Raw genomic sequence first — 72089 nt, 5'->3', positions numbered from 1 at the left:
CTTGCAGATCCTTCAAAAAGAGAGTTTCCAAACTGCCCTATCAAAAGGAATGTTCAACTCTGTCAGTTGAATGCAATCATCACAGAGTAGTTTCTGAGAATGCTTCTATGTACTTTTGATGAGAAGATATTTCCTTTTCCACCACAGTCCACAAAGCCATCCAAATGTCCACTTGCAGCTTCTAGAAAAAGAGTGTTTCAAAGCTGCTCTATCAAACGGGAAGTTCAACTCTGTGAGGAGAATGCAAACATCAAAAAGTTGTTTTCTTTTTTTTTTTTTTTTTTGTGAGACGGAGTCTCTACAAAAAGAGTATTTCAAACCTGAACTATGAAAGGAAGGTTCAACACTGTGAGTTGAATGCAAACATCACAAAGAAGTTTCTGAGAATACCTCCGTGTAGTTCTGGGAAGTTTATCACGCTTCCAACGAAATCCTCAGAGAGGTCTAAATATCCACTTGCAAATTCCATGAAAAGTGTGTTTGGAAACTGCTCCATCAAAAGGAATGTTCAGGTCTCTGAGTTCAACTCAATCATCACAAAGAATTTTCTGAGAATGCTTCCGTTTGGTTTTTCTATGAAGTTATTTCATTTTCTACCATAGGCCTCAAAACCCTCCAAATTTCCAATTGCAGATTCTACAAAAAGAGTGTTTCCAAACTGCTCTATCAATAGGAATGTTCAACTCTGTGAGTCGAATGCAATCATCACAAAGGAGTTTCTGAGAATGCTTCTATCCAGTTTTTATATGAAGATATTTCCTTTTCCACCACAGTCCACAAAGCCCTCCAAATGTCCACCTGCAGATTCTAGAAAAAGAGTGTTTCATAGCTGCTCTTTCAAAAGGAAATTCAACTCTGGAAGTTGAACACAAACATCACAAAGTGCTTTCTGAGAATGCTTCTGTTTAGTTTTTATGTGAAGATGATCCCATTTCCAATGAAATCCTCAAAGAGGTCCACATATCCACTTGCAGATTCCAAAGAAAGAGAGTTTGAAAACTGCTCCATCAAAAGGATTGCTCAACTATGTGAGTTGAATGCAGTCAACACAGAAAGCTTTCTGAGAATGCTTCTGTCTAGGTTTGATGTGAAGATATACACGTTTCCAACGAAGGCCACACAGTGGTCCAAATATCCACTTCCAGATTCTACAAAAAGATTGTTTCAAATATGAACTATGCAAGGTAGTTTCAACTCTGTGAGTTGAATGCAAACATCACAAAGAAGTTTCTGAGAATGCTTCCATGTAGTTCTGGGAAGTTTATCCCACTTCCAACGAAATCCTCAGAGAGGTCCAAATATCCACTTGCAGATTCCACGTGAAGTGTGTTTGGAAACTGCTCCATCAAAAGGAATGTTCAGGTCTCTGAGTTCAACTCAATCATCACAAAGAATTTTCTGGGAATGCTTCCGTTTGGTTTTTCTATGAAGTTATTTCCTTTACTACCATAGGCCTCAAAGCGGTCCAAATCTCCACTTGCAGATTCTAGAAAAACAGTGTTTCCAAACTGCCCTATCAAAAGGAATGTTCAACTCTGTCAGTTGAATGCAATCATCACAGAGTAGTTTCTGAGAATGCTTCTATGTAGTTTTGATGAGGAGATATTCCCTTTTCCACCACAGTCCACAAAGCCCTCCAAATGTCCACTTGCAGTTCCTAGAAAAAGAGTGTTTCAAAGCTGCTCTATCAAAGGGAAAGTTCAACTCTGTGAGGTGAATGCAGACATCACAAAGAAGTTCCTGAGAATGCTTCTGTTTAGCTGTTATGTGAAGATTATCCCGTTTCCAACGAAATATTCAAAGAAGTCCAAATATCCACTTGCGGATCCTACAGAAAAAGTGTTTCGAAACTGCTGTTTCAAAAGGAATCTTCAACCCTGTGAGTTGAATGCAATCATCACAAAGAAGTTTCTGACAATACTTCTCTCTAGGTTCGATGTGAAGACCTTTCCTTTTCCACCACAGGCCTGAAAGCGCTCCAAATGTCCACTTGCATATTCTAAGAAAAGAATGTTTCCAAACTGCTCTATGAAAAGCAATGTGAAACTCTGTGACTCGAACACAAACATCACAAAGTAGTTTCTGAGAATGTTTCAGTTGAGTTTTTCTGTGAAGATATTCCCGTTTCCAAAGCAATCGTCAAAGAGGTCCACATATCCACTTACAGATTCTACAAACAGAGAGTTTCAAAACTGCTCAATCCAAAGGAGGGTTCAACTCTGTGACTTGAATGCAATCATCACACAGAAGTTTCTGAGAATGCTTCTCTTGGGTTTTTACGTGAAGATATAATCGTTTCGTACGAAGGCCACACAGTGGTCCAAATATCCACTTGCAGATTCTACAAAAAGAGTGTTTCAAACCTGAACTATGAAAGGAAGGTTCAACTCTGTGAGTCGAATGCAAACATCAAAAAGAAGTTTCTGAGAATGCCTCCGTGTAGTTCTGGGAAGTTTATCCCTCTTCCAACGAAATCCTCAGAGAGGTCTAAATATCCACTTGCAGATTCCACGAGAAGGGTGTTTGGAAACTGCTCCATCAAAAGGAATGTTCAGGTCCCTGAGTTCAACTCAATCATCACAAAGAATTTTCTGAGAATGCTTCCGTTTGGTTTTTCTATGAAGTCATTTCCTTTACTACCGTAGGCCTCAAAGCAGTCCAAATCTCCAATTGCAGATTCTCCAAGAAGAGTGTTTACAAACTGCTCTATCAATAAGAATATTCAACACTGTGAGTGGAATGCAATCATCACAAAGTAGTTTCTGAGAATGCTTCTATCTAGTTTTTATGTGAAGATACTTCCTTTTCCACCACGGGCCTCAAAGCCCTCCAAATGTCCACTTGCAGATTCTAGAAAAAGAGTGTTTCATAGCTGCTCTTTCAAAAGGAAATTCAACTCTGGAAGTTGAACACAAACATCACAAAGTGCTTTCTGAGAATGCTTCTGTTTAGTTTTTATGTGAAGATGATCCCGTTTCCAATGAAATCTTCAAAGAGGTCCACATATCCACTTGCAGATTCCAAAGAAAGAGAGTTTGAAAACTGCTCCATCAAAAGGATTGCTCAACTATGTGAGTTGAATGCAGTCAACACAGAAAGCTTTCTGAGAATGCTTCTGTCTAGGTTTGATGTGAAGATATACCCGTTTCCCACGAAGGCCACACAGTGGTCCAAATATCCACTTCCAGATTCTACAAAAAGAGTGTTTCAAACCTCAACTATGAAAGGAAGGTTCAATTCTGTGAGTTGAATGCAAACATCACAAAGAAGTTTCTGAGAATGCTTCCGTTTAGTTCTGAGAAGTTAATCCCGCTTCCAAAGAAATCCCCAGAGAGGTCCAAATATCCACTTGCAGATTCCACGAGAAGTGTGTTTGGAAACTGCTCCATCAAAAGGAATGTTCAGGTCTCTGAGTTCAACTCAATCATCACAAAGAATTTTCTGAGAATGCTTCCGTTTGGTTTTTCTATGAAGTTATTTCCTTTACTACCATAGGCCTAAAAGCGTTCCAAATCTCCACACGCAGATACTACAAAAACACTGTTTCCAAACTGCTGTATCAAAAGGAATGTTCAACTCTGTCAGTTGAATGCAATCATCACAGAGTAGTTTCTGAAAATGCTTCTATGTAGTTTTGATGAGAAGATATTTCCTTTTCCACCACAGTCAACAAACCCTCCAAATGTCCACTTGCAGATTCTAGAAAAAGAGTGTTTCAAAGCTGCTCTATCAAAGGGAAAGTTCAACTCTGTGAGGTGAATGCAAATTTCACAAAGAAGTTTCTGAGAATGCTTCTGTTTAGCTGTTATGTGAAGATTAACCCATTTCCAACGAAATCTTCAATGAGGCAAACATATCCACATGCAGATTCCAAAGAAAGAGAGTTTCAAAACTGCTCCATCAAAACGATTGTTCAAGTCTGTGAGTTGAATGCAGTCAACACAGAAAACTTTCTGAGAATGCTTCTGTCTAGGTTTTATGTGAAGTTATACACTTTTCCAACGAAGGCCACACAGTGGTCTAAATATCCACTTCCAGATTCTACAAAAAGAGTGTTTCAAACCTCAACTATGAAAGGAAGGTTCAACACTGTGAGTTGAATGCAAACATCACAAAGAAGTTTCTGAGAATGCTTCCGTTTAGTTCTGGGAAGTTTTTCCCTCTTCCAACGAAATCCTCAGAGAGGTGCAAATATCCACTGGCAGATTCCACGAGAAGTGTGTTTGGAAAGTGCTCCATCAAAAGGAATGTTCAGGTCTCTGAGTTCAACTCAATCATCACAAAGAATTTTCTGAGAATGCTTCCATTTGATTTTTCTATGAATTTATTTCCTTTACTACCATAGGCCTCAAAGCGGTCCAAATCTCCACATGCAGATTCTACAAAAAGAGTGTTTCCAAATTCCCCTATCAAAAGGAATGTTCGATTTTGTCAATTGAATGCAATCATCACAGAGTAGTTTCTGAAAATGCTTCTATGCAGTTTTGATGAGAAGATAGTTCCTTTTTCACCACAGTCCAAAAACCCTCCAAATGTCCACTTGCAGATTCTAGAAAAAGAGTGTTTCAAAGCTACTCTATGAAAGGGAAAGTTCAACTCTGTGAGGTGAATGCAAACATCACAAAGGAGTTTCTGAGAATGCTTCTGTTTAGCTGTTATGTGAAGATGAACCATTTTCCAACGAAATCTTCAAAGAGGTAAACATATCCACTTGTAGATTCCAAAGAAAGAGAGTTTCAAAACTGCTCCATCAAAACGATTGTTCAAGTCTGTGAGTTGAATGCAGTCAACACAGAGAAATTTCTGAGAATGGTTCTGTCTAGGTTTGATGTGAAGATATACCCGTTTCCAACGAAGGCCACACAGTGGTCCAAATATACACTTCCAGATTCTACAAAAAGACTGTCTCAAACCTCAACTATGAAAGGAAGGTTCAACTCTGTGAGGTGAATGCAAACATCACAAAGAAGTTTCTGAGAATGCTTCCGTTTAGTTCTGGGAAGTTTAACCCGCTTCCAAAGAAATCCTCAGAGAGGTCCAAATATGCACTTGCAGATACCACGAGAAGTGTTTTTGGAAACTGCTCCATCAAAAGGAAAGTTCAGGTCTCTGAATTCAATTCAATCTTCACAAAGAATTTTCTGAGAATGCTTCCGTTTGGTTTTTCTATGAAGTTATTTCCTTTACTACCATAGGCCTCAAAGCGGTCCAAATCTCCACTTGCAGATTCTACAAATAGAGTGTTTCCAAACTGCTCTATCAAAAGGAATGTTCAACTCTGTCAGTTGAATGCAATGATCACAGAGTCGTTTCTGAGAATGCTTCCATGTACTTTTGATGAGAAGATATTTCCTTTTCCACCGCAGTCCAAAAATCCCTACAAATGTCCACCTGCAGCTTCTAGAAAAAGAGTGTTTCAAAGCTGCTCTATCAAAGGGAAAGTTCAACTCTGTGAGGTGAATGCAAACATCAGAAAGAAGTTTCTGAGAGTGCTTCTGTTTAGCTTTTATGTGAAGATTAACCCGTTTCCAAAGAAGTCTTCAAAGAGGTAAATATATCCACTTGCAGATTCCAAGGAAAGAGAGTTTCAAAACTGCTCCATCAAAACGATTTTTGAAGTCTGTGAGTTGAATGCAGTCAACACAGAAAACTTTCTGAGAATGCTTCTGTCTAGGTTTGATGTGAAGATATACCCGTTTCCAACGAAGGCCACACAGTGGTCCAAATATCCACTTCCAGATTCTACAAAAAGAGTGTTTCAAACCTCAACTATGAAAGGAAGGTTCAACACTGTGAGTTGAATGCAAACATCACAAAGAAGTTTCTGAGAATGCTTCCGTTTAGTTCTGGGAAGTTTTTCCCTCTTCCAACGAAATCCTCAGAGAGGTGCAAATATCCACTGGCAGATTCCACGAGAAGTGTGTTTGGGAACTGCTCCATCAAAAGGAATGTTCAGGTCTCTGAGTTCAACTCAATCATCACAAAGAATTTTCTGAGAATGCTTCCGTTTGGTTTTTCTATGAAGTTATTTCCTTTACTACCATAGGCCTCAAAGCGGTCCAAATCTCCACATGCAGATTCTACAAAAAGAGTGTTTCCAAATTCCCCTATCAAAAGGAATGTTCGATTTTGTCAATTGAATGCAATCATCACAGAGTAGTTTCTGAAAATGCTTCTATGCAGTTTTGATGAGAAGATAGTTCCTTTTTCACCACAGTCCAAAAACCCTCCAAATGTCCACTTGCAGATTCTAGAAAAAGAGTGTTTCAAAGCTACTCTATGAAAGGGAAAGTTCAACTCTGTGAGGTGAATGCAAACATCACAAAGGAGTTTCTGAGAATGCTTCTGTTTAGCTGTTATGTGAAGATGAACCATTTTCCAACGAAATCTTCAAAGAGGTAAACATATCCACTTGTAGATTCCAAAGAAAGAGAGTTTCAAAACTGCTCCATCAAAACGATTGTTCAAGTCTGTGAGTTGAATGCAGTCAACACAGAGAAATTTCTGAGAATGGTTCTGTCTAGGTTTGATGTGAAGATATACCCGTTTCCAACGAAGGCCACACAGTGGTCCAAATATACACTTCCAGATTCTACAAAAAGACTGTCTCAAACCTCAACTATGAAAGGAAGGTTCAACTCTGTGAGGTGAATGCAAACATCACAAAGAAGTTTCTGAGAATGCTTCCGTTTAGTTCTGGGAAGTTTAACCCGCTTCCAAAGAAATCCTCAGAGAGGTCCAAATATGCACTTGCAGATACCACGAGAAGTGTTTTTGGAAACTGCTCCATCAAAAGGAAAGTTCAGGTCTCTGAATTCAATTCAATCTTCACAAAGAATTTTCTGAGAATGCTTCCGTTTGGTTTTTCTATGAAGTTATTTCCTTTACTACCATAGGCCTCAAAGCGGTCCAAATCTCCACTTGCAGATTCTACAAATAGAGTGTTTCCAAACTGCTCTATCAAAAGGAATGTTCAACTCTGTCAGTTGAATGCAATCATCACAGAGTCGTTTCTGAGAATGCTTCCATGTACTTTTGATGAGAAGATATTTCCTTTTCCACCGCAGTCCAAAAATCCCTACAAATGTCCACCTGCAGCTTCTAGAAAAAGAGTGTTTCAAAGCTGCTCTATCAAAGGGAAAGTTCAACTCTGTGAGGTGAATGCAAACATCAGAAAGAAGTTTCTGAGAGTGCTTCTGTTTAGCTTTTATGTGAAGATTAACCCGTTTCCAAAGAAGTCTTCAAAGAGGTAAATATATCCACTTGCAGATTCCAAGGAAAGAGAGTTTCAAAACTGCTCCATCAAAACGATTTTTGAAGTCTGTGAGTTGAATGCAGTCAACACAGAAAACTTTCTGAGAATGCTTCTGTCTAGGTTTGATGTGAAGATATACCCGTTTCCAACGAAGGCCACACAGTGGTCCAAATATCCACTTCCAGATTCTACAAAAAGAGTGTTTCAAACCTCAACTATGAAAGGAAGGTTCAACACTGTGAGTTGAATGCAAACATCACAAAGAAGTTTCTGAGAATGCTTCCGTTTAGTTCTGGGAAGTTTTTCCCTCTTCCAACGAAATCCTCAGAGAGGTGCAAATATCCACTGGCAGATTCCACGAGAAGTGTGTTTGGGAACTGCTCCATCAAAAGGAATGTTCAGGTCTCTGAGTTCAACTCAATCATCACAAAGAATTTTCTGAGAATGCTTCCGTTTGGTTTTTCTATGAAGTTATTTCCTTTACTACCATAGGCCTCAAAGCGGTCGAAATCTCCACATGCAGATTCTACAAAAAGAGTGTTTCCAAATTCCCCTATCAAAAGGAATGTTCGACTCTGTCAGTTGAATGCAATCATCACAGAGAAGTTTCTGAAAATGCTTCTATGCAGTTTTGATGAGAAGATAGTTCCTTTTTCACCACAGTCCAAAAACCCTCCAAATGTCCACTTGCAGATTCTAGAAAAAGAGTGTTTCAAAGCTACTCTATGAAAGGGAAAGTTCAACTCTGTGAGGTGAATGCAAACATCACAAAGGAGTTTCTGAGAATGCTTCTGTTTAGCTGTTATGTGTAGATTAACCAGTTTCCAACGAAATCTTCAAAGAGGTAAACATATCCACTTGTAGATTCCAAAGAAAGAGAGTTTCAAAACTGCTCCATCAAAACGATTGTTCAAGTCTGTGAGTTGAATGCAGTCAACACAGAAAACTTTCTGAGAATGCTTCTGTCTAGCTTTGATGTGAAGATATACCCGTTTCCAACGAAGGCCACACAGTGGTCCAAATATACGCTTCCAGATTCTACAAAAAGACTGTTTCAAACCTGAACTATGAAAGGAAGGTTCAACTCTGTGAGGTGAATACAAACATCACAAAGAAGTTTCTGAGAATGCTTCTGTTTAGCTTTTATGTGAAGATTAACCCATTACCAAAGAAATCTTCAAAGAGGTAAACATATCCAATTGCAGATTCCAAAGAAAGAGAGTTTCAAAACTGCTCCATCAAAACGATTGTTCAAGTCTGTGAGTTGAATGCAGTCAACACAGAAAACTTTCTGAGAATGCTTCTGTCTAGGTTTGATGTGAAGATATACCCGTTTCCAACGAAGGCCACACAGTGGTCCAAATATACACTTCCAGATTCTACAAAAAGAGTGTTTCAAACCTGAACTATGAAAGGAAGTTTCAACTCTGTGAGGTGAATGCAAACATCACAAAGAAGTTTCTGAGAATGCTTCCGTTTAGTTCTGGGAAGTTTAACCCGCTTCCAAAGAAATCCTCAGAGAGGTCCAAATATGCACTTGCGGATACCACGAGAAGTGTTTTTGGAAACTGCTCCATCAAAAGGAAAGTTCAGGTCTCTGAATTCAATTCAATCTTCACAAAGAATTTTCTGAGAATGCTTCCGTTTGGTTTTTCCATGAAGTTATTTCCTTTACTACCATAGGCCTCAAAGCGGTCCAACTCTCCACTTGCAGATTATACAAATAGAGTGTTTCCAAACTGCTCTATCAAAAGGAAAGTTCAACTCTGTCAGTTGAATGCAATCATCACAGAGTCGTTTCTGAGAATGCTTCTATGTACTTTTGATGAGAAGATATTTCCTTTTCCTCCGCAGTCCAAAAAGCCCTACAAATGTCCACTTGCAGCTTCTTGAAAAAGAGTGTTTCAAAGCTGCACTATCAAAGGGAAAGTTCAACTCTGTGAGGTGAATGCAAACATCAGAAAGAAGTTTCTGAGAGTGCTTCTGTTTAGCTGTTATGTGAAGATTAACCCGTTTCCAAATAAGTCTTCAAAGAGGTAAACATATCCACTTGCAGATTCCAAAGAAAGAGAGTTTCAAAACTGCTCCATCAAAACGATTTTTGAAGTCTGTGAGTTGAATGCAGTCAACACAGAAAACTTTCTGAGAATGCTTCTGTCTAGGTTTGATGTGAAGATATACCCGTTTCCAACGAAGGCCACACAGTGGTCCAAATATCCACTTCCAGATTCTACAAAAAGAGTGTTTCAAACCTGAACTATGAAAGGAGGGTTCAATTCTGTGAGTTGAATGCGAACATCACAAAGAAGTTTCTGAGAATGCTTCCGTTTAGTTCTGAGAAGTTAATCCCGCTTCCAAAGAAATCCCCAGAGAGGTCCAAATATCCACTTGCAGATTCCACGAGAAGTGTGTTTGGAAACTGCTCCATCAAAAGGAATGTTCAGGTCTCTGAGTTCAACTCAATCATCACAAAGAATTTTCTGAGAATGCTTCCGTTTGGTTTTTCTATGAAGTTATTTCCTTTACTACCATAGGCCTAAAAGCGTTCCAAATCTCCACACGCAGATACTACAAAAACACTGTTTCCAAACTGCTGTATCAAAAGGAACGTTCAACTCTGTCAGTTGAATGCAATCATCACAGAGTAGTTTCTGAAAATGCTTCTATGTAGTTTTGATGAGAAGATATTTCCTTTTCCTCCACAGTCAACAAACCCTCCAAATGTCCACTTGCAGATTCTAGAAAAAGAGAGTTTCAAAGCTGCTCTATCAAAGGGAAAGTTCAACTCTGTGAGGTGAATGCAAATTTCACAAAGAAGTTTCTGAGAATGCTTCTGTTTAGCTGTTATGTGAAGATTAACCCGTTTCCAACGAAATCTTCAATGAGGCAAACATATCCACTTGCAGATTCCAAAGAAAGAGAGTTTCAAAACTGCTCCATCAAAACGATTGTTCAAGTCTGTGAGTTGAATGCAGTCAACACAGAAAACTTTCTGAGAATGCTTCTGTCTAGGTTTTATGTGAAGTTATACACTTTTCCAACGAAGGCCACACAGTGGTCTAAATATCCACTTCCAGATTCTACAAAAAGAGTGTTTCAAACCTCAACTATGAAAGGAAGGTTCAACACTGTGAGTTGAATGCAAACATCACAAAGAAGTTTCTGAGAATGCTTCCGTTTAGTTCTGGGAAGTTTTTCCCTCTTCCAACGAAATCCTCAGAGAGGTGCAAATATCCACTGGCAGATTCCACGAGAAGTGTGTTTGGAAACTGCTCCATCAAAAGGAATGTTCAGGTCTCTGAGTTAAACTCAATCATCACAAAGAATTTTCTGAGAATGCTTCCGTTTGGTTTTTCTATGAATTTATTTCCTTTACTACCATAGGCCTCAAAGCGGTCCAAATCTCCACATGCAGATTCTACAAAAAGAGTGTTTCCAAATTCCCCTATCAAAAGGAATGTTCGACTCTGTCAGTTGAATGCAATCATCACAGAGTAGTTTCTGAAAATGCTTCTATGCAGTTTTGATGAGAAGATAGTTCCTTTTTCACCACAGTCCAAAAACCCTCCAAATGTCCACTTGCAGATTCTAGAAAAAGAGTGTTTCAAAGCTACTCTATGAAAGGGAAAGTTCAACTCTGTGAGGTGAATGCAAACATCACAAAGGAGTTTCTGAGAATGCTTCTGTTTAGCTGTTATGTGAAGATTAACCAGTTTCCAACGAAATCTTCAAAGAGGTAAACATATCCACTTGTAGATTCCAAAGAAAGAGAGTTTCAAAACTGCTCATCAAAACGATTGTTCAAGTCTGTGAGTTGAATGCAGTCAACACAGAAAACTTTCTGATAATGCTTCTGTCTAGCGTTGATGTGAAGATATACCCGTTTCCAACGAAGGCCACACAGTGGTCCAAATATACGCTTGCAGATTCTACAAAAAGACTGTTTCAAACCTGAACTATGAAAGGAAGGTTCAACTCTGTGAGGTGAATACAAACATCACAAAGAAGTTTCTGAGAATGCTTCTGTTTAGCTTTTATGTGAAGATTAACCCATTACCAAAGAAATCTTCAAAGAGGTAAACATATCCAATTGCAGATTCCAAAGAAAGAGAGTTTCAAAACTGCTCCATCAAAACGATTGTTCAAGTCTGTGAGTTGAATGCAGTCAACACAGAAAACTTTCTGAGAATGCTTCTGTCTAGGTTTGATGTGAAGATATACCCGTTATCAACGAAGGCCACACAGTGGTCCAAATACCACTTCCAGATTCTACAAAAAGAGTGTTTCAAACCTGAACTATGAAAGGAAGTTTCAACTCTGTGAGGTGAATGCAAACATCACAAAGAAGTTTCTGAGAATGCTTCCGTTTAGTTCTGGGAAGTTTAACCCGCTTCCAAAGAAATCCTCAGAGAGGTCCAAATATGCACTTGCGGATACCACGAGAAGTGTTTTTGGAAACTGCTCCATCAAAAGGAAAGTTCAGGTCTCTGAATTCAATTCAATCTTCACAAAGAATTTTCTGAGAATGCTTCCTTTTGTTTTTTCCATGAAGTTATTTCCTTTACTACCATAGGCCTCAAAGCGGTCCAAATCTCCACTTGCAGATTCTACAAATAGAGTGTTTCCAAACTGCTCTATCAAAAGGAAAGTTCAACTCTGTCAGTTGAATGCAATCATCATAGAGTAGTTTCTGAGAATGCTTCTATGTATTTTTGATGAGAAGATATTTCCTTTTCCACCGCAGTCCAAAAAGCCCTACAAATGTCCACTTGCAGCTTCTAGAAAAAGAGTGTTTCAAAGCTGCACTATCAAAGGGAAAGTTCAACTCTGTGAGGTGAATGCAAACATCAGAAAGAAGTTTCTGAGAGTGCTTCTGTTTAGCTTTTATGTGAAGATTAACCCGTTTCCAAAGAAGTCTTCAAAGAGGTAAACATATCCACTTGCAGATTCCAAAGAAAGAGAGTTTCAAAACTGCTCCATCAAAACGATTTTTGAAGTCTGTGAGTTGAATGCAGTCAACACAGAAAACTTTCTGAGAATGCTTCTGTCTAGGTTTGATGTGAAGATATACCCGTTTCCAACGAAGGCCACACAGTGGTCCAAATATCCACTTCCAGATTCTACAAAAAGAGTGTTTCAAACCTGAACTATGAAAGGAAGGTTCAATTCTGTGAGTTGAATGCAAACATCACAAAGAAGTTTCTGAGAATGCTTCCGTTTAGTTCTGAGAAGTTAATCCCGCTTCCAAAGAAATCCCCAGAGAGGTCCAAATATCCACTTGCAGATTCCACGAGAAGTGTGTTTGGAAACTGCTCCATCAAAAGGAATGTTCAGGTCTCTGAGTTCAACTCAATCATCACAAAGAATTTTCTGAGAATGCTTCCGTTTGGTTTTTCTATGAAGTTATTTCCTTTACTACCATAGGCCTAAAAGCGTTCCAAATCTCCACACGCATATACTACAAAAACACTGTTTCCAAACTGCTGTATCAAAAGGAATGTTCAACTCTGTCAGTTGAATGCAATCATCACAGAGTAGTTTCTGAAAATGCTTCTATGTAGTTTTGATGAGAAGATATTTCCTTTTCCACCACAGTCAACAAACCCTCCAAATGTCCACTTGCAGATTCTAGAAAAAGAGTGTTTCAAAGCTGCTCTATCAAAGGGAAAGTTCAACTCTGTGAGGTGAATGCAAACATCACAAAGGAGTTTCTGAGAATGCTTCTGTTTAGCTGTTATGTGAAGATTAACCAGTTTCCAACGAAATCTTCAAAGAGGTAAACATATCCACTTGTAGATTCCAAAGAAAGAGAGTTTCAAAACTGCTCATCAAAACGATTGTTCAAGTCTGTGAGTTGAATGCAGTCAACACAGAAAACTTTCTGAGAATGCTTCTGTCTAGCGTTGATGTGAAGATATACCCGTTTCCAACGAAGGCCACACAGTGGTCCAAATATACGCTTCCAGATTCTACAAAAAGACTGTTTCAAACCTGAACTATGAAAGGAAGGTTCAACTCTGTGAGGTGAATGCAAACATCACAAAGAAGTTTCTGAGAATGCTTCTGTTTAGCTTTTATGTGAAGATTAACCCATTACCAAAGAAATCTTCAAAGAGGTAAACATATCCAATTGCAGATTCCAAAGAAAGAGAGTTTCAAAACTGCTCCATCAAAATGATTGTTCAAGTCTGTGAGTTGAATGCAGTCAACACAGAAAACTTTCTGAGAATGCTTCTGTCTCGGTTTGATGTGAAGATATACCCGTTATCAACGAAGGCCACACAGTGGTCCAAATATCCACTTCCAGATTCTACAAAAAGAGTGTTTCAAACCTGAACTATGAAAGGAAGTTTGAACTCTGTGAGGTGAATGCAAACATCACAAAGAAGTTTCTGAGAATGCTTCCGTTTAGTTCTGGGAAGTTTAACCCGCTTCCAAAGAAATCCTCAGAGAGGTCCAAATATGCACTTGCAGATACCACGAGAAGTGTGTTTGGAAACTGCTCCATCAAAAGGAAAGTTCAGGTCTCTGAATTCAATTCAATCTTCACAAAGAATTTTCTGAGAATGCTTCCTTTTGGTTTTTCCATGAAGTTATTTCCTTTACTACCATAGGCCTCAAAGCGGTCCAAATCTCCACTTGCAGATTCTACAAATAGAGTGTTTCCAAACTGCTCTATCAAAAGGAAAGTTCAACTCTGTCAGTTGAATGCAATCATCATAGAGTAGTTTCTGAGAATGCTTCTATGTATTTTTGATGAGAAGATATTTCCTTTTCCACCGCAGTCCAAAAAGCCCTACAAATGTCCACTTGCAGCTTCTAGAAAAAGAGTGTTTCAAAGCTGCACTATCAAAGGGAAAGTTCAACTCTGTGAGGTGAATGCAAACATCAGAAAGAAGTTTCTGAGAGTGCTTCTGTTTAGCTTTTATGTGAAGATTAACCCGTTTCCAAAGAAGTCTTCAAAGAGGTAAACATATCCACTTGCAGATTCCAAAGAAAGAGAGTTTCAAAACTGCTCCATCAAAACGATTTTTGAAGTCTGTGAGTTGAATGCAGTCAACACAGAAAACTTTCTGAGAATGCTTCTGTCTAGGTTTGATGTGAAGATATACCCGTTTCCAACGAAGGCCACACAGTGGTCCAAATATCCACTTCCAGATTCTACAAAAAGAGTGTTTCAAACCTGAACTATGAAAGGAAGGTTCAATTCTGTGAGTTGAATGCAAACATCACAAAGAAGTTTCTGAGAATGCTTCCGTTTAGTTCTGAGAAGTTAATCCCGCTTCCAAAGAAATCCCCAGAGAGGTCCAAATATCCACTTGCAGATTCCACGAGAAGTGTGTTTGGAAACTGCTCCATCAAAAGGAATGTTCAGGTCTCTGAGTTCAACTCAATCATCACAAAGAATTTTCTGAGAATGCTTCCGTTTGGTTTTTCTATGAAGTTATTTCCTTTACTACCATAGGCCTAAAAGCGTTCCAAATCTCCACACGCATATACTACAAAAACACTGTTTCCAAACAGCTGTATCAAAAGGAATGTTCAACTCTGTCAGTTGAATGCAATCATCACAGAGTAGTTTCTGAAAATGCTTCTATGTAGTTTTGATGAGAAGATACTTCCTTTTCCACCACAGTCAACAAACCCTCCAAATGTCCACTTGCAGATTCTAGAAAAAGAGTGTTTCAAAGCTGCTCTATCAAAGGGAAAGTTCAACTCTGTGAGGTGAATGCAAATTTCACAAAGAAGTTTCTGAGAATGCTTCTGTTTAGCTGTTATGTGAAGATTAACCCGTTTCCAACGAAATCTTCAATGAGGCAAACATATCCACTTGCAGATTCCAAAGAAAGAGAGTTTCAAAACTGCTCCATCAAAACGATTGTTCAAGTCTGTGAGTTGAATGCAGTCAACACAGAAAACTTTCTGAGAATGCTTCTGTCTAGGTTTTATGTGAAGTTATACACTTTTCCAACGAAGGCCACACAGTGGTCTAAATATCCACTTCCAGATTCTACAAAAAGAGTGTTTCAAACCTCAACTATGAAAGGAAGGTTCAACACTGTGAGTTGAATGCAAACATCACAAAGAAGTTTCTGAGAATGCTTCCGTTTAGTTCTGGGAAGTTTTTCCCTCTTCCAACGAAATCCTCAGAGAGGTGCAAATATCCACTGGCAGATTCCACGAGAAGTGTGTTTGGAAACTGCTCCATCAAAAGGAATGTTCAGGTCTCTGAGTTAAACTCAATCATCACAAAGAATTTTCTGAGAATGCTTCCGTTTGGTTTTTCTATGAATTTATTTCCTTTACTACCATAGGCCTCAAAGCGGTCCAAATCTCCACATGCAGATTCTACAAAAAGAGTGTTTCCAAATTCCCCTATCAAAAGGAATGTTCGACTCTGTCAGTTGAATGCAATCATCACAGAGTAGTTTCTGAAAATGCTTCTATGCAGTTTTGATGAGAAGATAGTTCCTTTTTCACCACAGTCCAAAAACCCTCCAAATGTCCACTTGCAGATTCTAGAAAAAGAGTGTTTCAAAGCTACTCTATGAAAGGGAAAGTTCAACTCTGTGAGGTGAATGCAAACATCACAAAGGAGTTTCTGAGAATGCTTCTGTTTAGCTGTTATGTGAAGATTAACCAGTTTCCAACGAAATCTTCAAAGAGGTAAACATATCCACTTGTAGATTCCAAAGAAAGAGAGTTTCAAAACTGCTCCATCAAAACGATTGTTCAAGTCTGTGAGTTGAATGCAGTCAACACAGAAAAATTTCTGAGAATGGTTCTGTCTAGGTTTGATGTGAAGATATACCCGTTTCCAACGAAGGCCACACAGTGGTCCAAATATACACTTCCAGATTCTACAAAAAGACTGTCTCAAACCTCAACTATGAAAGGAAGGTTCAACTCTGTGAGGTGAATGCAAACATCACAAAGAAGTTTCTGAGAATGCTTCCGTTTAGTTCTGGGAAGTTTAACCCGCTTTCAAAGAAATCCTCAGAGAGGTCCAAATATGCACTTGCAGATACCACGAGAAGTGTTTTTGGAAACTGCTCCATCAAAAGGAAAGTTCAGGTCTCTGAATTCAATTCAATCTTCACAAAGAATTTTCTGAGAATGCTTCCGTTTGGTTTTTCTATGAAGTTATTTCCTTTACTACCATAGGCCTCAAAGCGGTCCAAATCTCCACTTGCAGATTCTACAAATAGAGTGTTTCCAAACTGCTCTATCAAAAGGAATGTTCAACTCTGTCAGTTGAATGCAATCATGACAGAGTCGTTTCTGAGAATGCTTCCATGTACTTTTGATGAGAAGATATTTCCTTTTCCACCGCAGTCCAAAAATCCCTACAAATGTCCACCTGCAGCTTCTAGAAAAAGAGTGTTTCAAAGCTGCTCTATCAAAGGGAAAGTTCAACTCTGTGAGGTGAATGCAAACATCAGAAAGAAGTTTCTGAGAATGCTTCCGTTTAGTTCTGGGAAGTTTAACCCGCTTCCAAAGAAATCCTCAGAGAGGTCCAAATATGCACTTGCGGATACCACGAGAAGTGTTTTTGGAAACTGCTCCATCAAAAGGAAAGTTCAGGTCTCTGAATTCAATTCAATCTTCACAAAGAATTTTCTGAGAATGCTTCCTTTTGTTTTTTCCATGAAGTTATTTCCTTTACTACCATAGGCCTCAAAGCGGTCCAAATCTCCACTTGCAGATTCTACAAATAGAGTGTTTCCAAACTGCTCTATCAAAAGGAAAGTTCAACTCTGTCAGTTGAATGCAATCATCATAGAGTAGTTTCTGAGAATGCTTCTATGTATTTTTGATGAGAAGATATTTCCTTTTCCACCGCAGTCCAAAAAGCCCTACAAATGTCCACTTGCAGCTTCTAGAAAAAGAGTGTTTCAAAGCTGCACTATCAAAGGGAAAGTTCAACTCTGTGAGGTGAATGCAAACATCAGAAAGAAGTTTCTGAGAGTGCTTCTGTTTAGCTTTTATGTGAAGATTAACCCGTTTCCAAAGAAGTCTTCAAAGAGGTAAACATATCCACTTGCAGATTCCAAAGAAAGAGAGTTTCAAAACTGCTCCATCAAAACGATTTTTGAAGTCTGTGAGTTGAATGCAGTCAACACAGAAAACTTTCTGAGAATGCTTCTGTCTAGGTTTGATGTGAAGATATACCCGTTTCCAACGAAGGCCACACAGTGGTCTAAATATCCACTTCCAGATTCTACAAAAAGAGTGTTTCAAACCTGAACTATGAAAGGAAGGTTCAATTCTGTGAGTTGAATGCAAACATCACAAAGAAGTTTCTGAGAATGCTTCCGTTTAGTTCTGAGAAGTTAATCCCGCTTCCAAAGAAATCCCCAGAGAGGTCCAAATATCCACTTGCAGATTCCACGAGAAGTGTGTTTGGAAACTGCTCCATCAAAAGGAATGTTCAGGTCTCTGAGTTCAACTCAATCATCACAAAGAATTTTCTGAGAATGCTTCCGTTTGGTTTTTCTATGAAGTTATTTCCTTTACTACCATAGGCCTAAAAGCGTTCCAAATCTCCACACGCATATACTACAAAAACACTGTTTCCAAACTGCTGTATCAAAAGGAATGTTCAACTCTGTCAGTTGAATGCAATCATCACAGAGTAGTTTCTGAAAATGCTTCTATGTAGTTTTGATGAGAAGATATTTCCTTTTCCACCACAGTCAACAAACCCTCCAAATGTCCACTTGCAGATTCTAGAAAAAGAGTGTTTCAAAGCTGCTCTATCAAAGGGAAAGTTCAACTCTGTGAGGTGAATGCAAACATCACAAAGGAGTTTCTGAGAATGCTTCTGTTTAGCTGTTATGTGAAGATTAACCAGTTTCCAACGAAATCTTCAAAGAGGTAAACATATCCACTTGTAGATTCCAAAGAAAGAGAGTTTCAAAACTGCTCATCAAAACGATTGTTCAAGTCTGTGAGTTGAATGCAGTCAACACAGAAAACTTTCTGAGAATGCTTCTGTCTAGCGTTGATGTGAAGATATACCCGTTTCCAACGAAGGCCACACAGTGGTCCAAATATACGCTTCCAGATTCTACAAAAAGACTGTTTCAAACCTGAACTATGAAAGGAAGGTTCAACTCTGTGAGGTGAATGCAAACATCACAAAGAAGTTTCTGAGAATGCTTCTGTTTAGCTTTTATGTGAAGATTAACCCATTACCAAAGAAATCTTCAAAGAGGTAAACATATCCAATTGCAGATTCCAAAGAAAGAGAGTTTCAAAACTGCTCCATCAAAATGATTGTTCAAGTCTGTGAGTTGAATGCAGTCAACACAGAAAACTTTCTGAGAATGCTTCTGTCTCGGTTTGATGTGAAGATATACCCGTTATCAACGAAGGCCACACAGTGGTCCAAATATCCACTTCCAGATTCTACAAAAAGAGTGTTTCAAACCTGAACTATGAAAGGAAGTTTGAACTCTGTGAGGTGAATGCAAACATCACAAAGAAGTTTCTGAGAATGCTTCCGTTTAGTTCTGGGAAGTTTAACCCGCTTCCAAAGAAATCCTCAGAGAGGTCCAAATATGCACTTGCAGATACCACGAGAAGTGTGTTTGGAAACTGCTCCATCAAAAGGAAAGTTCAGGTCTCTGAATTCAATTCAATCTTCACAAAGAATTTTCTGAGAATGCTTCCTTTTGGTTTTTCCATGAAGTTATTTCCTTTACTACCATAGGCCTCAAAGCGGTCCAAATCTCCACTTGCAGATTCTACAAATAGAGTGTTTCCAAACTGCTCTATCAAAAGGAAAGTTCAACTCTGTCAGTTGAATGCAATCATCATAGAGTAGTTTCTGAGAATGCTTCTATGTATTTTTGATGAGAAGATATTTCCTTTTCCACCGCAGTCCAAAAAGCCCTACAAATGTCCACTTGCAGCTTCTAGAAAAAGAGTGTTTCAAAGCTGCACTATCAAAGGGAAAGTTCAACTCTGTGAGGTGAATGCAAACATCAGAAAGAAGTTTCTGAGAGTGCTTCTGTTTAGCTTTTATGTGAAGATTAACCCGTTTCCAAAGAAGTCTTCAAAGAGGTAAACATATCCACTTGCAGATTCCAAAGAAAGAGAGTTTCAAAACTGCTCCATCAAAACGATTTTTGAAGTCTGTGAGTTGAATGCAGTCAACACAGAAAACTTTCTGAGAATGCTTCTGTCTAGGTTTGATGTGAAGATATACCCGTTTCCAACGAAGGCCACACAGTGGTCCAAATATCCACTTCCAGATTCTACAAAAAGAGTGTTTCAAACCTGAACTATGAAAGGAAGGTTCAATTCTGTGAGTTGAATGCAAACATCACAAAGAAGTTTCTGAGAATGCTTCCGTTTAGTTCTGAGAAGTTAATCCCGCTTCCAAAGAAATCCCCAGAGAGGTCCAAATATCCACTTGCAGATTCCACGAGAAGTGTGTTTGGAAACTGCTCCATCAAAAGGAATGTTCAGGTCTCTGAGTTCAACTCAATCATCACAAAGAATTTTCTGAGAATGCTTCCATTTGGTTTTTCTATGAAGTTATTTCCTTTACTACCATAGGCCTAAAAGCGTTCCAAATCTCCACACGCATATACTACAAAAACACTGTTTCCAAACAGCTGTATCAAAAGGAATGTTCAACTCTGTCAGTTGAATGCAATCATCACAGAGTAGTTTCTGAAAATGCTTCTATGTAGTTTTGATGAGAAGATATTTCCTTTTCCACCACAGTCAACAAACCCTCCAAATGTCCACTTGCAGATTCTAGAAAAAGAGTGTTTCAAAGCTGCTCTATCAAAGGGAAAGTTCAACTCTGTGAGGTGAATGCAAATTTCACAAAGAAGTTTCTGAGAATGCTTCTGTTTAGCTTTTATGTGAAGATTAACACGTTTCCAAAGAAGTCTTCAAAGAGGTAAACATATCCACTTGCAGATTCCAAGGAAAGAGAGTTTCAAAACTGCTCCATCAAAACGATTTTTGAAGTCTGTGAGTTGAATGCAGTCAACACAGAAAACTTTCTGAGAATGCTTCTGTCTAGGTTTGATGTGAAGATATACCCGTTTCCAACGAAGGCCACACAGTGGTCCAAATATCCACTTCCAGATTCTACAAAAAGAGTGTTTCAAACCTCAACTATGAAAGGAAGGTTCAACACTGTGAGTTGAATGCAAACATCACAAAGAAGTTTCTGAGAATGCTTCCGTTTAGTTCTGGGAAGTTTTTCCCTCTTCCAACGAAATCCTCAGAGAGGTGCAAATATCCACTGGCAGATTCCACGAGAAGTGTGTTTGGGAACTGCTCCATCAAAAGGAATGTTCAGTTCTCTGAGTTCAACTCAATCATCACAAAGAATTTTCTGAGAATGCTTCCGTTTGGTTTTTCTATGAAGTTATTTCCTTTACTACCATAGGCCTCAAAGCGGTCCAAATCTCCACATGCAGATTCTACAAAAAGAGTGCTTCCAAATTCCCCTATCAAAAGGAATGTTCGACTCTGTCAGTTGAATGCAATCATCACAGAGTAGTTTCTGAAAATGCTTCTATGCAGTTTTGATGAGAAGATAGTTCCTTTTTCACCACAGTCCAAAAACCCTCCAAATGTCCACTTGCAGATTCTAGAAAAAGAGTGTTTCAAAGCTACTCTATGAAAGGGAAAGTTCAACTCTGTGAGGTGAATGCAAACATCACAAAGGAGTTTCTGAGAATTCTTCTGTTTAGCTGTTATGTGTAGATTAACCAGTTTCCAACGAAATCTTCAAAGAGGTAAACATATCCACTTGTAGATTCCAAAGAAAGAGAGTTTCAAAACTGCTCCATCAAAACGATTGTTCAAGTCTGTGAGTTGAATGCAGTCAACACAGAAAAATTTCTGAGAATGCTTCTGTCTAGGTTTGATGTGAAGATATACCCGTTTCCAACGAAGGCCACACAGTGGTCCAAATATACACTTCCAGATTCTACAAAAAGACTGTCTCAAACCTGAACTATGAAAGGAAGGTTCAACTCTGTGAGGTGAATGCAAACATCACAAAGAAGTTTCTGAGAATGCTTCTGTTTAGCTGTTATGTGAAGATTAACCCGTTTCCAAAGAAGTCTTCAAAGAGGTAAACATATCCACTTGCAGATTCCAAAGAAAGAGAGTTTCAAAACTGCTCCATCAAAACGATTGTTCAAGTCTGTGAGTTGAATGCAGTCAACACAGAAAACTTTCTTAGAATGCTTCTGTCTAGGTTTGATGTAAAGATATACCCGTTTCCAACGAAGGCCACACAGTGGTCCAAATATCCACTTCCAGATTCTACAAAAAGAGTGTTTCAAACCTGAACTATGAAAGGAGGGTTCAATTCTGTGAGTTGAATGCAAACATCACAAAGAAGTTTCTGAGAATGCTTCCGTTTAGTTCTGAGAAGTTAATCCCGCTTCCAAAGAAATCCCCAGAGAGGTCCAAATATCCACTTGCAGATTCCACGAGAAGTGTGTTTGGAAACTGCTCCATCAAAAGGAATGTTCAGGTCCCTGAGTTCAACTCAATCATCACAAAGAATTTTCTGAGAATGCTTCCGTTTGGTTTTTCTATGAAGTTATTTCCTTTACTACCATAGGCCTAAAAGCGTTCCAAATCTCCACACGCAGATACTACAAAAACACTGTTTCCAAACTGCTGTATCAAAAGGAACGTTCAACTCTGTCAGTTGAATGCAATCATCACAGAGTAGTTTCTGAAAATGCTTCTATGTAGTTTTGATGAGAAGATATTTCCTTTTCCACCACAGTCAACAAACCCTCCAAATGTCCACTTGCAGATTCTAGAAAAAGAGTGTTTCAAAGCTGCTCTATCAAAGGGAAAGTTCAACTCTGTGAGGTGAATGCAAATTTCACAAAGAAGTTTCTGAGAATGCTTCTGTTTAGCTGTTATGTGAAGATTAACCCGTTTCCAACGAAATCTTCAATGAGGCAAACATATCCACGTGCAGATTCCAAAGAAAGAGAGTTTCAAAACTGCTCCATCAAAACGATTGTTCAAGTCTGTGAGTTGAATGCAGTCAACACAGAAAACTTTCTGAGAATGCTTCTGTCTAGGTTTTATGTGAAGTTATACACTTTTCCAACGAAGGCCACACAGTGGTCTAAATATCCACTTCCAGATTCTACAAAAAGAGTGTTTCAAACCTCAACTATGAAAGGAAGGTTCAACACTGTGAGTTGAATGCAAACATCACAAAGAAGTTTCTGAGAATGCTTCCGTTTAGTTCTGGGAAGTTTTTCCCTCTTCCAACGAAATCCTCAGAGAGGTGCAAATATCCACTGGCAGATTCCACGAGAAGTGTGTTTGGAAACTGCTCCATCAAAAGGAATGTTCAGGTCTCTGAGTTCAACTCAATCATCACAAAGAATTTTCTGAGAATGCTTCCGTTTGGTTTTTCTATGAAGTTATTTCCTTTACTACCATAGGCCTCAAAGCGGTCCAAATCTCCACATGCAGATTCTACAAAAAGAGTGTTTCCAAATTCCCCTATCAAAAGGAATGTTCGACTCTGTCAGTTGAATGCAATCATCACAGAGTAGTTTCTGAAAATGCTTCTATGCAGTTTTGATGAGAAGATACTTCTTTTTCACCACAGTCCAAAAACCCTCCAAATGTCCACTTGCAGATTCTAGAAAAAGAGTGTTTCAAAGCTACTCTATGAAAGGGAAAGTTCAACTCTGTGAGGTGAATGCAAACATCACAAAGGAGTTTCTGAGAATGCTTCTGTTTAGCTGTTATGTGAAGATTAAACAGTTTCCAACGAAATCTTCAAAGAGGTAAACATATCCACTTGTAGATTCCAAAGAAAGAGAGTTTCAAAACTGCTCATCAAAACGATTGTTCAAGTCCGTGAGTTGAATGCAGTCAACACAGAAAACTTTCTGAGAATGCTTCTGTGTAGGTTTGATGTGAAGATATACCCGTTATCAACGAAGGCCACACAGTGGTCCAAATATCCACTTCCAGATTCTACAAAAAGAGTGTTTCAAAGCTGAACTATGAAAGGAAGTTTCAACTCTGTGAGGTGAATGCAAACATCACAAAGAAGTTTCTGAGAATGCTTCCGTTTAGTTCTGGGAAGTTTAACCCGCTTCCAAAGAAATCCTCAGAGAGGTCCAAATATGCACTTGCGGATACCACGAGAAGTGTTTTTGGAAACTGCTCCATCAAAAGGAAAGTTCAGGTCTCTGAATTCAATTCAATCTTCACAAAGAATTTTCTGAGAATGCTTCCGTTTGGTTTTTCCATGAAGTTATTTCCTTTACTACCATAGGCCTCAAAGCGGTCCAAATCTCCACTTGCAGATTCTACAAATAGAGTGTTTCCAAACTGCTCTATCAAAAGGAAAGTTCAACTCTGTCAGTTGAATGCAATCATCATAGAGTAGTTTCTGAGAATGCTTCTATGTATTTTTGATGAGAAGATATTTCCTTTTCCACCGCAGTCCAAAAAGCCCTACAAATGTCCACTTGCAGCTTCTAGAAAAAGAGTGTTTCAAAGCTGCACTATCAAAGGGAAAGTTCAACTCTGTGAGGTGAATGCAAACATCAGAAAGAAGTTTCTGAGAGTGCTTCTGTTTAGCTTTTATGTGAAGATTAACCCGTTTCCAAAGAAGTCTTCAAAGAGGTAAACATATCCACTTGCAGATTCCAAAGAAAGAGAGTTTCAAAACTGCTCCATCAAAACGATTTTTGAAGTCTGTGAGTTGAATGCAGTCAACACAGAAAACTTTCTGAGAATGCTTCTGTCTCGGTTTGATGTGAAGATATACCCGTTTCTAACGAAGGCCACACAGTGGTCCAAATATCCACTTCCAGATTCTACAAAAAGAGTGTTTCAAACCTGAACTATGAAAGGAAGGTTCAATTCTGTGAGTTGAATGCAAACATCACAAAGAAGTTTCTGAGAATGCTTCCGTTTAGTTCTGAGAAGTTAATCCCGCTTCCAAAGAAATCCCCAGAGAGGTCCAAATATCCACTTGCAGATTCCACGAGAAGTGTGTTTGGAAACTGCTCCATCAAAAGGAATGTTCAGGTCTCTGAGTTCAACTCAATCATCACAAAGAATTTTCTGAGAATGCTTCCGTTTGGTTTTTCTATGAAGTTATTTCCTTTACTACCATAGGCCTAAAAGCGTTCCAAATCTCCACATGCATATACTACAAAAACACTGTTTCCAAACTGCTGTATCAAAAGGAATGTTCAACTCTGTCAGTTGAATGCAATCATCACAGAGTAGTTTCTGAAAATGCTTCTATGTAGTTTTGATGAGAAGATATTTCCTTTTCCACCACAGTCAACAAACCCTCCAAATGTCCACTTGCAGATTCTAGAAAAAGAGTGTTTCAAAGCTGCTCTATCAAAGGGAAAGTTCAACTCTGTGAGGTGAATGCAAATTTCACAAAGTAGTTTCTGAGAATGCTTCTGTTTAGGTGTTATGTGAAGATTAACCCGTTTCCAACGAAATCTTCAATGAGGCAAACATATCCACTTGCAGATTCCAAAGAAAGAGAGTTTCAAAACTGCTCCATCAAAACGATTGTTCAAGTCTGTGAGTTGAATGCAGTCAACACAGAAAACTTTCTGAGAATGCTTCTGTCTAGGTTTTATGTGAAGTTATACACTTTTCCAACGAAGGCCACACAGTGGTCTAAATATCCACTTCCAGATTCTACAAAAAGAGTGTTTCAAACCTCAACTATGAAAGGAAGGTTCAACACTGTGAGTTGAATGCAAACATCACAAAGAAGTTTCTGAGAATGCTTCCGTTTAGTTCTGGGAAGTTTTTCCCTCTTCCAACGAAATCCTCAGAGAGGTGCAAATATCCACTGGCAGATTCCACGAGAAGTGTGTTTGGAAACTGCTCCATCAAAAGGAATGTTCAGGTCTCTGAGTTCAACTCAATCATCACAAAGAATTTTCTGAGAATGCTTCCGTTTGGTTTTTCTATGAAGTTATTTCTTTACTACCATAGGCCTCAAAGCGGTCCAAATCTCCACATGCAGATTCTACAAAAAGAGTGTTTCCAAATTCCCCTATCAAAAGGAATGTTCGATTTTGTCAATTGAATGCAATCATCACAGAGTAGTTTCTGAGAATGCTTCTATGCAGTTTTGATGAGAAGATAGTTCCTTTTTCACCACAGTCCAAAAACCCTCCAAATGTCCACTTGCAGATTCTAGAAAAAGAGTGTTTCAAAGCTACTCTATGAAAGGGAAAGTTCAACTCTGTGAGGTGAATGCAAACATCACAAAGGAGTTTCTGAGAATGCTTCTGTTTAGCTGTTATGTGAAGATTAACCATTTTCCAACGAAATCTTCAAAGAGGTAAACATATCCACTTGTAGATTCCAAAGAAAGAGAGTTTCAAAACTGCTCCATCAAAACGATTGTTCAAGTCTGTGAGTTGAATGAAGTCAACACAGAAAAATTTCTGAGAATGGTTCTGTCTAGGTTTGATGTGAAGATATACCCGTTTCCAATGAAGGCCACACAGTGGTCCAAATATACACTTCCAGATTCCACAAAAAGACTGTCTCAAACCTCAAGTATGAAAGGAAGGTTCAACTCTGTGAGGCGAATGCAAACATCACAAAGAAGTTTCTGAGAATGCTTCTGTTTAGCTTTTATGTGAAGATTAACCCATTACCAAAGAAATCTTCAAAGAGGTAAACATATACAGTTGCAGATTCCAAAGAAAGAGAGTTTCAAAACTGCTCCATCAAAACGATTGTTCAAGTCTGTGAGTTGAATGCAGTCAACACAGAAAACTTTCTGAGAATGCTTCTGTCTAGGTTTGATGTGAAGATATACCCGTTATCAACGAAGGCCACACAGTGGTCCAAATATCCACTTCCAGATTCTACAAAAAGAGTGTTTCAAACCTGAACTATGAAAGGAAGTTTCAACTCTGTGAGGTGAATGCAAACATCACAAAGAAGTTTCTGAGAATGCTTCCGTTTAGTTCTGGGAAGTTTAACCCGCTTCCAAAGAAATCCTCAGAGAGGTCCAAATATGCACTTGCGGATACCACGAGAAGTGTTTTTGGAAACTGCTCCATCAAAAGGAAAGTTCAGGTCTCTGAATTCAATTCAATCTTCACAAAGAATTTTCTGAGAATGCTTCCGTTTGGTTTTTCCATGAAGTTATTTCCTTTACTACCATAGGCCTCAAAGCGGTCCAAATCTCCACTTGCAGATTCTACAAATAGAGTGTTTCCAAACTGCTCTATCAAAAGGAAAGTTCAACTCTGTCAGTTGAATGCAATCATCATAGAGTAGTTTCTGAGAATGCATCTATGTACTTTTGATGAGAAGATATTTCCTTTTCCACCGCAGTCCAAAAAGCCCTACAAATGTCCACTTGCAGCTTCCTGAAAAAGAGTGTTTCAAAGCTGCACTATCAAAGGGAAAGTTCAACTCTGTGAGGTGAATGCAAACATCAGAAAGAAGTTTCTGAGAGTGCTTCTGTTTAGCTTTTATGTGAAGATTAACCCGTTTCCAAAGAAGTCTTCAAAGAGGTAAACATATCCACTTGCAGATTCCAAAGAAAGAGAGTTTCAAAACTGCTCCATCAAAACGATTGTTCAAGTCTGTGAGTTGAATGCAGTCAACACCGAAAACTTTCAGAGAATGCTTCTGTGTAGGTTTTATGTGAAGTTATAAACTTTTCCAACGAAGGCCACACAGTGGTCTAAATATCCACTTCCAGATTCTACAAAAAGAGTGTTTCAAACCTCAACTATGAAAGGAAGGTTCAACACTGTGAGTTGAATGCAAACATCACAAAGAAGTTTCTGAGAATGCTTCCGTTTAGTTCTGGGAAGTTTTTCCCTCTTCCAACGAAATCCTCAGAGAGGTGCAAATATCCACTGGCAGATTCCACGAGAAGTGTGTTTGGAAACTGCTCCATCAAAAGGAATGTTCAGGTCTCTGAGTTCAACTCAATCATCACAAAGAATTTTCTGAGAATGCTTCCGTTTGGTTTTTCCATGAAGTTATTTCCTTTACTACCATAGGCCTCAAAGCGGTCCAAATCTCCACTTGCAGATTCTACAAATAGAGTGTTTCCAAACTGCTCTATCAAAAGGAAAGTTCAACTCTGTCAGTTGAATGCAATCATCATAGAGTAGTTTCTGAGAATGCTTCTATGTATTTTTGATGAGAAGATATTTCCTTTTCCACCGCAGTCCAAAAAGCCCTACAAATGTCCACTTGCAGCTTCTAGAAAAAGAGTGTTTCAAAGCTGCACTATCAAAGGGAAAGTTCAACTCTGTGAGGTGAATGCAAACATCAGAAAGAAGTTTCTGAGAGTGCTTCTGTTTAGCTTTTATGTGAAGATTAACCCGTTTCCAAAGAAGTCTTCAAAGAGGTAAACATATCCACTTGCAGATTCCAAAGAAAGAGAGTTTCAAAACTGCTCCATCAAAACGATTTTTGAAGTCTGTGAGTTGAATGCAGTCAACACAGAAAACTTTCTGAGAATGCTTCTGTCTAGGTTTGATGTGAAGATATACCCGTTTCCAACGAAGGCCACACAGTGGTCCAGATATCCACTTCCAGATTCTACGAAAAGAGTGTTTCAAACCTGAACTATGAAAGGAAGGTTCAATTCTGTGAGTTGAATGCAAACATCACAAAGAAGTTTCTGAGAATGCTTCCGTTTAGTTCTGAGAAGTTAATCCCGCTTCCAAAGAAATCCCCAGAGAGGTCCAAATATCCACTTGCAGATTCCACGAGAAGTGTGTTTGGAAACTGCTCCATCAAAAGGAATGTTCAGGTCTCTGAGTTCAACTCAATCATCACAAAGAATTTTCTGAGAATGCTTCCGTTTGGTTTTTCTATGAAGTTATTTCCTTTACTACCATAGGCCTAAAAGCGTTCCAAATCTCCACATGCATATACTACAAAAACACTGTTTCCAAACTGCTGTATCAAAAGGAATGTTCAACTCTGTCAGTTGAATGCAATCATCACAGAGTAGTTTCTGAAAATGCTTCTATGTAGTTTTGATGAGAAGATATTTCCTTTTCCACCACAGTCAACAAACCCTCCAAATGTCCACTTGCAGATTCTAGAAAAAGAGTGTTTCAAAGCTGCTCTATCAAAGGGAAAGTTCAACTCTGTGAGGTGAATGCAAATTTCACAAAGAAGTTTCTGAGAATGCTTCTGTTTAGCTGTTATGTGAAGATTAACCCGTTTCCAACGAAATCTTCAATGAGGCAAACATATCCACTTGCAGATTCCAAAGAAAGAGAGTTTCAAAACTGCTCCATCAAAACGATTGTTCAAGTCTGTGAGTTGAATGCAGTCAACACAGAAAACTTTCTGAGAATGCTTCTGTCTAGGTTTTATATGAAGTTATACACTTTTCCAACGAAGGCCACACAGTGGTCTAAATATCCACTTCCAGATTCTACAAAAAGAGTGTTTCAAACCTCAACTATGAAAGGAAGGTTCAACACTGTGAGTTGAATGCAAACATCACAAAGAAGTTTCTGAGAATGCTTCCGTTTAGTTCTGGGAAGTTTTTCCCTCTTCCAACGAAATCCTCAGAGAGGTGCAAATATCCACTGGCAGATTCCACGAGAAGTGTGTTTGGAAACTGCTCCATCAAAAGGAATGTTCAGGTCTCTGAGTTCAACTCAATCATCACAAAGAATTTTCTGAGAATGCTTCCGTTTGGTTTTTCTATGAATTTATTTCCTTTACTACCATAGGCCTCAAAGCGGTCCAAATCTCCACATGCAGATTCTACAAAAAGAGTGTTTCCAAATTCCCCTATCAAAAGGAATGTTCGATTTTGTCAATTGAATGCAATCATCACAGAGTAGTTTCTGAAAATGCTTCTATGCAGTTTTGATGAGAAGATAGTTCCTTTTTCACCACAGTCCAAAAACCCTCCAAATGTCCACTTGCAGATTCTAGAAAAAGAGTGTTTCAAAGCTACTCTATGAAAGGGAAAGTTCAACTCTGTGAGGTGAATGCAAACATCACAAAGGAGTTTCTGAGAATGCTTTTGTTTAGCTGTTATGTGAAGATTAACCATTTTCCAACGAAATCTTCAAAGAGGTAAACATATCCACTTGTAGATTCCAAAGAAAGAGAGTTTCAAAACTGCTCCATCAAAACGATTGTTCAAGTCTGTGAGTTGAATGCAGTCAACACAGAAAAATTTCTGAGAATGGTTCTGTCTAGGTTTGATGTGAAGATATACCCGTTTCCAAAGAAGGCCACACAGTGGTCCAAATATACACTTCCAGATTCTACAAAAAGACTGTCTCAAACCTCAACTATGAAAGGAAGGTTCAACTCTGTGAGGTGAATGCAAACATCACAAAGAAGTTTCTGAGAATGCTTCCGTTTAGTTCTGGGAAGTTTAACCCGCTTCCAAAGAAATCCTCAGAGAGGTCCAAATATGCACTTGCAGATACCACGAGAAGTGTTTTTGGGAACTGCTCCATCAAAAGGAAAGTTCAGGTCTCTGAATTCAATTCAATCTTCACAAAGAATTTTCTGAGAATGCTTCCGTTTGGTTTTTCCATGAAGTTATTTCCTTTACTACCATAGGCCTCAAAGCGGTCCAAATCTCCACTTGCAGATTCTACAAATAGAGTGTTTCCAAACTGCTCTATCAAAAGGAATGTTCATCTCTGTCAGTTGAATGCAATCATCACAGAGTCGTTTCTGAGAATGCTTCTATGTACTTTTGATGAGAAGATATTTCCTTTTCCACCGCAGTCCAAAAATCCCTACAAATGTCCACCTGCAGATTCTAGAAAAAGAGTGTTTCAAAGCTGCTCTATCAAAGGGAAAGTTCAACTCTGTGAGGTGAATGCAAACATCAGAAAGAAGTTTCTGAGAGTGCTTCTGTTTAGCTTTTATGTGAAGATTAACCCGTTTCCAAAGAAGTCTTCAAAGAGGTAAACATATCCACTTGCAGATTCCAAGGAAAGAGAGTTTCAAAACTGCTCCATCAAAACGATTTTTGAAGTCTGTGAGTTGAATGCAGTCAACACAGAAAACTTTCTGAGAATGCTTCTGTCTAGGTTTGATGTGAAGATATACCCGTTTCTAACGAAGGCCACACAGTGGTCCAAATATCCACTTCCAGATTCTACAAAAAGAGTGTTTCAAACCTGAACTATGAAAAGAAGGTTCAATTCTGTGAGTTGAATGCAAACATCACAAAAAATTGTCTGAGAATGCTTCCGTTTAGTTCTGAGAAGTTAATCCCGCTTCCAAAGAAATCCCCAGAGAGGTCCAAATATACACTTGCAGATACCACGAGAAGTGTGTTTGGAAACTGCTCCATCAAAAGGAATGTTCAGGTCTCTGAGTTCAACTCAATCTTCACAAAGAATTTTCTGAGAATGCTTCCGTTTGGTTTTTCTATGAAGTTATTTCTTTACTACCATAGGCCTCAAAGCGGTCCAAATCTCCACATGCAGATTCTACAAAAAGAGTGTTTCCAAATTCCCCTATCAAAAGGAATGTTCGATTTTGTCAATTGAATGCAATCATCACAGAGTAGTTTCTGAGAATGCTTCTATGCAGTTTTGATGAGAAGATAGTTCCTTTTTCACCACAGTCCAAAAACCCTCCAAATGTCCACTTGCAGATTCTAGAAAAAGAGTGTTTCAAAGCTACTCTATGAAAGGGAAAGTTCAACTCTGTGAGGTGAATGCAAACATCACAAAGGAGTTTCTGAGAATGCTTCTGTTTAGCTGTTATGTGAAGATTAACCATTTTCCAACGAAATCTTCAAAGAGGTAAACATATCCACTTGTAGATTCCAAAGAAAGAGAGTTTCAAAACTGCTCCATCAAAACGATTGTTCAAGTCTGTGAGTTGAATGCAGTCAACACAGAAAAATTTCTGAGAATGGTTCTGTCTAGGTTTGATGTGAAGATATACCCGTTTCCAATGAAGGCCACACAGTGGTGCAAATATACACTTCCAGATTCTACAAAAAGACTGTCTCAAACCTCAAGTATGAAAGGAAGGTTCAACTCTGTGAGGCGAATGCAAACATCACAAAGAAGTTTCTGAGAATGCTTCTGTTTAGCTTTTATGTGAAGATTAACCCATTACCAAAGAAATCTTCAAAGAGGTAAACATATACAGTTGCAGATTCCAAAGAAAGAGAGTTTCAAAACTGCTCCATCAAAACGATTGTTCAAGTCTGTGAGTTGAATGCAGTCAACACAGAAAACTTTCTGAGAATGCTTCTGTCTAGGTTTGATGTGAAGATATACCCGTTATCAACGAAGGCCACACAGTGGTCCAAATATCCACTTCCAGATTCTACAAAAAGAGTGTTTCAAACCTCAACTATGAAAGGAAGTTTCAACTCTGTGAGGTGAATGCAAACATCACAAAGAAGTTTCTGAGAATGCTTCCGTTTAGTTCTGGGAAGTTTAACCCGCTTCCAAAGAAATCCTCAGAGAGGTCCAAATATGCACTTGCGGATACCACGAGAAGTGTTTTTGGAAACTGCTCCATCAAAAGGAAAGTTCAGGTCTCTGAATTCAATTCAATCTTCACAAAGAATTTTCTGAGAATGCTTCCGTTTGGTTTTTCCATGAAGTTATTTCCTTTACTACCATAGGCCTCAAAGCGGTCCAAATCTCCACTTGCAGATTCTACAAATAGAGTGTTTCCAAACTGCTCTATCAAAAGGAAAGTTCAACTCTGTCAGTTGAATGCAATCATCATAGAGTAGTTTCTGAGAATGCTTCTATGTACTTTTGATGAGAAGATATTTCCTTTTCCACCGCAGTCCAAAAAGCCCTACAAATGTCCACTTGCAGCTTCTTGAAAAAGAGTGTTTCAAAGCTGCACTATCAAAGGGAAAGTTCAACTCTGTGAGGTGAATGCAAACATCAGAAAGAAGTTTCTGAGAGTGCTTCTGTTTAGCTTTTATGTGAAGATTAACCCGTTTCCAAAGAAGTCTTCAAAGAGGTAAACATATCCACTTGCAGATTCCAAAGAAAGAGAGTTTCAAAACTGCTCCATCAAAACGATTGTTCAAGTCTGTGAGTTGAATGCAGTCAACACCGAAAACTTTCAGAGAATGCTTCTGTGTAGGTTTTATGTGAAGTTATAAACTTTTCCAACGAAGGCCACACAGTGGTCTAAATATCCACTTCCAGATTCTACAAAAAGAATGTTTCAAACCTCAACTATGAAAGGAAGGTTCAACACTGTGAGTTGAATGCAAACATCACAAAGAAGTTTCTGAGAATGCTTCCGTTTAGTTCTGGGAAGTTTTTCCCTCTTCCAACGAAATCCTCAGAGAGGTGCAAATATCCACTGGCAGATTCCACGAGAAGTGTGTTTGGAAACTGCTCCATCAAAAGGAATGTTCAGGTCTCTGAGTTCAACTCAATCATCACAAAGAATTTTCTGAGAATGCTTCCGTTTGGTTTTTCCATGAAGTTATTTCCTTTACTACCATAGGCCTCAAAGCGGTCCAAATCTCCACTTGCAGATTCTACAAATAGAGTGTTTCCAAACTGCTCTATCAAAAGGAAAGTTCAACTCTGTCAGTTGAATGCAATCATCATAGAGTAGTTTCTGAGAATGCTTCTATGTATTTTTGATGAGAAGATATTTCCTTTTCCACCGCAGTCCAAAAAGCCCTACAAATGTCCACTTGCAGCTTCTAGAAAAAGAGTGTTTCAAAGCTGCACTATCAAAGGGAAAGTTCAACTCTGTGAGGTGAATGCAAACATCAGAAAGAAGTTTCTGAGAGTGCTTCTGTTTAGCTTTTATGTGAAGATTAACCCGTTTCCAAAGAAGTCTTCAAAGAGGTAAACATATCCACTTGCAGATTCCAAAGAAAGAGAGTTTCAAAACTGCTCCATCAAAACGATTTTTGAAGTCTGTGAGTTGAATGCAGTCAACACAGAAAACTTTCTGAGAATGCTTCTGTCTAGGTTTGATGTGAAGATATACCCGTTTCCAACGAAGGCCACACAGTGGTCCAGATATCCACTTCCAGATTCTACGAAAAGAGTGTTTCAAACCTGAACTATGAAAGGAAGGTTCAATTCTGTGAGTTGAATGCAAACATCACAAAGATGTTTCTGAGAATGCTTCCGTTTAGTTCTGAGAAGTTAATCCCGCTTCCAAAGAAATCCCCAGAGAGGTCCAAATATCCACTTGCAGATTCCACGAGAAGTGTGTTTGGAAACTGCTCCATCAAAAGGAATGTTCAGGTCTCTGAGTTCAACTCAATCATCACAAAGAATTTTCTGAGAATGCTTCCGTTTGGTTTTTCTATGAAGTTATTTCCTTTACTACCATAGGCCTAAAAGCGTTCCAAATCTCCACATGCATATACTACAAAAACACTGTTTCCAAACTGCTGTATCAAAAGGAATGTTCAACTCTGTCAGTTGAATGCAATCATCACAGAGTAGTTTCTGAAAATGCTTCTATGTAGTTTTGATGAGAAGATATTTCCTTTTCCACCACAGTCATCAAACCCTCCAAATGTCCACTTGCAGATTCTAGAAAAAGAGTGTTTCAAAGCTGCTCTATCAAAGGGAAAGTTCAACTCTGTGAGGTGAATGCAAATTTCACAAAGAAGTTTCTGAGAATGCTTCTGTTTAGCTGTTATGTGAAGATTAACCCGTTTCCAACGAAATCTTCAATGAGGCAAACATATCCACTTGCAGATTCCAAAGAAAGAGAGTTTCAAAACTGCTCCATCAAAACGATTGTTCAAGTCTGTGAGTTGAATGCAGTCAACACAGAAAACTTTCTGAGAATGCTTCTGTCTAGGTTTTATGTGAAGTTATACACTTTTCCAACGAAGGCCACACAGTGGTCTAAATATCCACTTCCAGATTCTACAAAAAGAGTGTTTCAAACCTCAACTATGAAAGGAAGGTTCAACACTGTGAGTTGAATGCAAACATCACAAAGAAGTTTCTGAGAATGCTTCCGTTTAGTTCTGGGAAGTTTTTCCCTCTTCCAACGAAATCCTCAGAGAGGTGCAAATATCCACTGGCAGATTCCACGAGAAGTGTGTTTGGAAACTGCTCCATCAAAAGGAATGTTCAGGTCTCTGAGTTCAACTCAATCATCACAAAGAATTTTCTGAGAATGCTTCCGTTTGGTTTTTCTATGAATTTATTTCCTTTACTACCATAGGCCTCAAAGCGGTCCAAATCTCCACATGCAGATTCTACAAAAAGAGTGTTTCCAAATTCCCCTATCAAAAGGAATGTTCGATTTTGTCAATTGAATGCAATCATCACAGAGTAGTTTCTGAAAATGCTTCTATGCAGTTTTGATGAGAAGATAGTTCCTTTTTCACCACAGTCCAAAAACCCTCCAAATGTCCACTTGCAGATTCTAGAAAAAGAGTGTTTCAAAGCTACTCTATGAAAGGGAAAGTTCAACTCTGTGAGGTGAATGCAAACATCACAAAGGAGTTTCTGAGAATGCTTTTGTTTAGCTGTTATGTGAAGATTAACCATTTTCCAACGAAATCTTCAAAGAGGTAAACATATCCACTTGTAGATTCCAAAGAAAGAGAGTTTCAAAACTGCTCCATCAAAACGATTGTTCAAGTCTGTGAGTTGAATGCAGTTAACACAGAAAAATTTCTGAGAATGGTTCTGTCTAGGTTTAATGTGAAGATATACCCTTTTCCAAAGAAGGCCACACAGTGGTCCAAATATACACTTCCAGATTCTACAAAAAGACTGTCTCAAACCTCAACTATGAAAGGAAGGTTCAACTCTGTGAGGTGAATGCAAACATCACAAAGAAGTTTCTGAGAATGCTTCCGTTTAGTTCTGGGAAGTTTAACCCGCTTCCAAAGAAATCCTCAGAGAGGTCCAAATATGCACTTGCAGATACCACGAGAAGTGTTTTTGGAAACTGCTCCATCAAAAGGAAAGTTCAGGTCTCTGAATTCAATTCAATCTTCACAAAGAATTTTCTGAGAATGCTTCCGTTTGGTTTTTCCATGAAGTTATTTCCTTTACTACCATAGGCCTCAAAGCGGTCCAAATCTCCACTTGCAGATTCTACAAATAGAGTGTTTCCAAACTGCTCTATCAAAAGGAATGTTCATCTCTGTCAGTTGAATGCAATCATCACAGAGTCGTTTCTGAGAATGCTTCTATGTACTTTTGATGAGAAGATATTTCCTTTTCCACCGCAGTCCAAAAATCCCTACAAATGTCCACCTGCAGATTCTAGAAAAAGAGTGTTTCAAAGCTGCTCTATCAAAGGGAAAGTTCAACTCTGTGAGGTGAATGCAAACATCAGAAAGAAGTTTCTGAGAGTGCTTCTGTTTAGCTTTTATGTGAAGATTAACCCGTTTCCAAAGAAGTCTTCAAAGAGGTAAACATATCCACTTGCAGATTCCAAGGAAAGAGAGTTTCAAAACTGCTCCATCAAAACGATTTTTGAAGTCTGTGAGTTGAATGCAGTCAACACAGAAAACTTTCTGAGAATGCTTCTGTCTAGGTTTGATGTGAAGATATACCCGTTTCTAACGAAGGCCACACAGTGGTCCAAATATCCACTTCCAGATTCTACAAAAAGAGTGTTTCAAACCTGAACTATGAAAAGAAGGTTCAATTCTGTGAGTTGAATGCAAACATCACAAAAAATTGTCTGAGAATGCTTCCGTTTAGTTCTGAGAAGTTAATCCCGCTTCCAAAGAAATCCCCAGAGAGGTCCAAATATACACTTGCAGATTCCACGAGAAGTGTGTTTGGAAACTGCTCCATCAAAAGGAATGTTCAGGTCTCTGAGTTCAACTCAATCTTCACAAAGAATTTTCTGAGAATGCTTCCGTTTGGTTTTTCTATGAAGTTATTTCTTTACTACCATAGGCCTCAAAGCGGTCCAAATCTCCACATGCAGATTCTACAAAAAGAGTGTTTCCAAATTCCCCTATCAAAAGGAATGTTCGATTTTGTCAATTGAATGCAATCATCACAGAGTAGTTTCTGAGAATGCTTCTATGCAGTTTTGATGAGAAGATAGTTCCTTTTTCACCACAGTCCAAAAACCCTCCAAATGTCCACTTGCAGATTCTAGAAAAAGAGTGTTTCAAAGCTACTCTATGAAAGGGAAAGTTCAACTCTGTGAGGTGAATGCAAACATCACAAAGGAGTTTCTGAGAATGCTTCTGTTTAGCTGTTATGTGAAGATTAACCATTTTCCAACGAAATCTTCAAAGAGGTAAACATATCCACTTGTAGATTCCAAAGAAAGAGAGTTTCAAAACTGCTCCATCAAAACGATTGTTCAAGTCTGTGAGTTGAATGAAGTCAACACAGAAAAATTTCTGAGAATGGTTCTGTCTAGGTTTGATGTGAAGATATACCCGTTTCCAATGAAGGCCACACAGTGGTCCAAATATACACTTCCAGATTCTACAAAAAGACTGTCTCAAACCTCAAGTATGAAAGGAAGGTTCAACTCTGTGAGGCGAATGCAAACATCACAAAGAAGTTTCTGAGAATGCTTCTGTTTAGCTTTTATGTGAAGATTAACCCATTACCAAAGAAATCTTCAAAGAGGTAAACATATACAGTTGCAGATTCCAAAGAAAGAGAGTTTCAAAACTGCTCCATCAAAACGATTGTTCAAGTCTGTGAGTTGAATGCAGTCAACACAGAAAACTTTCTGAGAATGCTTCTGTCTAGGTTTGATGTGAAGATATACCCGTTATCAACGAAGGCCACACAGTGGTCCAAATATCCACTTCCAGATTCTACAAAAAGAGTGTTTCAAACCTGAACTATGAAAGGAAGTTTCAACTCTGTGAGGTGAATGCAAACATCACAAAGAAGTTTCTGAGAATGCTTCCGTTTAGTTCTGGGAAGTTTAACCCGCTTCCAAAGAAATCCTCAGAGAGGTCCAAATATGCACTTGCGGATACCACGAGAAGTGTTTTTGGAAACTGCTCCATCAAAAGGAAAGTTCAGGTCTCTGAATTCAATTCAATCTTCACAAAGAATTTTCTGAGAATGCTTCCGTTTGGTTTTTCCATGAAGTTATTTCCTTCACTACCATAGGCCTCAAAGCGGTCCAAATCTCCACTTGCAGATTCTACAAATAGAGTGTTTCCAAACTGCTCTATCAAAAGGAAAGTTCAACTCTGTCAGTTGAATGCAATCATCATAGAGTAGTTTCTGAGAATGCTTCTATGTACTTTTGATGAGAAGATATTTCCTTTTCCACCGCAGTCCAAAAAGCCCTACAAATGTCCACTTGCAGCTTCTTGAAAAAGAGTGTTTCAAAGCTGCACTATCAAAGGGAAAGTTCAACTCTGTGAGGTGAATGCAAACATCAGAAAGAAGTTTCTGAGAGTGCTTCTGTTTAGCTTTTATGTGAAGATTAACCCGTTTCCAAAGAAGTCTTCAAAGAGGTAAACATATCCACTTGCAGATTCCAAAGAAAGAGAGTTTCAAAACTGCTCCATCAAAACGATTGTTCAAGTCTGTGAGTTGAATGCAGTCAACACAGAAAACTTTCAGAGAATGCTTCTGTGTAGGTTTTATGTGAAGTTATAAACTTTTCCAACGAACGCCACACAGTGGTCTAAATATCCACTTCCAGATTCTACAAAAAGAGTGTTTCAAACCTCAACTATGAAAGGAAGGTTCAACACTGTGAGTTGAATGCAAACATCACAAAGAAGTTTCTGAGAATGCTTCCGTTTAGTTCTGGGAAGTTTTTCCCTCTTCCAACGAAATCCTCAGAGAGGTGCAAATATCCACTGGCAGATTCCACGAGAAGTGTGTTTGGAAACTGCTCCATCAAAAGGAATGTTCAGGTCTCTGAGTTCAACTCAATCATCACAAAGAATTTTCTGAGAATTCTTCCGTTTGGTTTTTCTATGAAGTTATTTCCTTTACTACCATAGGCCTAAAAGCGTTCCAAATCTCCACACGCAGATACTACAAAAACACTGTTTCCAAACTGCTGTATCAAAAGGAATGTTCAACTCTGTCAGTTGAATGCAATCATCACAGAGTAGTTTCTGAAAATGCTTCTATGTAGTTTTGATGAGAAGATATTTCCTTTTCCACCACAGTCCACAAACCCTCCAAATGTCCACATGCAGATTCTAGAAAAAGAGTGTTTCAAAGCTGCTCTATCAAAGGGAAAGTTCAACTCTGTGAGGTGAATGCAAATTTCACAAAGAAGTTTCTGAGAATGCTTCTGTTTAGCTGTTATGTGAAGATTAACCCGTTTCCAACGAAATCTTCAATGAGGCAAACATATCCACTTGCAGATTCCAAAGAAAGAGAGTTTCAAAACTGCTCCATCAAAACGATTGTTCAAGTCTGTGAGTTGAATGCAGTCAACACAGAAAACTTTCTGAGAATGCTTCTGTCTAGGTTTGATGTGAAGATATACCCGTTTCCAACGAAGGCCACACAGTGGTCCAAATATCCACTTCCAGATTCTACAAAAAGAGGGTTTCAAACCTGAACTATGAAAGGAAGTTTCAATTCTGTGAGTTGAATGCAAACATCACAAAGAAGTTCCTGAGAATGCTTCCGTTTAGTTCTGAGAAGTTAATCCCGCTTCCAAAGAAATCCCCAGAGAGGTCCAAATATCCACTTGCAGAATCCACGAGAAGTGTGTTTGGAAACTTCTCCATCAAAAGGAATGTTCAGGTCTCTGAGTTCAACTCAATCATCACAAAGAATATTCTGAGAATGCTTCCGTTTTGTTTTTCTATGAAGTTATTTCCTTTACTATCATAGGCCTCAAGGCGGTCCAAATCTCCACATGCAGATTCTACAAAAAGAGTGTTTCCAAATTCCCCTATCAAAAGGAATGTTCGATTTTGTCAATTGAATGCAATCATCACAGAGTAGTTTCTGGAAATGCTTCTATGCAGTTTTGATGTGAAGATAGTTCCTTTTTCACCACAGTCCAAAAACCCTCCAAATGTCCACTTGCAGATTCTAGAAAAAGAGTGTTTCAAAGCTACTCTATGAAAGGGAAAGTTCAACTCTGTGAGGTGAATGCAAACATCACAAAGGAGTTTCTGAGAATGCTTCTGTTTAGCTGGTATGTGAAGATTAACCATTTTGCAACGAAATCTTCAAAGAGGTAAACATATCCACTTGTAGATTCCAAAGAAAGAGAGTTTCAAAACTGCTCCATCAAAACGATTGTTCAAGACTGTGAGTTGAATGAAGTCAACACAGAAAAATTTCTGAGAATGGTTCTGTCTAGGTTTGATGTGAAGATATACCCGTTTCCAACGAAGGCCACACAGTGGTCCAAATATACACTTCCAGATTCTACAAAAAGACTGTCTCAAACCTGAACTATGAAAGGAAGGTTCAACTCTGTGAGGTGAATGCAAACATCACAAAGAAGTTTCTGAGAATGCTTCTGTTTAGCTTTTATGTGAAGATAAACCCATTACAAAAGAAATCTTCAAAGAGGTAAACATATTCAATTGCAGATTCCAAAGAAAGAGAGTTTCAAAACTGCTCCATCAAAACGATTGTTCAAGTCTGTGAGTTGAATGCAGTCAACACAGAAAACTTTCTGAGAATGCTTCTGTCTAGGTTTGATGTGAAGATATACCCGTTATCAACGAAGGCCACACAGTGGTCCAAATATCCACTTCCAGATTCCACAAAAAGAGTGTTTCAAACCTGAACTATGAAAGGAAGTTTCAACTCTGTGAGGTGAATGCAAACATCACAAAGAAGTTTCTGAGAATGCTTCCGTTTAGTTCTGGGAAGTTTAACCCGCTTCCAAAGAAATCCTCAGAGAGGTCCAAATATGCACTTGCAGATACCACGAGAAGTGTTTTTGGAAACTGCTCCATCAAAAGGAAAGTTCAGGTTTCAATTCAATCTTCACAAAGAATTTTCTGAGAATGCTTCCGTTTGGTTTTTCCATGAAGTTATTTCTTTTACTACCATAGTCCTCAAAGCGGTCCAAATCTCCACTTGCAGATTCTACAAATACAGTGTTTCCAAACTGCTCTATCAAAAGGAATGTTCAACTCTTTCAGTTGAATGCAATCATCATAGAGTAGTTTCTGAGAATGCTTCTATGTACTTTTGATGAGAAGATATTTCCTTTTCCACCGCAGTCCAAAAAGCCCTTCAAATGTCCACTTGCAGCTTCTAGAAAAAGGGTGTTTCAAAGCTGCACTATCAAAGGGAAAGTTCAACTCTGTGAGGTGAATGCAAACATCAGAAAGAAGTTTCTGAGAGTGCTTCTGTTTAGCTTTTATGTGAAGATTAACCCGTTTCCAAAGAAGTCTTCAAAGAGGTAAACATATCCACTTGCAGATTCCAAAGAAAGAGAGTTTCAAAACTGCTCCATCAAAACGATTTTTGAAGTCTGTGAGTTGAATGCAGTCAACACAGAAAACTTTCTGAGAATGCTTCTGTCTAGGTTTGATGTGAAGATATACCCGTTTCCAACGAAGGCCACACAGTGGTCCAAATATCCACTTCCAGATTCTACAAAAAGAGTGTTTCAAACCTGAACTATGAAAGGAAGGTTCAATTCTGTGAGTTGAATGCAAACATCACAAAGAAGTTTCTGAGAATGCTTCCGTTTAGTTCTGAGAAGTTAATCCCGCTTCCAAAGAAATCCCCAGAGAGGTCCAAATATCCACTTGCAGATTCCACGAGAAGTGTGTTTGGAAACTGCTCCATCAAAAGGAATGTTCAGGTCTCTGAGTTCAACTCAATCATCACAAAGAATTTTCTGAGAATGCTTCCGTTTGGTTTTTCTATGAAGTTATTTCCTTTACTACCATAGGCCTAAAAGCGTTCCAAATCTCCACACGCAGATACTACAAAAACACTGCTTCCAAACTGCTTTATCAAAAGGAATGTTCAACTCTGTCAGTTGAATGCAATCATCACAGAGTAGTTTCTGAAAATGCTTCTATGTAGTTTTGATGAGAAGATATTTCCTTTTCCACCACAGTCAACAAACCCTCCAAATGTCCACTTGCAGATTCTAGAAAAAGAGTGTTTCAAAGCTGCTCTATCAAAGGGAAAGTTCAACTCTGTGAGGTGAATGCAAATTTCACAAAGAAGTTTCTGAGAATGCTTCTGTTTAGCTGTTATGTGAAGATTAACCCGTTTCCAACGAAATCTTCAATGAGGCAAACATATCCACTTGCAGATTCCAAAGAAAGAGAGTTTCAAAACTGCTCCATCAAAACGATTGTTCAAGTCTGTGAGTTGAATGCAGTCAACAGAGAAAACTTTCTGAGAATGCTTCTGTCTAGGTTTTATGTGAAGTTATACACTTTTCCAACGAAGGCCACACAGTGGACTAAATATCCACTTCCAGATTCTACAAAAAGAGTGTTTCAAACCTCAACTATGAAAGGAAGTTTCAACACTGTGAGTTGAATGCAAACATCACAAAGAAGTGTCTGAGAATGCTTCCGTTTAGTTCTGGGAAGTTTTTCCCTCTTCCAACGAAATCCTAAGAGAGGTGCAAATATCCACTGGCAGATTCCACGAGAAGTGTGTTTGGAAACTGCTCCATCAAAAGGAATGTTCAGGTCTCTGAGTTCAACTCAATCATCACAAAGAATTTTCTGAGAATGCTTCCGTTTGGTTTTTCTATGAATTTATTTCCTTTACTACCATAGGCCTCAAAGCGGTCCAAATCTCCACATGCAGATTCTACAAGAAGAGTGTTTCCAAATTCCCCTATCAAAAGGAATGTTCGATTTTGTCAATTGAATGCAATCATCACAGAGTAGTTTCTGAAAATGCTTCTATGCAGTTTTGATGAGAAGATAGTTCCTTTTTCACCACAGTCCAAAAACCCTCCAAATGTCCACTTGCAGATTCTAGAAAAAGAGTGTTTCAAAGCTACTCTATGAAAGGGAAAGTTCAACTCTGTGAGGTGAATGCAAACATCACAAAGGAGTTTCTGTGAATGCTTCTGTTTAGCTGTTATGTGAAGATTAACCATTTTCCAACGAAATCTTCAAAGAGGTAAACATATCCACTTGTAGATTCCAAAGAAAGAGAGTTTAAAACTGCTCCATCAAAACGATTGTTCAAGTCTGTGAGTTGAATGCAGTCAACACAGAAAAATTTCTGAGAATGGTTCTGTCTAGGTTTGATGTGAAGATATACCCGTTTCCAACGAAGGCCACACAGTGGTCCAAATATACACTTCCAGATTCTACAAAAAGACTGTCTCAAACCTCAACTATGAAAGGAAGGTTCAACTCTGTGAGGTGAATGCAAACATCACAAAGAAGTTTCTGAGAATGCTTCCGTTTAGTTCTGGGAAGTTTAACCCGCTTCCAAATAAATCCTCAGAGAGGTCCAAATATGCACTTGCAGATACCACGAGAAGTGTTTTTGGAAACTGCTCCATCTAAAGGAAAGTTCAGGTCTCTGAATTCAATTCAATCTTCAAAAAGAATTTTCTGAGAATGCTTCCGTTTGGTTTTTCCATGGTTATTTCCTTTACTACCATAGGCCTCAAAGCGGTCCAAATCTCCACTTGCAGATTCTACAAATAGAGTGTTTCCAAACTGCTCTATCAAAAGGAATGTTCAACTCTGTCAGTTGAATGCAATCATCACAGAGTAGTTTCTGAGAATGCTTCTATGTACTTTTGATGAGAAGATATTTCCTTTTCCACCGCAGTCCAAAAATCCCTACAAATGTCCACCTGCAGCTTCTAGAAAAAGAGTGTTTCAAAGCTGCTCTCTCAAAGGGAAAGTTCAACTCTGTGAGGTGAATGCAAACATCAGAAAGAAGTTTCTGAGAGTGCTTCTGTTTAGCTTTTATGTGAAGATTAACCCGTTTCCATAGAAGTCTTCAAAGAGGTAAACATATCCACTTGCAGATTCCAAGGAAAGAGAGTTTCAAAACTGCTCCATCAAAACGATTTTTGAAGTCTGTGAGTTGAATGCAGTCAACACAGAAAACTTTCTGAGAATGCTTCTGTCTAGGTTTGATGTGAACATATAGCCGTTTCCAACGAAGGCCACACAGTGGTCCAAATATCCACTTCCAGATTCTACAAAAAGAGTGTTTCAAACCTGAACTATGAAAGGAAGGTTCAATTCTGTGAGTTGAATGCAAACATCACAAAAAATTTTCTGAGAATGCTTCCGTTTAGTTCTGAGAAGTTAATCCCGCTTCCAAAGAAATCCCCAGAGAGGTCCAAATATTCACTTGCAGATTCCACGAGAAGTGTGTTTGGAAACTGCTCCATCAAAAGGAATGTTCAGGTCTCTGAGTTCAACTCAATCTTCACAAAGAATTTTCTGAGAATGCTTCCGTTTGGTTTTTCTATGAAGTTATTTCTTTAATACCATAGGCCTCAAAGCGGTCCAAATCTCCACATGCAGATTCTACAAAAAGAGTGTTTCCAAATTCCCCTATCAAAAGGAATGTTCGATTCTGTCAATTGAATGCAATCATCACAGAGTAGTTTCTGAAAATGCTTCTATGCAGTTTTGATGAGAAGATAGTTCCTTTTTCACCACAGTCCAAAAACCCTCCAAATGTCCACTTGCAGATTCTAGAAAAAGAGTGTTTCAAAGCTACTCTATGAAAGGGAAAGTTCAACTCTGTGAGGTGAATGCAAACATCACAAAGGAGTTTCTGTGAATGCTTCTGTTTAGCTGTTATGTGAAGATTAACCATTTTCCAACGAAATCTTCAAAGAGGTAAACATATCCACTTGTAGATTCCAAAGAAAGAGAGTTTAAAACTGCTCCATCAAAACGATTGTTCAAGTCTGTGAGTTGAATGCAGTCAACACAGAAAAATTTCTGAGAATGGTTCTGTCTAGGTTTGATGTGAAGATATACCCGTTTCCAACGAAGGCCACACAGTGGTCCAAATATACACTTCCAGATTCTACAAAAAGACTGTCTCAAACCTCAACTATGAAAGGAAGGTTCAACTCTGTGAGGTGAATGCAAACATCACAAAGAAGTTTCTGAGAATGCTTCCGTTTAGTTCTGGGAAGTTTAACCCGCTTCCAAATAAATCCTCAGAGAGGTCCAAATATGCACTTGCAGATACCACGAGAAGTGTTTTTGGAAACTGCTCCATCTAAAGGAAAGTTCAGGTCTCTGAATTCAATTCAATCTTCAAAAAGAATTTTCTGAGAATGCTTCCGTTTGGTTTTTCCATGGTTATTTCCTTTACTACCATAGGCCTCAAAGCGGTCCAAATCTCCACTTGCAGATTCTACAAATAGAGTGTTTCCAAACTGCTCTATCAAAAGGAATGTTCAACTCTGTCAGTTGAATGCAATCATCACAGAGTAGTTTCTGAGAATGCTTCTATGTACTTTTGATGAGAAGATATTTCCTTTTCCACCGCAGTCCAAAAATCCCTACAAATGTCCACCTGCAGCTTCTAGAAAAAGAGTGTTTCAAAGCTGCTCTCTCAAAGGGAAAGTTCAACTCTGTGAGGTGAATGCAAACATCAGAAAGAAGTTTCTGAGAGTGCTTCTGTTTAGCTTTTATGTGAAGATTAACCCGTTTCCATAGAAGTCTTCAAAGAGGTAAACATATCCACTTGCAGATTCCAAGGAAAGAGAGTTTCAAAACTGCTCCATCAAAACGATTTTTGAAGTCTGTGAGTTGAATGCAGTCAACACAGAAAACTTTCTGAGAATGCTTCTGTCTAGGTTTGATGTGAACATATAGCCGTTTCCAACGAAGGCCACACAGTGGTCCAAATATCCACTTCCAGATTCTACAAAAAGAGTGTTTCAAACCTGAACTATGAAAGGAAGGTTCAATTCTGTGAGTTGAATGCAAACATCACAAAAAATTTTCTGAGAATGCTTCCGTTTAGTTCTGAGAAGTTAATCCCGCTTCCAAAGAAATCCCCAGAGAGGTCCAAATATTCACTTGCAGATTCCACGAGAAGTGTGTTTGGAAACTGCTCCATCAAAAGGAATGTTCAGGTCTCTGAGTTCAACTCAATCTTCACAAAGAATTTTCTGAGAATGCTTCCGTTTGGTTTTTCTATGAAGTTATTTCTTTAATACCATAGGCCTCAAAGCGGTCCAAATCTCCACATGCAGATTCTACAAAAAGAGTGTTTCCAAATTCCCCTATCAAAAGGAATGTTCGATTCTGTCAATTGAATGCAATCATCACAGAGTAGTTTCTGAAAATGCTTCTATGCAGTTTTGATGAGAAGATAGTTCCTTTTTCACCACAGTCCAAAAACCCTCCAAATGTCCACTTGCAGATTCTAGAAAAAGAGTGTTTCAAAGCTACTCTATGAAAGGGAAAGTTCAACTCTGTGAGGTGAATGCAAACATCACAAAGGAGTTTCTGTGAATGCTTCTGTTTAGCTGTTATGTGAAGATTAACCATTTTCCAACGAAATCTTCAAAGAGGTAAACATATCCACTTGTAGATTCCAAAGAAAGAGAGTTTAAAACTGCTCCATCAAAACGATTGTTCAAGTCTGTGAGTTGAATGCAGTCAACACAGAAAAATTTCTGAGAATGGTTCTGTCTAGGTTTGATGTGAAGATATACCCGTTTCCAACGAAGGCCACACAGTGGTCCAAATATACACTTCCAGATTCTACAAAAAGACTGTCTCAAACCTCAACTATGAAAGGAAGGTTCAACTCTGTGAGGTGAATGCAAACATCACAAAGAAGTTTCTGAGAATGCTTCCGTTTAGTTCTGGGAAGTTTAACCCGCTTCCAAATAAATCCTCAGAGAGGTCCAAATATGCACTTGCAGATACCACGAGAAGTGTTTTTGGAAACTGCTCCATCTAAAGGAAAGTTCAGGTCTCTGAATTCAATTCAATCTTCAAAAAGAATTTTCTGAGAATGCTTCCGTTTGGTTTTTCCATGGTTATTTCCTTTACTACCATAGGCCTCAAAGCGGTCCAAATCTCCACTTGCAGATTCTACAAATAGAGTGTTTCCAAACTGCTCTATCAAAAGGAATGTTCAACTCTGTCAGTTGAATGCAATCATCACAGAGTAGTTTCTGAGAATGCTTCTATGTACTTTTGATGAGAAGATATTTCCTTTTCCACCGCAGTCCAAAAATCCCTACAAATGTCCACCTGCAGCTTCTAGAAAAAGAGTGTTTCAAAGCTGCTCTCTCAAAGGGAAAGTTCAACTCTGTGAGGTGAATGCAAACATCAGAAAGAAGTTTCTGAGAGTGCTTCTGTTTAGCTTTTATGTGAAGATTAACCCGTTTCCATAGAAGTCTTCAAAGAGGTAAACATATCCACTTGCAGATTCCAAGGAAAGAGAGTTTCAAAACTGCTCCATCAAAACGATTTTTGAAGTCTGTGAGTTGAATGCAGTCAACACAGAAAACTTTCTGAGAATGCTTCTGTCTAGGTTTGATGTGAACATATAGCCGTTTCCAACGAAGGCCACACAGTGGTCCAAATATCCACTTCCAGATTCTACAAAAAGAGTGTTTCAAACCTGAACTATGAAAGGAAGGTTCAATTCTGTGAGTTGAATGCAAACATCACAAAAAATTTTCTGAGAATGCTTCCGTTTAGTTCTGAGAAGTTAATCCCGCTTCCAAAGAAATCCCCAGAGAGGTCCAAATATTCACTTGCAGATTCCACGAGAAGTGTGTTTGGAAACTGCTCCATCAAAAGGAATGTTCAGGTCTCTGAGTTCAACTCAATCTTCACAAAGAATTTTCTGAGAATGCTTCCGTTTGGTTTTTCTATGAAGTTATTTCTTTAATACCATAGGCCTCAAAGCGGTCCAAATCTCCACATGCAGATTCTACAAAAAGAGTGTTTCCAAATTCCCCTATCAAAAGGAATGTTCGATTCTGTCAATTGAATGCAATCATCACAGAGTAGTTTCTGAAAATGCTTCTATGCAGTTTTGATGAGAAGATAGTTCCTTTTTCACCACAGTCCAAAAACCCTCCAAATGTCCACTTGCAGATTCTAGAAAAAGAGTGTTTCAAAGCTACTCTATGAAAGGGAAAGTTCAACTCTGTGAGGTGAATGCAAACATCACAAAGGAGTTTCTGAGAATGCTTCTGTTTAGCTGTTATGTGAAGATTAACCAGTTTCCAACGAAATCTTCAAAGAGGTAAACATATCCACTTGTAGATTCCAAAGAAAGAGAGTTTCAAAACTGCTCATCAAAACGATTGTTCAAGTCTGTGAGTTGAATGCAGTCAACACAGAAAACTTTCTGAGAATGCTTCTGTCTAGCGTTGATGTGAAGATATACCCGTTTCCAACGAAGGCCACACAGTGGTCCAAATATACGCTTCCAGATTCTACAAAAAGACTGTTTCAAACCTGAACTATGAAAGGAAGGTTCAACTCTGTGAGGTGAATACAAACATCACAAAGAAGTTTCTGAGAATGCTTCTGTTTAGCTTTTATGTGAAGATTAACCCATTACCAAAGAAATCTTCAAAGAGGTAAACATATCCAATTGCAGATTCCAAAGAAAGAGAGTTTCAAAACTGCTCCATCAAAACGATTGTTCAAGTCTGTGAGTTGAATGCAGTCAACACAGAAAACTTTCTGAGAATGCTTCTGTCTAGGTTTGATGTGAAGATATACCCGTTATCAACGAAGGCCACACAGTGGTCCAAATATACGCTTCCAGATTCTACAAAAAGACTGTTTCAAACCTGAACTATGAAAGGAAGGTTCAACTCTGTGAGGTGAATACAAACATCACAAAGAAGTTTCTGAGAATGCTTCTGTTTAGCTTTTATGTGAAGATTAACCCATTACCAAAGAAATCTTCAAAGAGGTAAACATATCCAATTGCAGATTCCAAAGAAAGAGAGTTTCAAAACTGCTCCATCAAAACGATTGTTCAAGTCTGTGGGTTGAATGCAGTCAACACAGAAAACTTTCTGAGAATGCTTCTGTCTAGGTTTGATGTGAAGATATACCCGTTATCAACGAAGGCCACACAGTGGTCCAAATACCACTTCCAGATTCTACAAAAAGAGTGTTTCAAACCTGAACTATGAAAGGAAGTTTCAACTCTGTGACGTGAATGCAAACATCACAAAGAAGTTTCTGAGAATGCTTCCGTTTAGTTCTGGGAAGTTTAACCCGCTTCCAAAGAAATCCTCAGAGAGGTCCAAATATGCACTTGCGGATACCACGAGAAGTGTTTTTGGAAACTGCTCCATCAAAAGGAAAGTTCAGGTCTCTGAATTCAATTCAATCTTCACAAAGAATTTTCTGAGAATGCTTCCTTTTGGTTTTTCCATGAAGTTATTTCCTTTACTACCATAGGCCTCAAAGCGGTCCAAATCTCCACTTGCAGATTCTACAAATAGAGTGTTTCCAAACTGCTCTATCAAAAGGAAAGTTCAACTCTGTCAGTTGAATGCAATCATCATAGAGTAGTTTCTGAGAATGCTTCTATGTATTTTTGATGAGAAGATATTTCCTTTTCCACCGCAGTCCAAAAAGCCCTACAAATGTCCACTTGCAGCTTCTAGAAAAAGAGTGTTTCAAAGCTGCACTATCAAAGGGAAAGTTCAACTCTGTGAGGTGAATGCAAACATCACAAAGAAGTTTCTGAGAGTGCTTCTGTTTAGCTTTTATGTGAAGATTAACCCGTTTCCAAAGAAGTCTTCAAAGAGGTAAACATATCCACTTGCAGATTCCAAAGAAAGAGAGTTTCAAAACTGCTCCATCAAAACGATTTTTGAAGTCTGTGAGTTGAATGCAGTCAACACAGAAAACTTTCTGAGAATGCTTCTGTCTAGGTTTGATGTGAAGATATACCCGTTTCCAACGAAGGCCACACAGTGGTCCAAATATCCACTTCCAGATTCTACAAAAAGAGTGTTTCAAACCTGAACTATGAAAGGAAGGTTCAATTCTGTGAGTTGAATGCAAACATCACAAAGAAGTTTCTGAGAATGCTTCCGTTTAGTTCTGAGAAGTTAATCCCGCTTCCAAAGAAATCCCCAGAGAGGTCCAAATATCCACTTGCAGATTCCACGAGAAGTGTGTTTGGAAACTGCTCCATCAAAAGGAATGTTCAGGTCTCTGAGTTCAACTCAATCATCACAAAGAATTTTCTGAGAATGCTTCCGTTTGGTTTTTCTATGAAGTTATTTCCTTTACTACCATAGGCCTAAAAGCGTTCCAAATCTCCACACGCATATACTACAAAAACACTGTTTCCAAACTGCTGTATCAAAAGGAATGTTCAACTCTGTCAGTTGAATGCAATCATCACAGAGTAGTTTCTGAAAATGCTTCTATGTAGTTTTGATGAGAAGATATTTCCTTTTCCACCACAGTCAACAAACCCTCCAAATGTCCACTTGCAGATTCTAGAAAAAGAGTGTTTCAAAGCTGCTCTATCAAAGGGAAAGTTCAACTCTGTGAGGTGAATGCAAACATCACAAAGGAGTTTCTGAGAATGCTTCTGTTTAGCTGTTATGTGAAGATTAACCAGTTTCCAACGAAATCTTCAAAGAGGTAAACATATCCACTTGTAGATTCCAAAGAAAGAGAGTTTCAAAACTGCTCATCAAAACGATTGTTCAAGTCTGTGAGTTGAATGCAGTCAACACAGAAAACTTTCTGAGAATGCTTCTGTCTAGCGTTGATGTGAAGATATACCCGTTTCCAACGAAGGCCACACAGTGGTCCAAATATACGCTTCCAGATTCTACAAAAAGACTGTTTCAAACCTGAACTATGAAAGGAAGGTTCAACTCTGTGAGGTGAATGCAAACATCACAAAGAAGTTTCTGAGAATGCTTCTGTTTAGCTTTTATGTGAAGATTAACCCATTACCAAAGAAATCTTCAAAGAGGTAAACATATCCAATTGCAGATTCCAAAGAAAGAGAGTTTCAAAACTGCTCCATCAAAATGATTGTTCAAGTCTGTGAGTTGAATGCAGTCAACACAGAAAACTTTCTGAGAATGCTTCTGTCTCGGTTTGATGTGAAGATATACCCGTTATCAACGAAGGCCACACAGTGGTCCAAATATCCACTTCCAGATTCTACAAAAAGAGTGTTTCAAACCTGAACTATGAAAGGAAGTTTCAACTCTGTGAGGTGAATGCAAACATCACAAAGAAGTTTCTGAGAATGCTTCCGTTTAGTTCTGGGAAGTTTAACCCGCTTCCAAAGAAATCCTCAGAGAGGTCCAAATATGCACTTGCGGATACCACGAGAAGTGTGTTTGGAAACTGCTCCATCAAAAGGAAAGTTCAGGTCTCTGAATTCAATTCAATCTTCACAAAGAATTTTCTGAGAATGCTTCCTTTTGGTTTTTCCATGAAGTTATTTCCTTTACTACCATAGGCCTCAAAGCGGTCCAAATCTCCACTTGCAGATTCTACAAATAGAGTGTTTCCAAACTGCTCTATCAAAAGGAAAGTTCAACTCTGTCAGTTGAATGCAATCATCATAGAGTAGTTTCTGAGAATGCTTCTATGTATTTTTGATGAGAAGATATTTCCTTTTCCACCGCAGTCCAAAAAGCCCTACAAATGTCCACTTGCAGCTTCTAGAAAAAGAGTGTTTCAAAGCTGCACTATCAAAGGGAAAGTTCAACTCTGTGAGGTGAATGCAAACATCAGAAAGAAGTTTCTGAGAGTGCTTCTGTTTAGCTTTTATGTGAAGATTAACCCGTTTCCAAAGAAGTCTTCAAAGAGGTAAACATATCCACTTGCAGATTCCAAAGAAAGAGAGTTTCAAAACTGCTCCATCAAAACGATTTTTGAAGTCTGTGAGTTGAATGCAGTCAACACAGAAAACTTTCTGAGAATGCTTCTGTCTAGGTTTGATGTGAAGATATACCCGTTTCCAACGAAGGCCACACAGTGGTCCAAATATCCACTTCCAGATTCTACAAAAAGAGTGTTTCAAACCTGAACTATGAAAGGAAGGTTCAATTCTGTGAGTTGAATGCAAACATCACAAAGAAGTTTCTGAGAATGCTTCCGTTTAGTTCTGAGAAGTTAATCCCGCTTCCAAAGAAATCCCCAGAGAGGTCCAAATATCCACTTGCAGATTCCACGAGAAGTGTGTTTGGAAACTGCTCCATCAAAAGGAATGTTCAGGTCTCTGAGTTCAACTCAATCATCACAAAGAATTTTCTGAGAATGCTTCCGTTTGGTTTTTCTATGAAGTTATTTCCTTTACTACCATAGGCCTAAAAGCGTTCCAAATCTCCACACGCATATACTACAAAAACACTGTTTCCAAACTGCTGTATCAAAAGGAATGTTCAACTCTGTCAGTTGAATGCAATCATCACAGAGTAGTTTCTGAAAATGCTTCTATGTAGTTTTGATGAGAAGATATTTCCTTTTCCACCACAGTCAACAAACCCTCCAAATGTCCACTTGCAGATTCTAGAAAAAGAGTGTTTTAAAGCTGCTCTATCAAAGGGAAAGTTCACCTCTGTGAGGTGAATGCAAATTTCACAAAGAAGTTTCTGAGAATGCTTCTGTTTAGCTGTTATGTGAAGATTAACCCGTTTCCAACGAAATCTTCAATGAGGCAAACATATCCACTTGCAGATTCCAAAGAAAGAGAGTTTCAAAACTGCTCCATCAAAACGATTGTTCAAGTCTGTGAGTTGAATGCAGTCAACACAGAAAACTTTCTGAGAATGCTTCTGTCTAGGTTTTATGTGAAGTTATACACTTTTCCAACGAAGGCCACACAGTGGTCTAAATATCCACTTCCAGATTCTACAAAAAGAGTGTTTCAAACCTCAACTATGAAAGGAAGGTTCAACACTGTGAGTTGAATGCAAACATCACAAAGAAGTTTCTGAGAATGCTTCCGTTTAGTTCTGGGAAGTTTTTCCCTCTTCCAAGAAATCCTCAGAGAGGTGCAAATATCCACTGGCAGATTCCACGAGAAGTGTGTTTGGAAACTGCTCCATCAAAAGGAATGTTCAGGTCTCTGAGTTCAACTCAATCATCACAAAGAATTTTCTGAGAATGCTTCCGTTTGGTTTTTCTATGAATTTATTTCCTTTACTACCATAGGCCTCAAAGCGGTCCAAATCTCCACATGCAGATTCTACAAAAAGAGTGTTTCCAAATTCCCCTATCAAAAGGAATGTTCGACTCTGTCAGTTGAATGCAATCATCACAGAGTAGTTTCTGAAAATGCTTCTATGCAGTTTTGATGAGAAGATAGTTCCTTTTTCACCACAGTCCAAAAACCCACCAAATGTCCACTTGCAGATTCTAGAAAAAGAGTGTTTCAAAGCTACTCTATGAAAGGGAAAGTTCAACTCTGTGAGGTGAATGCAAACATCACAAAGGAGTTTCTGAGAATGCTTCTGTTTAGCTGTTATGTGAAGATTAACCATTTTCCAACGAAATCTTCAAAGAGGTAAACATATCCACTTGTAGATTCCAAAGAAAGAGAGTTTCAAAACTGCTCCATCAAAACGATTGTTCAAGTCTGTGAGTTGAATGCAGTCAACACAGAAAAATTTCTGAGAATGGTTCTGTCTAGGTTTGATGTGAAGATATACCCGTTTCCAACGAAGGCCACACAGTGGTCCAAATATACACTTCCAGATTCTACAAAAAGACTGTCTCAAACCTCAACTATGAAAGGAAGGTTCAACTCTGTGAGGTGAATGCAAACATCACAAAGAAGTTTCTGAGAATGCTTCCGTTTAGTTCTGGGAAGTTTAACCCGCTTTCAAAGAAATCCTCAGAGAGGTCCAAATATGCACTTGCAGATACCACGAGAAGTGTTTTTGGAAACTGCTCCATCAAAAGGAAAGTTCAGGTCTCTGAATTCAATTCAATCTTCACAAAGAATTTTCTGAGAATGCTTCCGTTTGGTTTTTCTATGAAGTTATTTCCTTTACTACCATAGGCCTCAAAGCGGTCCAAATCTCCACTTGCAGATTCTACAAATAGAGTGTTTCCAAACTGCTCTATCAAAAGGAATGTTCAACTCTGTCAGTTGAATGCAATCATCACAGAGTCGTTTCTGAGAATGCTTCCATGTACTTTTGATGAGAAGATATTTCCTTTTCCACCGCAGTCCAAAAATCCCTACAAATGTCCACCTGCAGCTTCTAGAAAAAGAGTGTTTCAAAGCTGCTCTATCAAAGGGAAAGTTCAACTCTGTGAGGTGAATGCAAACATCAGAAAGAAGTTTCTGAGAGTGCTTCTGTTTAGCTTTTCTGTGAAGATTAACACGTTCCCAAAGAAGTCTTCAAAGAGGTAAACATATCCACTTGCAGATTCCAAGGAAAGAGAGTTTCAAAACTGCTCCATCAAAACGATTTTTGAAGTCTGTGAGTTGAATGCAGTCAACACAGAAAACTTTCTGAGAATGCTTCTGTCTAGGTTTGATGTGAAGATATACCCGTTTCCAAAGAAGGCCACACAGTGGTCCAAATATCCACTTCCAGATTCTACAAAAAGAGTGTTTCAAACCTCAACTATGAAAGGAAGGTTCAACACTGTGAGTTGAATGCAAACATCACAAAGAAGTTTCTGAGAATGCTTCCGTTTAGTTCTGGGAAGTTTTTCCCTCTTCCAACGAAATCCTCAGAGAGGTGCAAATATCCACTGGCAGATTCCACGAGAAGTGTGTTTGGGAACTGCTCCATCAAAAGGAATGTTCAGGTCTCTGAGTTCAACTCAATCATCACAAAGAATTTTCTGAGAATGCTTCCGTTTGGTTTTTCTATGAAGTTATTTCCTTTTCTACCATAGGCCTCAAAGCGGTCCAAATCTCCACATGCAGATTCTACAAAAAGAGTGTTTCCAAATTCCCCTATCAAAAGGAATGTTCGACTCTGTCAGTTGAATGCAATCATCACAGAGTAGTTTCTGAAAATGCTTCTATGCAGTTTTGATGAGAAGATAGTTCCTTTTTCACCACAGTCCAAAAACCCTCCAAATGTCCACTTGCAGATTCTAGAAAAAGAGTGTTTCAAAGCTACTCTATGAAAGGGAAAGTTCAACTCTGTGAGGTGAATGCAAACATCACAAAGGAGTTTCTGAGAATTCTTCTGTTTAGCTGTTATGTGTAGATTCACCAGTTTCCAACGAAATCTTCAAAGAGGTAAACATATCCACTTGTAGATTCCAAAGAAAGAGAGTTTCAAAACTGCTCCATCAAAACGATTGTTCAAGTCTGTGAGTTGAATGCAGTCAACACAGAAAAATTTCTGAGAATGCTTCTGTCTAGGTTTGATGTGAAGATATACCCGTTTCCAACGAAGGCCACACAGTGGTCCAAATATACACTTCCAGATTCTACAAAAAGACTGTCTCAAACCTGAACTATGAAAGGAAGGTTCAACTCTGTGAGGTGAATGCAAACATCACAAAGAAGTTTCTGAGAATGCTTCTGTTTAGCTTTTATGTGAAGATTAACCCATTACCTAAGAAATCTTCAAAGAGGTAAACATATCCAATTGCAGATTCCAAAGAAAGAGAGTTTCAAAACTGCTCCATCAAAATGATTGTTCAAGTCTGTGAGTTGAATGCAGTCAACACAGAAAACTTTCTGAGAATGCTTCTGTCTCGGTTTGATGTGAAGATATACCCGTTATCAACGAAGGCCACACAGTGGTCCAAATATCCACTTCCAGATTCTACAAAAAGAGTGTTTCAAACCTGAACTATGAAAGGAAGTTTCAACTCTGTGAGGTGAATGCAAACATCACAAAGAAGTTTCTGAGAATGCTTCCGTTTAGTTCTGGGAAGTTTAACCCGCTTCCAAAGAAATCCTCAGAGAGGTCCAAATATGCACTTGCAGATACCACGAGAAGTGTGTTTGGAAACTGCTCCATCAAAAGGAAAGTTCAGGTCTCTGAATTCAATTCAATCTTCACAAAGAATTTTCTGAGAATGCTTCCTTTTGGTTTTTCAAGGAAGTTATTTCCTTTACTACCATAGGCCTCAAAACGGTCCAAATCTCCACTTGCAGATTCTACAAATAGAGTGTTTCCAAACTGCTCTATCAAAAGGAATGTTCAACTCTGTCAGTTGAATGCAATCATCACAGAGTCGTTTCTGAGAATGCTTCTATGTACTTTTGATGAGAAGATATTTCCTTTTCCACCGCAGTCCAAAAAGCCCTACAAATGTCCACTTGCAGCTTCTTGAAAAAGAGTGTTTCAAAGCTGCACTATCAAAGGGAAAGTTCAACTCTGTGAGGTGAATGCAAATTTCACAAAGAAGTTTCTGAGAATGCTTCTGTTTAGCTGTTATGTGAAGATTAACCCGTTTCCAACGAAATCTTCAATGAGGCAAACATATCCACTTGCAGATTCCAAAGAAAGAGAGTTTCAAAACTGCTCCATCAAAACGATTGTTCAAGTCTGTGAGTTGAATGCAGTCAACACAGAAAACTTTCTGAGAATGCTTCTGTCTAGGTTTTATGTGAAGTTATACACTTTTCCAACGAAGGCCACACAGTGGTCTAAATATCCACTTCCAGATTCTACAAAAAGAGTGTTTCAAACCTCAACTATGAAAGGAAGGTTCAACACTGTGAGTTGAATGCAAACATCACAAAGAAGTTTCTGAGAATGCTTCCGTTTAGTTCTGGGAAGTTTTTCCCTCTTCCAACGAAATCCTCAGAGAGGTGCAAATATCCACTGGCAGATTCCACGAGAAGTGTGTTTGGAAACTGCTCCATCAAAAGGAATGTTCAGGTCTCTGAGTTCAACTCAATCATCACAAAGAATTTTCTGAGAATGCTTCCGTTTGGTTTTTCTATGAAGTTATTTCCTTTACTACCATAGGCCTCAAAGCGGTCCAAATCTCCACATGCAGATTCTACAAAAAGAGTGTTTCCAAATTCCCCTATCAAAAGGAATGTTCGACTCTGTCAGTTGAATGCAATCATCACAGAGTAGTTTCTGAAAATGCTTCTATGCAGTTTTGATGAGAAGATAGTTCCTTTTTCACCACAGTCCAAAAACCCTCCAAATGTCCACTTGCAGATTCTAGAAAAAGAGTGTTTCAAAGCTACTCTATGAAAGGGAAAGTTCAACTCTGTGAGGTGAATGCAAACATCACAAAGGAGTTTCTGAGAATGCTTCTGTTTAGCTGTTATGTGAAGATTAACCAGTTTCCAACGAAATCTTCAAAGAGGTAAACATATCCACTTGTAGATTCCAAAGAGAGTTTCAAAACTGCTCATCAAAACGATTGTTCAAGTCCGTGAGTTGAATGCAGTCAACACAGAAAACTTTCTGAGAATGCTTCTGTCTAGGTTTGATGTGAAGATATACCCGTTATCAACAAAGGCCACACAGTGGTCCAAATATACATTTCCAGATTCTACAAAAAGACTGTCTCAAACCTCAACTATGAAAGGAAGGTTCAACTCTGTGAGGTGAATGCAAACATCACAAAGAAGTTTCTGAGAATGCTTCCGTTTAGTTCTGGGAAGTTTAACCCCCTTCCAAAGAAATCCTCAGAGAGGTCCAAATATGCACTTGCAGATACCACGAGAAGTGTTTTTGGAAACTGCTCCATCAAAAGGAAAGTTCAGGTCTCTGAATTCAATTCAATCTTCACAAAGAATTTTCTGAGAATGCTTCCGTTTGGTTTTTCCATGAAGTTATTTCCTTTACTAACATAGGCCTCAAAGCGGTCCAAATCTCCACTTGCAGATTCTACAAATAGAGTGATTCCAAACTCCTCTATCAAAAGGAATGTTCATCTCTGTCAGTTGAATGCAATCATCACAGAGTCGTTTCTGAGAATGCTTCTATGTACTTTTGATGAGAAGATATTTCCTTTTCCACCGCAGTCCAAAAATCCCTACAAATGTCCACGTGCAGATTCTAGAAAAAGAGTGTTTCAAAGCTGCTCTATCAAAGGGAAAGTTCAACTCTGTGAGGTGAATGCAAACATCAGAAAGAAGTTTCTGAGAGTGCTTCTGTTTAGCTTTTATGTGAAGATTAACCCGTTTCCAAAGAAGTCTTCAAAGAGGTAAACATATCCACTTGCAGATTCCAAGGAAACAGAGTTTCAAAACTGCTCCTTCAAAACGATTTTTGAAGTCTGTGAGTTGAATGCAGTCAACACAGAAAACTTTCTGAGAATGCTTCTGTCTAGGTTTGATGTGAAGATATACCCGTTTCTAACGAAGGCCACACAGTGGTCTAAATATCCACTTCCAGATTCTACAAAAAGAGTGTTTCAAACCTCAACTATGAAAGGAAGGTTCAACACTGTGAGTTGAATGCAAACATCACAAAGAAGTTTCTGAGAATGCTTCCGTTTAGTTCTGGGAAGTTTTTCCCTCTTCCAACGAAATCCCCAGAGAGGTCCAAATATCCACTTGCAGAATCCACGAGAAGTGTGTTTGGAAACTTCTCCATCAAAAGGAATGTTCAGGTCTCTGAGTTCAACTCAATCATCACAAAGAATATTCTGAGAATGCTTCCGTTTTGTTTTTCTATGAAGTTATTTCCTTTACTATCATAGGCCTCAAAGCGGTCCAAATCTCCACATGCAGATTCTACAAAAAGAGTGTTTCCAAATTCCCCTATCAAAAGGAATGTTCGATTTTGTCAATTGAATGCAATCATCACAGAGTAGTTTCTGGAAATGCTTCTATGCAGTTTTGATGTGAAGGTAGTTCCTCTTTCACCACAGTCCAAAAACCCTCCAAATGTCCACTTGCAGATTCTAGAAAAAGAGTGTTTCAAAGCTACTCTATGAAAGGGAAAGTTCAACTCTGTGAGGTGAATGCAAACATCACAAAGGAGTTTCTGAGAATGCTTCTGTTTAGCTGTTATGTGAAGATTAACCATTTTGCAACGAAATCTTCAAAGAGGTAAACATATCCACTTGTAGATTCCAAAGAAAGAGAGTTTCAAAACTGCTCCATCAAAACGATTGTTCAAGACTGTGAGTTGAATGAAGTCAACACAGAAAAATTTCTGAGAATGGTTCTGTCTAGGTTTGATGTGAAGATATATCCGTTTCCAACGAAGGCCACACAGTGGTCCAAATATACACTTCCAGATTCTACAAAAAGACTGTCTCAAACCTGAACTATGAAAGGAAGGTTCAACTCTGTGAGGTGAATGCAAACATCACAAAGAAGTTTCTGAGAATGCTTCTGTTTAGCTTTTATGTGAAGATAAACCCATTACCAAAGAAATCTTCAAAGAGGTAAACATATTCAATTGCAGATTCCAAAGAAAGAGAGTTTCAAAACTGCTCCATCAAAACGATTGTTCAAGTCTGTGAGTTGAATGCAGTCAACACAGAAAACTTTCTGAGAATGCTTCTGTCTAGGTTTGATGTGAAGATATACCCGTTATCAACGAAGGCCACACAGTGGTCCAAATATCCACTTCCAGATTCTACAAAAAGAGTGTTTCAAACCTGAACTATGAAAGGAAGTTTCAACTCTGTGAGGTGAATGCAAACATCACAAAGAAGTTTCTGAGAATGCTTCCGTTTAGTTCTGGGAAGTTTAACCCGCTTCCAAAGAAATCCTCAGAGAGGTCCAAATATGCACTTGCAGATACCACGAGAAGTGTTTTTGGAAACTGCTCCATCAAAAGGAAAGTTCAGGTTTCAATTCAATCTTCACAAAGAATTTTCTGAGAATGCTTCCGTTTGGTTTTTCCATGAAGTTATTTCTTTTACTACCATAGTCCTCAAAGCGGTCCAAATCTCCACTTGCAGATTCTACAAATACAGTGTTTCCAAACTGCTCTATCAAAAGGAATGTTCAACTCTTTCAGTTGAATGCAATCATCATAGAGTAGTTTCTGAGAATGCTTCTATGTACTTTTGATGAGAAGATATTTCCTTTTCCACCGCAGTCCAAAAAGCCCTTCAAATGTCCACTTGCAGCTTCTAGAAAAAGAGTGTTTCAAAGCTGCACTATCAAAGGGAAAGTTCAACTCTGTGAGGTGAATGCAAACATCAGAAAGAAGTTTCTGAGAGTGCTTCTGTTTAGCTTTTATGTGAAGATTAACCCGTTTCCAAAGAAGTCTTCAAAGAGGTAAACATATCCACTTGCAGATTCCAAAGAAAGAGAGTTTCAAAACTGCTCCATCAAAACGATTTTTGAAGTCTGTGAGTTGAATGCAGTCAACACAGAAAACTTTCTGAGAATGCTTCTGTCTAGGTTTGATGTGAAGATATACCCGTTTCCAACGAAGGCCACACAGTGGTCCAAATATCCACTTCCAGATTCTACAAAAAGAGTGTTTCAAACCTGAACTATGAAAGGAAGGTTCAATTCTGTGAGTTGAATTCAAACATCACAAAGAAGTTTCTGAGAATGCTTCCGTTTAGTTCTGAGAAGTTAATCCCGCTTCCAAAGAAATCCCCAGAGAGGTCCAAATATCCACTTGCAGATTCCACGAGAAGTGTGTTTGGAAACTGCTCCATCAAAAGGAATGTTCAGGTCTCTGAGTTCAACTCAATCATCACAAAGAATTTTCTGAGAATGCTTCCGTTTGGTTTTTCTATGAAGTTATTTCCTTTACTACCATAGGCCTAAAAGCGTTCCAAATCTCCACACGCAGATACTACAAAAACACTGCTTCCAAACTGCTTTATCAAAAGGAATGTTCAACTCTGTCAGTTGAATGCAATCATCACAGAGTAGTTTCTGAAAATGCTTCTATGTAGTTTTGATGAGAAGATATTTCCTTTTCCACCACAGTCAACAAAACCTCCAAATGTCCACTTGCAGATTCTAGAAAAAGAGTGTTTCAAAGCTGCTCTATCAAAGGGAAAGTTCAACTCTGTGAGGTGAATGCAAATTTCACAAAGAAGTTTCTGAGAATGCTTCTGTTTAGCTGTTATGTGAAGATTAACCCGTTTCCAACGAAATCTTCAATGAGGCAAACATATCCACTTGCAGATTCCAAAGAAAGAGAGTTTCAAAACTGCTCCATCAAAACGATTGTTCAAGTCTGTGAGTTGAATGCAGTCAACACAGAAAACTTTCTGAGAATGCTTCTGTCTAGGTTTGATGTGAAGATATACCCGTTTCCAACGAAGGCCACACAGTGGTCCAAATATCCACTTCCAGATTCTACAAAAAGAGTGTTTCAAACCTGAACTATGAATGGAAGTTTCAATTCTGTGAGTTGAATGCAAACATCACAAAGAAGTTCCTGAGAATGCTTCCGTTTAGTTCTGAGAAGTTAATCCCGCTTCCCAAGAAATCCCCAGAGAGGTCCAAATATCCACTTGCAGAATCCACGAGAAGTGTGTTTGGAAACTTCTCCATCAAAAGGAATGTTCAGGTCTCTGAGTTCAACTCAATCATCACAAAGAATATTCTGAGAATGCTTCCGTTTTGTTTTTCTATGAAGTTATTTCCTTTACTATCATAGGCCTCAAAGCAGTCCAAATCTCCACATGCAGATTCTACAAAAAGAGTGTTTCCAAATTCCCCTATCAAAAGGAATGTTCGATTTTGTCAATTGAATGCAATCATCACAGAGTAGTTTCTGGAAATGCTTCTATGCAGTTTTGATGTGAAGATAGTTCCTTTTTCACCACAGTCCAAAAACCCTCCAAATGTCCACTTGCAGATTCTAGAAAAAGAGTGTTTCAAAGCTACTCTATGAAAGGGAAAGTTCAACTCTGTGAGGTGAATGCAAACATCACAAAGGAGTTTCTGAGAATGCTTCTGTTTAGCTGTTATGTGAAGATTAACCATTTTGCAACGAAATCTTCAAAGAGGTAAACATATCCACTTGTAGATTCCAAAGAAAGAGAGTTTCAAAACTGCTCCATCAAAACGATTGTTCAAGACTGTGAGTTGAATGAAGTCAACACAGAAAAATTTCTGAGAATGGTTCTGTCTAGGTTTGATGTGAAGATATACCCGTTTCCAACGAAGGCCACACAGTGGTCCAAATATACACTTCCAGATTCTACAAAAAGACTGTCTCAAACCTGAACTATGAAAGGAAGGTTCAACTCTGTGAGGTGAATGCAAACATCACAAAGAAGTTTCTGAGAATGCTTCTGTTTAGCTTTTATGTGAAGATAAACCCATTACCAAAGAAATCTTCAAAGAGGTAAACATATTCAATTGCAGATTCCAAAGAAAGAGAGTTTCAAAACTGCTCCATCAAAACGATTGTTCAAGTCTGTGAGTTGAATGCAGTCAACACAGAAAACTTTCTGAGAATGCTTCTGTCTAGGTTTGATGTGAAGATATACCCGTTATCAACGAAGGCCACACAGTGGTCCAAATATCCACTTCCAGATTCTACAAAAAGAGTGTTTCAAACCTGAACTAGGAAAGGAAGTTTCAACTCTGTGAGGTGAATGCAAACATCTCAAAGAAGTTTCTGAGAATGCTTCCGTTTAGTTCTGGGAAGTTTAACCCGCTTCCAAAGAAATCCTCAGAGAGGTCCAAATATGCACTTGCAGATACCACGAGAAGTGTTTTTGGAAACTGCTACATCAAAAGGAAAGTTCAGGTTTCAATTCAATCTTCACAAAGAATTTTCTGAGAATGCTTCCGTTTGGTTTTTCCTTGAAGTTATTTCTTTTACTACCATAGTCCTCAAAGCGGTCCAAATCTCCACTTGCAGATTCTACAAATACAGTGTTTCCAAACTGCTCTATCAAAAGGAATGTTCAACTCTTTCAGTTGAATGCAATCATCATAGAGTAGTTTCTGAGAATGCTTCTATGTACTTTTGATGAGAAGATATTTCCTTTTCCACCGCAGTCCAAAAAGCCCTTCAAATGTCCACTTGCAGCTTCTAGAAAAAGAGTGTTTCAAAGCTGCACTATCAAAGGGAAAGTTCAACTCTGTGAGGTGAATGCAAACATCAGAAAGAAGTTTCTGAGAGTGCTTCTGTTTAGCTTTTATGTGAAGATTAACCCGTTTCCAAAGAAGTCTTCAAAGAGGTAAACATATCCACTTGCAGATTCCAAAGAAAGAGAGTTTCTAAACTGCTCCATCGAAACGATTTTTGAAGTCTGTGAGTTGAATGCAGTCAACACAGAAAACTTTCTGAGAATGCTTCTGTCTAGGTTTGATGTGAAGATATACCCGTTTCCAACGAAGGCCACACAGTGGTCCAAATATCCACTTCCAGATTCTACAAAAAGAGTGTTTCAAACCTGAACTATGAAAGGAAGGTTCAATTCTGTGAGTTGAATTCAAACATCACAAAGAAGTTTCTGAGAATGCTTCCGTTTAGTTCTGAGAAGTTAATCCCGCTTCCAAAGAAATCCCCAGAGAGGTCCAAATATCCACTTGCAGATTCCACGAGAAGTGTGTTTGGAAACTGCTCCATCAAAAGGAATGTTCAGGTCTCTGAGTTCAACTCAATCATCACAAAGAATTTTCTGAGAATGCTTCCGTTTGGTTTTTCTATGAAGTTATTTCCTTTACTACCATAGGCCTAAAAGCGTTCCAAATCTCCACACGCAGATACTACAAAAACACTGCTTCCAAACTGCTTTATCAAAAGGAATGTTCAACTCTGTCAGTTGAATGCAATCATCACAGAGTAGTTTCTGAAAATGCTTCTATGTAGTTTTGATGAGAAGATATTTCCTTTTCCACCACAGTCAACAAACCCTCCAAATGTCCACTTGCAGATTCTAGAAAAAGAGTGTTTCAAAGCTGCTCTATCAAAGGGAAAGTTCAACTCTGTGAGGTGAATGCAAATTTCACAAAGAAGTTTCTGAGAATGCTTCTGTTTAGCTGTTATGTGAAGATTAACCCGTTTCCAACGAAATCTTCAATGAGGCAAACATATCCACTTGCAGATTCCAAAGAAAGAGAGTTTCAAAACTGCTCCATCAAAACGATTGTTCAAGTCTGTGAGTTGAATGCAGTCAACAGAGAAAACTTTCTGAGAATGCTTCTGTCTAGGTTTTATGTGAAGTTATACACTTTTCCAACGAAGGCCACACAGTGGACTAAATATCCACTTCCAGATTCTACAAAAAGTGTGTTTCAAACCTCAACTATGAAAGGAAGTTTCAACACTGTGAGTTGAAAGCCAACATCACAAAGAAGTGTCTGAGAATGCTTCCGTTTAGTTCTGGGAAGTTTTTCCCTCTTCCAACGAAATCCTAAGAGAGGTGCAAATATCCACTGGCAGATTCCACGAGAAGTGTGTTTGGAAACTGCTCCATCAAAAGGAATGTTCAGGTCTCTGAGTTCAACTCAATCATCACAAAGAATTTTCTGAGAATGCTTCCGTTTGGTTTTTCTATGAATTTATTTCCTTTACTACCATAGGCCTCAAAGCGGTCCAAATCTCCACATGCAGATTCTACAAGAAGAGTGTTTCCAAATTCCCCTATCAAAAGGAATGTTCGATTTTGTCAATTGAATGCAATCATCACAGAGTAGTTTCTGAAAATGCTTCTATGCAGTTTTGATGAGAAGATAGTTCCTTTTTCACCACAGTCCAAAAACCCTCCAAATGTCCACTTGCAGATTCTAGAAAAAGAGTGTTTCAAAGCTACTCTATGAAAGGGAAAGTTCAACTCTGTGAGGTGAATGCAAACATCACAAAGGAGTTTCTGTGAATGCTTCTGTTTAGCTGTTATGTGAAGATTAACCATTTTCCAACGAAATCTTCAAAGAGGTAAACATATCCACTTGTAGATTCCAAAGAAAGAGAGTTTCAAACTGCTCCATCAAAACGATTGTTCAAGTCTGTGAGTTGAATGCAGTCAACACAGAAAAATTTCTGAGAATGGTTCTGTCTAGGTTTGATGTGAAGATATACCCGTTTTCAACGAAGGCCACACAGTGGTCCAAATATACACTTCCAGATTCAACAAAAAGACTGTCTCAAACCTCAACTATGAAAGGAAGGTTCAACTCTGTGTGGTGAATGCAAACATCACAAAGAAGTTTCTGAGAATGCTTCCGTTTAGTTCTGGGAAGTTTAACCCGCTTCCAAAGAAATCCTCAGAGAGGTCCAAATATGCACTTGCAGATACCACGAGAAGTGTTTTTGGAAACTGCTCCATCTAAAGGAAAGTTCAGGTCTCTGAATTCAATTCAATCTTCAAAAAGAATTTTCTGAGAATGCTTCCGTTTGGTTTTTCCATGGTTATTTCCTTTACTACCATAGGCCTCAAAGCGGTCCAAATCTCCACTTGCAGATTCTAGAAATAGAGTGTTTCCAAACTGCTCTATCAAAAGGAATGTTCAACTCTGTCAGTTGAATGCAATCATCACAGAGTAGTTTCTGAGAATGCTTCTATGTACTTTTGATGAGAAGATATTTCCTTTTCCACCGCAGTCCAAAAATCCCTACAAATGTCCACCTGCAGCTTCTAGAAAAAGAGTGTTTCAAAGCTGCTCTCTCAAAGGGAAAGTTCAACTCTGTGAGGTGAATGCAAACATCAGAAAGAAGTTTCTGAGAGTGCTTCTGTTTAGCTTTTATGTGAAGATTAACCCGTTTCCATAGAAGTCTTCAAAGAGGTAAACATATCCACTTGCAGATTCCAAGGAAAGAGAGTTTCAAAACTGCTCCATCAAAACGATTTTTGAAGTCTGTGAGTTGAATGCAGTCAACACAGAAAACTTTCTGAGAATGCTTCTGTCTAGGTTTGATGTGAAGATATACCCGTTTCCAACGAAGGCCACACAGTGGTCCAAATATCCACTTCCAGATTCTACAAAAAGAGTGTTTCAAACCTGAACTATGAAAGGAAGGTTCAATTCTGTGAGTTGAATGCAAACATCACAAAGAAGTTTCTGAGAATGCTTCCGTTTAGTTCTCAGAAGTTAATCCCGCTTCCAAAGAAATCCCCAGAGAGGTCCAAATATCCACTTGCAGATTCCACGAGAAGTGTGTTTGGAAACTGCTCCATCAAAAGGAATGTTCAGGTCTCTGAGTTCAACTCAATCATCACAAAGAATTTTCTGAGAATGCTTCCGTTTGGTTTTTCTATGAAGTTATTTCCTCTACTACCATAGGCCTAAAAGCGTTCCAAATCTCCACACGCAGATACTACAAAAACACTGCTTCCAAACTGCTTTATCAAAAGGAATGTTCAACTCTGTCAGTTGAATGCAATCATCACAGAGTAGTTTCTGAAAATGCTTCTATGTAGTTTTGATGAGAAGATATTTCCTTTTCCACCACAGTCAACAAACCCTCCAAATGTCCACTTGCAGATTCTAGAAAAAGAGTGTTTCAAAGCTGCTCTATCAAAGGGAAAGTTCAACTCTGTGAGGTGAATGCAAATTTCACAAAGAAGTTTCTGAGAATGCTTCTGTTTAGCTGTTATGTGAAGATTAACCCGTTTCCAACGAAATCTTCAATGAGGCAAACATATCCACTTGCAGATTCCAAAGAAAGAGAGTTTCAAAACTGCTCCATCAAAACGATTGTTCAAGTCTGTGAGTTGAATGCAGTCAACAGAGAAAACTTTCTGAGAATGCTTCTGTCTAGGTTTTATGTGAAGTTATACACTTTTCCAACGAAGGCCACACAGTGGACTAAATATCCACTTCCAGATTCTACAAAAAGTGTGTTTCAAACCTCAACTATGAAAGGAAGTTTCAACACTGTGAGTTGAAAGCCAACATCACAAAGAAGTGTCTGAGAATGCTTCCGTTTAGTTCTGGGAAGTTTTTCCCTCTTCCAACGAAATCCTAAGAGAGGTGCAAATATCCACTGGCAGATTCCACGAGAAGTGTGTTTGGAAACTGCTCCATCAAAAGGAATGTTCAGGTCTCTGAGTTCAACTCAATCATCACAAAGAATTTTCTGAGAATGCTTCCGTTTGGTTTTTCTATGAATTTATTTCCTTTACTACCATAGGCCTCAAAGCGGTCCAAATCTCCACATGCAGATTCTACAAGAAGAGTGTTTCCAAATTCCCCTATCAAAAGGAATGTTCGATTTTGTCAATTGAATGCAATCATCACAGAGTAGTTTCTGAAAATGCTTCTATGCAGTTTTGATGAGAAGATAGTTCCTTTTTCACCACAGTCCAAAAACCCTCCAAATGTCCACTTGCAGATTCTAGAAAAAGAGTGTTTCAAAGCTACTCTATGAAAGGGAAAGTTCAACTCTGTGAGGTGAATGCAAACATCACAAAGGAGTTTCTGTGAATGCTTCTGTTTAGCTGTTATGTGAAGATTAACCATTTTCCAACGAAATCTTCAAAGAGGTAAACATATCCACTTGTAGATTCCAAAGAAAGAGACTTTCAAACTGCTCCATCAAAACGATTGTTCAAGTCTGTGAGTTGAATGCAGTCAACACAGAAAAATTTCTGAGAATGGTTCTGTCTAGGTTTGATGTGAAGATATACCCGTTTCCAACGAAGGCCACACAGTGGTCCAAATATACACTTCCAGATTCTACAAAAAGACTGTCTCAAACCTCAACTATGAAAGGAAGGTTCAACTCTGTGAGGTGAATGCAAACATCACAAAGAAGTTTCTGAGAATGCTTCCGTTTAGTTCTGGGAAGTTTAACCCGCTTCCAAAGAAATCCTCAGAGAGGTCCAAATATGCACTTGCAGATACCACGAGAAGTGTTTTTGGAAACTGCTCCATCTAAAGGAAAGTTCAGGTCTCTGAATTCAATTCAATCTTCACAAAGAATTTTCTGAGAATGCTTCCGTTTGGTTTTTCCATGGTTATTTCCTTTACTACCATAGGCCTCAAAGCGGTCCAAATCTCCACTTGCAGATTCTACAAATAGAGTGTTTCCAAACTGCTCTATCAAAAGGAATGTTCAACTCTGTCAGTTGAATGCAATCATCACAGAGTAGTTTCTGAGAATGCTTCTATGTACTTTTGATGAGAAGATATTTCCTTTTCCACCGCAGTCCAAAAATCCCTACAAATGTCCACCTGCAGCTTCTAGAAAAAGAGTGTTTCAAAGCTGCTCTCTCAAAGGGAAAGTTCAACTCTGTGAGGTGAATGCAAACATCAGAAAGAAGTTTCTGAGAGTGCTTCTGTTTAGCTTTTATGTGAAGATTAACCCGTTTCCATAGAAGTCTTCAAAGAGGTAAACATATCCACTTGCAGATTCCAAGGAAAGAGAGTTTCAAAACTGCTCCATCAAAACGATTTTTGAAGTCTGTGAGTTGAATGCAGTCAACACAGAAAACTTTCTGAGAATGCTTCTGTCTAGGTTTGATGTGAAGATATACCCGTTTCCAACGAAGGCCACACAGTGGTCCAAATATCCACTTCCAGATTCTACAAAAAGAGTGTTTCAAACCTGAACTATGAAAGGAAGGTTCAATTCTGTGAGTTGAATGCAAACATCACAAAAAATTTTCTGAGAATGCTTCCGTTTAGTTCTGAGAAGTTAATCCCGCTTCCAAAGAAATCCCCAGAGAGGTCCAAATATCCACTTGCAGATTCCACGAGAAGTGTGTTTGGAAACTGCTCCATCAAAAGGAATGTTCAGGTCTCTGAGTTCAACTCAATCTTCACAAAGAATTTTCTGAGAATGCTTCCGTTTGGTTTTTCTATGAAGTTATTTCTTTAATACCATAGGCCTCAAAGCGGTCCAAATCTCCACATGCAGATTCTACAAAAAGAGTGTTTCCAAATTCCCCTATCAAAAGGAATGTTCGATTTTGTCAATTGAATGCAATCATCACAGAGTAGTTTCTGAAAATGCTTCTATGCAGTTTTGATGAGAAGATAGTTCCTTTTTCACCACAGTCCAAAAACCCTCCAAATGTCCACTTGCAGATTCTAGAAAAAGAGTGTTTCAAAGCTACTCTATGAAAGGGAAAGTTCAACTCTGTGAGGTGAATGCAAACATCACAAAGGAGTTTCTGAGAATGCTTCTGTTTAGCTGTTATGTGAAGATTAACCATTTTCCAACGAAATCTTCAAAGAGGTAAACATATCCACTTGTAGATTCCAAAGAAAGAGAGTTTCAAAACTGCTCATCAAAACGATTGTTCAAGTCTGTGAGTTGAATGCAGTCAACACAGAAAACTTTCTGAGAATGCTTCTGTCTAGCGTTGATGTGAAGATATACCCGTTTCCAACGAAGGCCACACAGTGGTCCAAATATACGCTTCCAGATTCTACAAAAAGACTGTTTCAAACCTGAACTATGAAAGGAAGGTTCAACTCTGTGAGGTGAATACAAACATCACAAAGAAGTTTCTGAGAATGCTTCTGTTTAGCTTTTATGTGAAGATTAACCCATTACCAAAGAAATCTTCAAAGAGGTAAACATATCCAATTGCAGATTCCAAAGAAAGAGAGTTTCAAAACTGCTCCATCAAAACGATTGTTCAAGTCTGTGAGTTGAATGCAGTCAACACAGAAAACTTTCTGAGAATGCTTCTGTCTAGGTTTGATGTGAAGATATACCCGTTATCAACGAAGGCCACACAGTGGTCCAAATATACGCTTCCAGATTCTACAAAAAGACTGTTTCAAACCTGAACTATGAAAGGAAGGTTCAACTCTGTGAGGTGAATACAAACATCACAAAGAAGTTTCTGAGAATGCTTCTGTTTAGCTTTTATGTGAAGATTAACCCATTACCAAAGAAATCTTCAAAGAGGTAAACATATCCAATTGCAGATTCCAAAGAAAGAGAGTTTCAAAACTGCTCCATCAAAACGATTGTTCAAGTCTGTGAGTTGAATGCAGTCAACACAGAAAACTTTCTGAGAATGCTTCTGTCTAGGTTTGATGTGAAGATATACCCGTTATCAACGAAGGCCACACAGTGGTCCAAATACCACTTCCAGATTCTACAAAAAGAGTGTTTCAAACCTGAACTATGAAAGGAAGTTTCAACTCTGTGAGGTGAATGCAAACATCACAAAGAAGTTTCTGAGAATGCTTCCGTTTAGTTCTGGGAAGTTTAACCCGCTTCCAAAGAAATCCTCAGAGAGGTCCAAATATGCACTTGCGGATACCACGAGAAGTGTGTTTGGAAACTGCTCCATCAAAAGGAAAGTTCAGGTCTCTGAATTCAATTCAATCTTCACAAAGAATTTTCTGAGAATGCTTCCTTTTGGTTTTTCCATGAAGTTATTTCCTTTACTACCATAGGCCTCAAAGCGGTCCAAATCTCCACTTGCAGATTCTACAAATAGAGTGTTTCCAAACTGCTCTATCAAAAGGAAAGTTCAACTCTGTCAGTTGAATGCAATCATCATAGAGTAGTTTCTGAGAATGCTTCTATGTATTTTTGATGAGAAGATATTTCCTTTTCCACCGCAGTCCAAAAAGCCCTACAAATGTCCACTTGCAGCTTCTAGAAAAAGAGTGTTTCAAAGCTGCACTATCAAAGGGAAAGTTCAACTCTGTGAGGTGAATGCAAACATCACAAAGAAGTTTCTGAGAGTGCTTCTGTTTAGCTTTTATGTGAAGATTAACCCGTTTCCAAAGAAGTCTTCAAAGAGGTAAACATATCCACTTGCAGATTCCAAAGAAAGAGAGTTTCAAAACTGCTCCATCAAAACGATTTTTGAAGTCTGTGAGTTGAATGCAGTCAACACAGAAAACTTTCTGAGAATGCTTCTGTCTAGGTTTGATGTGAAGATATACCCGTTTCCAACGAAGGCCACACAGTGGTCCAAATATCCACTTCCAGATTCTACAAAAAGAGTGTTTCAAACCTGAACTATGAAAGGAAGGTTCAATTCTGTGAGTTGAATGCAAACATCACAAAGAAGTTTCTGAGAATGCTTCCGTTTAGTTCTGAGAAGTTAATCCCGCTTCCAAAGAAATCCCCAGAGAGGTCCAAATATCCACTTGCAGATTCCACGAGAAGTGTGTTTGGAAACTGCTCCATCAAAAGGAATGTTCAGGTCTCTGAGTTCAACTCAATCATCACAAAGAATTTTCTGAGAATGCTTCAGTTTGGTTTTTTTATGAAGTTATTTCCTTTACTACCATAGGCCTAAAAGCGTTCCAAATCTCCACACGCATATACTACAAAAACACTGTTTCCAAACTGCTGTATCAAAAGGAATGTTCAACTCTGTCAGTTGAATGCAATCATCACAGAGTAGTTTCTGAAAATGCTTCTATGTAGTTTTGATGAGAAGATATTTCCTTTTCCACCACAGTCAACAAACCCTCCAAATGTCCACTTGCAGATTCTAGAAAAAGAGTGTTTCAAAGCTGCTCTATCAAAGGGAAAGTTCAACTCTGTGAGGTGAATGCAAACATCACAAAGGAGTTTCTGAGAATGCTTCTGTTTAGCTGTTATGTGAAGATTAACCAGTTTCCAACGAAATCTTCAAAGAGGTAAACATATCCACTTGTAGATTCCAAAGAAAGAGAGTTTCAAAACTGCTCATCAAAACGATTGTTCAAGTCTGTGAGTTGAATGCAGTCAACACAGAAAACTTTCTGAGAATGCTTCTGTCTAGCGTTGATGTGAAGATATACCCGTTTCCAACGAAGGCCACACAGTGGTCCAAATATACGCTTCCAGATTCTACAAAAAGACTGTTTCAAACCTGAACTATGAAAGGAAGGTTCAACTCTGTGAGGTGAATGCAAACATCACAAAGAAGTTTCTGAGAATGCTTCTGTTTAGCTTTTATGTGAAGATTAACCCATTACCAAAGAAATCTTCAAAGAGGTAAACATATCCAATTTCAGATTCCAAAGAAAGAGAGTTTCAAAACTGCTCCATCAAAATGATTGTTCAAGTCTGTGAGTTGAATGCAGTCAACACAGAAAACTTTCTGAGAATGCTTCTGTCTCGGTTTGATGTGAAGATATACCCGTTATCAACGAAGGCCACACAGTGGTCCAAATATCCACTTCCAGATTCTACAAAAAGAGTGTTTCAAACCTGAACTATGAAAGGAAGTTTCAACTCTGTGAGGTGAATGCAAACATCACAAAGAAGTTTCTGAGAATGCTTCCGTTTAGTTCTGGGAAGTTTAACCCGCTTCCAAAGAAATCCTCAGAGAGGTGCAAATATCCACTGGCAGATTCCACGAGAAGTGTGTTTGGAAACTGCTCCATCAAAAGGAATGTTCAGGTCTCTGAGTTCAACTCAATCATCACAAAGAATTTTCTGAGAATGCTTCCGTTTGGTTTTTCTATGAATTTATTTCCTTTACTACCATAGGCCTCAAAGCGGTCCAAATCTCCACATGCAGATTCTACAAAAAGAGTGTTTCCAAATTCCCCTATCAAAAGGAATGTTCGACTCTGTCAGTTGAATGCAATCATCACAGAGTAGTTTCTGAAAATGCTTCTATGCAGTTTTGATGAGAAGATAGTTCCTTTTTCACCACAGTCCAAAAACCCTCCAAATGTCCACTTGCAGATTCTAGAAAAAGAGTGTTTCAAAGCTACTCTATGAAAGGGAAAGTTCAACTCTGTGAGGTGAATGCAAACATCACAAAGGAGTTTCTGAGAATGCTTCTGTTTAGCTGTTATGTGAAGATGAACCATTTTCCAACGAAATCTTCAAAGAGGTAAACATATCCACTTGTAGATTCCAAAGAAAGAGAGTTTCAAAACTGCTCCATCAAAACGATTGTTCAAGTCTGTGAGTTGAATGCAGTCAACACAGAAAAATTTCTGAGAATGGTTCTGTCTAGGTTTGATGTGAAGATATACCCGTTTCCAACGAAGGCCACACAGTGGTCCAAATATACACTTCCAGATTCTACAAAAAGACTGTCTCAAACCTCAACTATGAAAGGAAGGTTCAACTCTGTGAGGTGAATGCAAACATCACAAAGAAGTTTCTGAGAATGCTTCCGTTTAGTTCTGGGAAGTTTAACCGGCTTTCAAAGAAATCCTCAGAGAGGTCCAAATATGCACTTGCAGATACCACGAGAAGTGTTTTTGGAAACTGCTCCATCAAAAGGAAAGTTCAGGTCTCTGAATTCAATTCA

The sequence above is a fragment of the Pan paniscus genome, chromosome 9, assembly GCF_029289425.2.
Source record: "Pan paniscus chromosome 9, NHGRI_mPanPan1-v2.0_pri, whole genome shotgun sequence".
Lineage (NCBI taxonomy): Eukaryota > Metazoa > Chordata > Mammalia > Primates > Hominidae > Pan > Pan paniscus.
The sequence above is the reverse complement of the archived record's forward strand: the minus strand, read 5'-3'. Positions refer to the sequence as shown.